The 72089-nt window shown below is 39.9% G+C and overlaps 2 protein-coding genes and 1 long non-coding RNA gene across 3 annotated transcripts; 2 read left to right on the top strand and 1 right to left on the bottom strand.

Annotated features, from left to right (window-relative positions):
• Window positions 1–3447: 3447 nt before the first annotated feature.
• Window positions 3448–4335, bottom strand: LOC116411028 (vomeronasal type-2 receptor 26-like). Its single transcript, XM_031902795.1, has one exon. The coding sequence runs from the start codon at window positions 4309–4311 to the stop codon at window positions 3448–3450; it is 864 nt and encodes a 287-aa protein (XP_031758655.1). The 5' UTR covers window positions 4312–4335.
• Window positions 4336–14954: 10619 nt separating this feature from the next.
• Window positions 14955–17749, top strand: LOC116411027. The gene is made up of 2 exons (XM_031902793.1): window positions 14955–16532; window positions 16875–17749. The coding sequence occupies exons 1-2, from the start codon at window positions 15245–15247 to the stop codon at window positions 17747–17749; spliced, it is 2163 nt and encodes a 720-aa protein (XP_031758653.1). The 5' UTR covers window positions 14955–15244.
• Window positions 17750–41168: 23419 nt separating this feature from the next.
• LOC116410800 lies at window positions 41169–43044 on the top strand. Its single transcript, XR_004222638.1, has 3 exons — window positions 41169–41318; window positions 41407–41442; window positions 42732–43044. It is a non-coding gene; the product is annotated as an uncharacterized LOC116410800 (long non-coding RNA).
• The last annotated feature ends 29045 nt before the right edge of the window (window positions 43045–72089 follow it).

The following is a 72089-nucleotide window of genomic DNA, read 5'->3' as shown; positions in this document are numbered from 1 at the left end:
TATCTCATGGCATAACCTTGATGGTAGCAGAGGACTGGTTTATGGGGAAGGCTTACTATGCTGAATTACAGGGCCAAGACCGATAGAAACAGTAAGGAAACCCTTGACGTGGCCATTCCCGTAGATGGGCCTAAAGGTCTTGAGGAAAAGTGCAAAATAAAGTCAAAAGTAAAAAAGGGGAAATTAAGCTTATATCACTCCCAAGAGGGAATACCATGGTGCATCTAAAATAAATACATTATCAACCTTGTACCACATAATGTTACCAACTCTTTCAAAAGATGCGAAAGCCGACCCGTTTATCTTTCTCTTAGAAAGCATAACTTTGTATTTTGCTAAACATGTATATGTATGCTTGATTTTCTGTAAACATTGTACAGGTAAGGGATCCCTTATCCGGAAACCCGATATCCAGAAAGCCTCGATTTATGGAAAGCCTGTCTCCCATAGACTCCATTTTAATCAAATCATTCAGATTTTTAAAATTGATTTCCTTTTTCTCTGTAAAAATAAAACAGTGCTTTGTACTTGATCCCAACTAAGATATAATTACCCCTTATTGGGGGCAGAACAGCCCTATTGGGTTTATTTAATGGTTAAATGATTCCCTTTTCTCTGTAATAATAAAACAGTACCTGTACTTGATCCCAACTAAGATATAATTACCCCTTATTGGGGGCAGAACAGCCCTATTGGGTTTATTTAATGGTTAAATGATTCCCTTTTCTCTGTAATAATAAAACAGTACCTGTACTTGATCCCAACTAAGATATAATTACCCCTTATTGGGGGCAGAACAGCCCTATTGGGTTTATTTAATGGTTAAATGATTCCCTTTTCTCTGTAATAATAAAACAGTATCTGTACTTGATCCCAACTAAGATATAATTACCCCTTATTGGGGCAGAACAGCCCTATTGGGTTTATTTCATGGTTAAATGATTCCCTTTTCTCTGTAATAATAAAACAGTACCTGTACTTGATCCCAACTAAGATATAATTACCCCTTATTGGGGCAGAACAGCCCTATTGGGTTTATTTAATGGTTAAATGATTCCCTTTTCTCTGTAATAATAAAACAGTACCTGTACTTGATCCCAACTAAGATATAATTACCCCTTATTGGGGCAGAACAGTCCTATTGGGTTTATTTAATGGTTAAATGATTCCCTTTTGTAAATAAAACAGTATCTGTACTTGATCCCAACTAAGATATAATTACCCCTTATTGGGGGCAGAACAGCCCTATTGGGTTTATTTAATGGTTAAATGATTCCCTTTTCTCTGTAATAATAAAACAGTACCTGTACTTGATCCCAACTAAGATATAATTACCCCTTATTGGGGCAGAACAGCCCTATTGGGTTTATTTCATGGTTAAATGATTCCCTTTTCTCTGTAATAATAAAACAGTACCTGTACTTGATCCCAACTAAGATATAATTACCCCTTATTGGGGCAGAACAGCCCTATTGGGTTTATTTAATGGTTAAATGATTCCCTTTTCTCTGTAATAATAAAACAGTACCTGTACTTGATCCCAACTAAGATATAATTACCCCTTATTGGGGGCAGAACAGTCCTATTGGGTTTATTTAATGGTTAAATGATTCCCTTTTGTATAATAATGTACTTGATCCCAACTAAGATATAATTACCCCTTATTGGGGCAGAACAGCCCTATTGGGTTTATTTAATGGTTAAATGATTCCCTTTTCTCTGTAATAATAAAACAGTACCTGTACTTGATCCCAACTAAGATATAATTACCCCTTATTGGGGCAGAACAGCCCTATTGGGTTTATTTCATGGTTAAATGATTCCCTTTTCTCTGTAATAATAAAACAGTACCTGTATTTGATCCCAACTAAGATATAATTACCCCTTATTGGGGCAGAACAGCCCTATTGGGTTTATTTAATGGTTAAATGATTCCCTTTTCTCTGTAATAATAAAACAGTACCTGTACTTGATCCCAACTAAGATATAATTACCCCTTATTGGGGCAGAACAGCCCTATTGGGTATTATTTCATGGTTAAATGATTCCCTTTTCTCTGTAATAATAATACCCAACTAAGATATAATTACCCCTTATTGGGGCAGAACAGCCCTATTGGGTTTATTTAATGGTTAAATGATTCCCTTTTCTCTGTAATAATAAAACAGTACCTGTACTTGATCCCAACTAAGATATAATTACCCCTTATTGGGGCAGAACAGCCCTATTGGGTTTATTTATGGTTAAATGATTCCCTTTTCTCTGTAATAATAAAACAGTACCTGTACTTGATCCCAACTAAGATATAATTACCCCTTATTGGGGCAGAACAGCCCTATTGGGTTTATTTAATGGTTAAATGATTCCCTTTTCTTGTAATAATAAAACAGTACTGTACTTGATCCCAACTAAGATATAATTACCCCTTATTGGGGGCAGAACAGCCTGGGTTTATTTAATGGTTAAATGATTCCCTTTTCTCTGTAATAATAAAACAGTACCTGTACTTGATCCCAACTAAGATATAATTACCCCTTATTGGGGCAGAACAGCCCTATTGGGTTTATTTCATGGTTAAATGATTCCCTTTTCTCTGTAATAATAAAACAGTACCTGTATTTGATCCCAACTAAGATATAATTACCCCTTATTGGGGCAGAACAGCCCTATTGGGTTTATTTAATGGTTAAATGATTCCCTTTTCTCTGTAATAATAAAACAGTACCTGTACTTGATCCCAACTAAGATATAATTACCCCTTATTGGGGCAGAACAGCCCTATTGGGTTTATTTAATGGTTAAATGATTCCCTTTTCTCTGTAATAATAAAACAGTACCTGTACTTGATCCCAACTAAGATATAATTACCCCTTATTGGGCAGAACAGCCCTATTGGGTTTATTTCATGGTTAAATGATTCCCTTTTCTCTGTAATAATAAAACAGTACCTGTATTTGATCCCAACTAAGATATAATTACCCCTTATTGGGGGCAGAACAGCCCTATTGGGTTTATTTAATGGTTAAATGATTCCCTTTTCTCTGTAATAATAAAACAGTACCTGTACTTGATCCCAACTAAGATATAATCAATCCTTACTGGATGCAAAATAATTCTATTGGGTTTAATTATTATTTTATTGATTTTTTAGTTGACTTCTTATCCAGAAAACCCTTGGTCCCGAGCATTCTGGATAAGTGGTCCTATACCTGTACTTGTGTTTTAAACGTGAAAAATAAATAAAAACACAGTTGAAAAAATAAAGTAAATAATCAAAAGTTATTTAAATCATGACCCAAACTTTTTAATTATTTATAATACCAATTCATCCACTGGCTCTGGGGAGATTGTAAAAATTTGATTTGAATGTAGACATCATAACCTCATTTAAAATGAATAGTATAACGGTTTTAACTTAAAACTATTAATTTTTTTAAAGCAACAAGCTTAGTGAATTCGGCAAACAGTTACTTTTGTGTTCAGTTGAGGCCTGAGAAATATAATGTAACACTTTGGGGCAAATATACAGCCCAATAACCCAGCACTGGAGGATAAGATGGCAAATATCTCAACTGCCACCATTCTACTGCCCTTACTGCTCAGGTATGCAGGGACAAATGCCCCCCACACGCTACAGAACCCCAACATACTGAAAGTGATGTTTTTAGCCTCATTAAATCGGTCAGGGAAATCCTTGGCTAGAAATGCAGCAATGAAACTTAGTAGGGCCAACGTTCCTATATATCCAATTATACAGAAGAAGAAAGTAACAGATCCCTCATTGCACTGTAAAATAATGGTGTTCCTCTCAGAAAATATATCAACTTCCAGAAATGGGGGATCAAAGGCCATCCAGATTAAACAGATTCCAATTTTGCCCAAAGAGCATATAGTCACAAATACAATAGGCACTTGAGAGCTGATGCACTTCTTCAGCTTGCTCCCAGGCTTTGTGGCATTGAAGGCAATAATAACTGTGAGAGTTTTAGCCAACACAGAAGAAACAGAAATAGTAAATACAACCCCAAATGTTACTTGTCGGAGGAGACAACATATCTGAGTTGGGCGCCCAATGAATAATAAAGTGCAGAGGAAACACAACATGAGAGAGATGAGGAGGAGACAGCTGAGATTTCGGTTATTGGCTCTCACTATAGGAGTCTCCCAATATTTCACAAAAACTCCCTGTACTGCAGAAGTTGTGAGGAAGAGCACCAAGGCAATGGAAGCCAAACTGGCCCCCAGAGTCTCCTCATAGGAAAGGTAGTTTATCATTTTGGGAACACAAGCAGTTCTCTGTTTATTGGACATTTCATACCCAGGGCATCTGAAGCAACTTGGAGCATCTGAAAATAACATATATAAGGTAAGACATATATTTTATATTTAAATACAAATCTCAAAACCAATTCCATTTACCAAGAACCAAATGATTCTTTCTTCCCTTTTCTCTTCTTTCTTTTTTTGTTTGCTTTTTAGTATTGGACTTAGAGTGATGTTCTTGTAAGCAGCCAAAGGCTGGGCAAAGCAACATAGATATAAATTATAAATCTTCGAAAAGCAAGACAAGACATGCAACCAGGTTACACTGATTTATTATTTTTAACAACTGTTAAACAATCAGGAATCAATAGTTGTTATGCTAATAACAGCCCAGAACTAGCTCTCCACTAAGCTGATGTAGAGCATGAGTTACGTAGAGCATCAGTTACACGTAGAGCATCAGTTACCACGTAGAGCATACAGTTACATGTAGAGCATTGGTTACATCGGACACCTCTCTCCAGCTGGAGCCTTGTATTTAATGATCTTACTCACTAGACCTGACTATCTTACTCCCCTGGGATTAACTAATAGTAGGAGCTAGGCTATCACTAAGAGGTCCTCATGCACAGGGTTCCTGCAGCCACTACTTTTTCCTTAGGGTTAACACTTTTCATATCTCATGCCTTTCTCCACTCCCAGCCCTTACTAGGCTTCTTGCCTCTAACAAACCATCAACTTTCTTTGGAAGTGTAATCTAAAAGAGACAAAACATATGGTGCCTCCCATTTTAATGAGACTGAGGGAGTCCCAATTCCAATACTCTTCCCAACTGTGAATCTGCCTGAAGTGAAGGTGAGCAAAACCTTTGCCCTCCCATAAATAGTTTATTCAAGATGGATGGGATTGTAGATGTGGAGCATGAAATACCTTTCTGGAATGTCCAAACCAAGAAAAGTGGCCATACACGGATGATTCTAGGTGCCAATATCAGTCCTTTAGACCCGATTTGGCAGCTTATTGGCCCATGTATGGGCACTAATGATGGCCTGCCCGACCAACAACTGGCCCCAAGAGGCAAACAACCAAATTAGTGTAATATCACCCACCTATAGGTGGGGGATATCGGGAGAAGATCCGCTCACTTGGCCTCAATGGTTCTATTTTTCATTAAGTTTATGAATTTGTAATAAAATTTTTCCAATGTGCTCTTCTGTGTATTCCAATATCTGACCGGCAGTGCCCAGTATTTGTATTATTTTTAATTCCAATAAGAGACAGGAATTAATTCATAATTATACTTCATTCAGGTTAATCACTGAGCAATTAATAAATGAGGATAGAAATCTTTTCTACGGACCATCTCTTTTCTACTTCTTTGCATCGTTGCTGCAGTAGAAATGTTTATGGTACAATCTGTGCTAGGCATGGAGCTTGACTCGGTGGATGCAATAGCTAAGAGAAGGATTTTATGTAAAGTACAATCCATTGTGAATAATCCCTCTCACCCGCTATATAGTGTTTTTGCTGAGCAGAAGAGTAGTTTTAGCCAGAGACTAATTACTTTTAGGTGCTCTAACAGAGGCGACACAGGAGATCTTTTCTCCCTAGCGGCTATAAAAATTTATAATTCCTCTCTCTCTGTATTTCATACACATATATAATACCCATAAGTGGTTGTTTGTAGGTTGGTATTTATTGTTTTATGAAGGTTTTTTAGGTATTTATTATCCGTGTAATATGTTTTTGGAAGGGTTTGTTTAAATTTATTTATTATCTTTGGTAATTGGGAGCACCTGTAACCAAGCATAAACAATTTCCCTTTGGGATTAATAAAGTTTTTTGAATCTTGAATCTTGAATAAAAAGTAACTTTTAAAATTCTGTTTCTAAACAATATCCAATACTCCAGATTTCTACTTCAAGCACCTATTTGCATACATCTATAATAGTTCTTACGCTTTTGCACCCCCACAAATGTTTAGCTTTCAGTACTCAGATTGCTAATCAAGTGCCATGTTTATTGTGCCATAACTTTGCCTCCTTCTGGGCATCTCAGCTTCACCCTAGAGCAATGAGTCTGTATTACATGCAGGAACTGCTTTCATTTTGTAGCTACCCATGCCTTTTAGAGATGTCTACCCTCAATAAAGACAATTTGCACTCCCTGATGGTCAATGTTTCTTCTCTTTAATGATTTGCCATCTTCAGCATCCAGATTTGTCTCCTACCTGATGTGTTGGATATTCCCATCTAACACACGGGACACAGTCATAACAACAAGATGGCGCCCCTTCTATTTTAGACTTTCTATATCCGGGGCACAAGGGTGCATTGCAGAGCAGCTCAGGTGTCTGTATTGTAATATACAAAGACACAGCAAGTCATGGATCAGAACATATACACATGCTGAGTATACAAAATCGCTGTTCAGGAAATGAAAGCTGTTTTACATTTGTCACTTCCATATCATTAATGGGGAACAACCCACATGGAAAATTACATAAAATATGAATGTAAAGATGATACCGTATATTCTCAGTATAAGCTCATCCGAATATAAGCCGAGGTACCTAATTTTACCTAAGAAAACTGGAAAAACTTATTGACTCGAGTATAAGTCTAGGGTGGGAAAATGCAGCAGCTACTGCTAAGTTTCAATAACCAAAATAAAATACCAATAAATATATAAATAAATATAATAATAAATACCAATAAATATATAATAAATATAAATAATAAATACCAATAAAATGACATTAATTGAGACTCAGTAAATATCACCATAACTTTAAGCCTAACTAGTAATAATAATTTCAGCTGTCTAATTGTTCACACACAATTATCAATCACAATTATAATTTTCATGCTAGCCATATGTCCTTTATGTTTACTTTACTTTTTATGTGCAGGTAATGGATAAGATGATGGTGGTAGACAGAGTTCTTTGTTGGCTGCAGTTTCCCAAAAATACTTGTAACTGTACCTTGATACTGCAGGGGCATCACTTCCCTCCCTGGGGCACAAAAGAAGGCCACTATTAGTGGCTGGTGGGTTGGTGGGAATCACTGGCCATCTGGTCCCAAAAGAGAAGTGGGCAAGAAGGGGAGCGTTATGTCACTTCCGCCACTTCCGCCCACTTCCGCCCAGGCTCGAAGAAGAGCATACTGTTAGGTAGCCTAGGGTGCCTAGCAGTGGCTGGCGAAGCTGAAGGGGCTGCAATCGCCGGAGGGGCTTGTGCAGGTCAGGCTTTTTAAAAAAAACAAAAAACGGCGTGTATTCCTCCTGACTCAAGTATAAGCCGAGGGTTCATTTTTTAGCACATTTTTGGGGCTGAAAAACTCGGCTTATACTCGAGTATATACGGTAAATTATTTTTTTTAAAAAAAAAGGGAAATTCAGTAAACCAAAGGACAAGGGTGTGGCTTTTTATAGACAACAGTTAAAAGAATGGCTAAATAAGTTGGTGGCAAAGACACTAACAATTAGGTGTTTTGGAAAGGGTGAAATTATATTTATCATCTTATTCATCTCAAATAAATTACTATAGGGCTCATTTACAATTGTGAGCCAAGTGCAAAGTTTTGTGCATTTAATGATGAACAGGGCAGTGTCCAGGCTACAGTCATCCTAACCATATACCCAACCACCTAACACTCCCCAGGCCCATACGGGGAAAATCACACCCAAAGTCCAAGGTAGAGGTTCACAGGATTATTGCCACACTGATTAAAACAGACTGAATAATACAAGTTGGCCAATACTGTAATTGAATTCCTAAGTACCACTGGAATGCTTGGCCAAAGTTCAACAGGAGTGAATAGGAATGAAGTCAGATCAAAGCCATTATCTGCTGGGTAACCTGGGCCTTTCCTGTTTCATACTAAATGGCTGCTCCCTTGGATACACAGAAGCTTATTTATATAAACTATCATAGTAGTATAGTAGTTTTGCCAGTGTAGGGAATCAGGACATTACCATGTTGAAGTGTGGGCCCCACAAGTCAGCGCTGTTATTGATATAAAATTGCGTGCCGTGGTCTGATACATTAAAGTTTCCAACTTTTGTTATAACAGAACGATCCCCCGGTAAGAAAAGCAACTTTATGATGTTAAACTGTGCCGGTGGGTCCCCGTATTTGTCAAAGGAGTGGGTGTCATTGGGAAAAGTGGTAAAGGTCACATTGCGCACAAACTGGTTTATCTGGGAAAGAAAGAAGTTTTTGTTTGTGAATGAACAAGCACATTAGTAATGGGGAGAGCCCCGCCAGTCACTAAAGCTCCACCTCACTTGCATGCAAAGCAGTAGGAATTCTGGGAATTAAATTTGTTTTATTACTTATTATCCCATCAAGTTAACAACTAGGTTTTGATGCACAGGTAGGGAGTGGTTCTGACTTCAAACATTTTTCACAGTGTTGGTGTATACAAATATTCAAGAGTAGTGATGGGCGAAATGTTTCACCAGGCATGAATTTACGCATTTCACCATTGGCGGATTGTTTCGCAAAACGGATGAAAAAATTTGCAGCAGGTCCAAAAATTGTCGTGGGCGTCAAAATAAATAGTTATAATTATTAAAAAAAATTAATACATTTTCATCCATTTCGCGAATCTCTTGAAAGATTCTCAAATTTTTCGGGACAGATTCGGTCATCACTATTCAACAGAAACACAAATACTGAACAATACAAATGGTGGCATAGTAGATAAGAAATTAATCTAGAACACATGGATTTTAGTGACAGTTGTTCAGCTATCCAAGTGTATCAGAATATAACAAAGTGTAATACGGGTGAGATTAAATATACGGTTGGCCTGTTTCTGTTTATGATGATGTAGCGCCCTGGATTCCTCCTGCCAAGAAGCCAGTGAGGCAGGAGACCCAATGGTCTTGGTCTGGTTTGAGGCTCAAATAAGATTTTATGTCTTTAGTAGATCAGACTATGCTTTTACAACTATTTTAGCACAAGTCTCTTTTTCTATCTTGTTTCCCTTTAAACTGGAGCAAAGTGACCTGTATATACAGATTAGCCAGAGACGTAACTAAGAGTTTATACACCTCACACCGAAATCCCCCTCTTCTTGCTTTGTTGTTGGGGGGGCATGATTTATATAGTGGACAAGAAAAAGTTTCAATGGAAACTGCCTAAGGAATATTGTTTTCATACACCATACAAATGAGATTTTGGGTAAAAACTAAAATCTTAGTTTAGAATTAGTGATGAGCAAAATTTTTCGCCATTGGAGAATTTTTTTTGCAAAATGTGCTGTTTAAAAAAATTGTCAAGTGGTTGCGTCAAAAAAAGTTACAGTTGCGTCATACTTGCGTCAAAAAAGTTGCGTTTTGTGAAATTTTCAGCGTTTTGCTGAAAAATTCATGGAACTGCTGAAAAATTAGCAAAATGTCAAAAAGTTCACAAATTGCAACTTTTTTGAGTGAAGAAAAAGTTGTGATTGTGTAAAAAAAAAGTTACAGTCACGCCAAAAAAGGTACAGTTGCGTGAAAAAAATGCGTTTTGTGAAATTTTCAGTGTTTCACTGAAAAATTTATGAAACTTCTAAAAGATTGCAAATACTGCTGTAAAATTTACAAAATGGCAAAAACAAATCACAAAACGCAACTTTTTTGAGTGAGAAAAAAAGTTGTGTTTGCATCAAAAAAAGTTACAGTCAAGCCAAAAAAGTTACAGTTGCGTGAAAATAATGCGTTTTGTGAAATTTTCAGCGTTTCACTGAAAAATTCATGAAACTTCTAAAAGATTGCAAATCAGCAAAAAACTCACAAAATGCAACTTTTTGGAGCGAGGAACAGTTTTGGTCGTGTCAAAAAAGTTGTGTTTTGTGAATTTTTCAGGGAAACTAGACAGATTTGTTCATCACTATTTATAATTTATAGAAATTTATCAGATAGTTTTATTGTGCCACATCCAATAATGTCAACACACAATCTGCTTTGTGTTGTCATGTATTGCTGGCCCCAGCAACCAAACAGCATTTTAATGCCAAGTTAGAGATAGAATCAGAACAGAGGCAATTAGTTAATTGATAAAGGGAACCGATTCCAAACTTTGTCAAAAAAAATAATTTTCTAATACTAAAAATGAAATCTAACATGACCTTCCCCCCTGAAAAGGCATCCAAAACTCTACTGATATGGTCAGATGATTTGCCCCATATATATATATATATATATGATTTATTTTGATTAATTTTGATTTATTATGGGCATGCTAAACTCCTGTTTCTAGCAGCCTGTAACATTCAAGTTAGGTAGGAACCAGTGTGCGAGCGCTGGATGCAAAGTCTGGCTCTTACGGTATAACAGGAACTCCCAGCCCTTCCCGGTCTTCACCGATGCCCTTTTGGGGCCCCGGAACTTTCTGCTGCGGTCCAAGCTGGGGTCCTGCAAACTTTCAGAGTTCAGACAAAAACGGGGTACCGGCAAGGCAAGGCAAAATCGTAGTCGGGGTACAGGCACAAGTCAAGGCAGGTAGTGAGAATCGTAGTCGGGCACAGGCAAAAGGTCGAGGCAGGTGGCAGAAATTGTGGTCAGGGTACAGGCAAAGGTCAAAACCAGAAACGACAACCAAAATGCTTAAGCAGGTACTGACAATAAACCAGAAGCCAGCTTGGGCAATGAAACACTGAAGGAAGGGGTTTAAATAGCAGTATTTTGGCGCCAAAACAAAAAGGAACCAGAAGAACTAAAAACCTGTACAAAGATGGCACCCAAAGCTTCAAGGCGCGCAACTGCGCATGTCCGCGCATCATCGCGCATGCGCAGTACCGCCGTGCCGTCCCCGCCGAACCCGGAAGTGTGGGCCCATACCAGAGCGCATCTGCCGGCCGGCGCGAACTAAAGTAGGAGAACGCGCCAGCCCGGCAGAGCGCCTTACACAGCCACAGTGCTGTAAAAGGAGCCACACCGGGATGCTGTATAAGGTACTACACCTCTCCCGTATGGCTGTGTGAAATGTTAAACACAATAGAGCCTTATGTGATCGTAAGCAGACTCTCTCCAAAGGCCTCAGGGATGACGTATAGCTACGAACAGTTACCACTGCACCCTTTGACATGAAGTTTCTGGTGCACAGCATGTATTTTTTACGATCTCTACAGCTGGCTTTATTCACCTCTCTGCCTATCTCCCATCTGGCACGCTAATTTTTGACAGCGACACCGATGGTGTTTCATTTACCTTCCTACCAAGTATACATTGGGCGCACCTACTATGGCAGCAGGAACCACTACCCACAAGGTAACTAAACCTTCTCTGTCATACTGTTTCAATTAAGATTAATGTATGTTCATGATCCATACCCTGGTCTTGTTGATATGTGCACCATCGTTAACTCTCTGTCAAGTGTTATGTGTATTTACGGAACCTTGCTGTCTGGTTATTCTGTTGCTTCTTTAACGCACAAGGCGCTATCTATTTGGTTTTTCTGAAATGTTATAAAATGTTGATGAATTGTTTATTACTCTTTTAGCAGAAAATGAACTCGAAGGACACACAATATTAAGCACATGGCTAACCATTGCTTACGGACATTTATAATGACCAGTATTTATTCTACGAACATAAATGAAACAACAATGAATATTTCTTGTATATTAATGTATTTGTATTTTATACATGGTGATTTCGTTTGACACTTTGTTGTTCTTCACTTTGATGTATATAACTCGTATATAGCAGTGTAATGCACATCATGTTTACGTCACAATCCTGTGTTTCCCGCCACACTGGGTATTTAAGTCTAGTTTTTTATGTGTGTGTTAACTTTGATAAAGGCTACAGGAGTAGCCGAAACGTCAGTTCTTCACTATTCTTCAATAAACTATTGAGTTTTGTGATAAGTCCTGTGTGGAGCGGCCCATCTTTTGATTGATTGTCTACGTATTGAGGACTGCACCCAGGCGTTCATTGTTGAATTATGGTGAGTGCCGACCTACTCTACATTTTATATATATGTATAATATATATAGTAACTGTCTTTTAGTAAATGTATACAAACTACAGTTTTTTAAAATTAATATACAAAATATACATTGTTGTTATCTAATAGTTGGTTTAGCAAATCTATACAAAACAAACACTTAAATGTACAGCTTGGAAGGTGCACCTACCTGCCAGGGTTTTACTTTATGTTTCAGACTTTCTAACTTGCCCCAGTGATTGGCCGGTGGCTGAGCAGAGTAGAGATTGTGCAGGGCGCGCGCCAGTGCATAGACTGCAGTGTAAACTCTATAAGTCACTCTGTAATGGTGATTCCCATACACTGATACATCTGCCTCACTGAAAGTCGCATTCCCTGGGCAGGTTTCCTTCGTTACAGACATGGGGATGTCTATGAAAGGGCATACAAATAACAAGTGCCATGTATATGCAATCAGTGCATTGTTGGGGTAGTTATTAGGAGAAAATGTATAGAAGAACTGCTTAAAGCCGGGGATCTCTCCTTCCTGGATCAACAGGGACAAAGAGCCATTTAATGTGAATTCCATCTCCTGGTCATTAAGCATTATAACATTGTATATAAAGGAAGTGGTGATCCATAACTTTGGGGGAGGTCGTAAAGAGAAGATAAGTATACAAGGTTGGTTTCCCGGCTAATAAACAGGACAATCACAGTGGTCTTCTTAATCTCCTTAGGAAAATCAAAAGGAAACGTAATTAAAGCAGAGAAGGCCAAACAGCCCCCCCTACTGACAAGTTCCTTACTTATCCTTTCCCGGGCTCTGTACCCTGTGGCATCATCTGATATAATGAGTCCGACCCATTTCCAGCCAAAGTGCTTCAGTATCTGCACAATCCCATCCATTTCTGCCTCCTCATTGGGGATAGTTCTGTAGAATGATGGGAACTGGGTTCTGTCATTAAATACTGGATCCATGGCGCCGTAACTGATCTTGGTGTAAACAAATAAAGACAGGTGTTATGCCTCCAGCACTGTTTTATTGTTTTATTGCACCACCTTGTGGTTTCTTGAGGTATATGTTTTGATTGTTTAAAGAAATGTCCTTTTCAGCCTACCGTACTTTACCATGTGACCATGGGTAATACAGGAAAAGGTTCAGTATAGCTGCCATCTTAGCAGCATTAACAGTGCAATAGCAATCCTGCATAATCCTACCCAATCCAGCCCCGTGGAAGCATCGTTGGTAGGTATCATCCATCCCCAACCCCTAGGTTAATAATACAAACATATATCTTCCATGTTTATACCTTAATGTGGTTTATAATTGTTTATGTGCAGTCACTTCAGGGCACATCTGTTCTTACCCAGGTATCTAGGCCTTAACCCCCACTCAGATGCCTCTCATCTTTTATGTGTTTGTACATGTATAAACCATAATGTTTGTTTACTGTACTTATCATGCTGTATAGTAAATGCTGTCATATTTCTGTTTCCCCAGTTTCACACCTTCCCCTTTGTTAATAAAATGAAGCCTACCAACCCGTCTCATTGACTTGATGAAGGGAGGAGTTTAACTGTATGTCGAACTACACACTGCCCCAGGGTAATACGTAGGGAGGACAGAACAGTGAAACAACGGCTGCACAGCAGGCAGGACAAGCTAGGAGCTACACTGCAAGTGCAGGCAATCTTTAAATTCAGCCACTGCTACTAAGTCACGGTAGCCCAGAGAAGCCACAGCAGCTACAGCAGGCTGAAGACTTCTCCATTATTGTATAATGTCACAGAAACGGACACCCTCACTAACAACAAGGTCCCAAGTCTCGGGTTCCTCCCAGCGCTCATCTGTCATCAATGCGGCCGCAATTGCCCGCGCGAAGGCAGAAGCAGCCAAGGCCCGAGTCTCCTTTGCAGAAAGGGAGATGGAGGCAAAAACAGAAAAAGCACGCCTAGAAGCAGAGAATGCACGCTTAGAAGCGTCTCTAGAAAAGCTGGCCATAGAGAGGGAAGCTGCAGCAGCCATAGCTGAAGCAGAAGCTCTAGAGGCAATCATATACCCTGACAGCGAAAGACACAGCAGGGCACCAGATCTAGAGATTGAAGGTCAAGACCCACTGCAGCGCACCTCTGAGTATGTCCAGCAGCATTCCAAACAAAACACAGATTCTCTTTCAGCACAAGAACCAGGTCAACGCGCTACCAGAGAGCCAGACCAACAATGCTATACGACTCAAGAAGTCAGCAGCAAGTCACAAGTGCACCAGAGAGGTAACGCAGAGCAAAATGATCCTGCTTATGGCACCCACATCAGCTGGGTACCCAAGCCTACGGGTAACCCTACAACTACTTCCTCTGATATGTTAAGGCGGTATGTCACAAGTCAGCCTAAAGAAGAACCTCCAGACAGGTATGATTACACAACACCTTCTCACTATAACACTCATCCACCTACCTACCATGGTGCCAACCAGGCCACAATGGACTTTGCCAAGTTCTTTGCCCGGCGTGAGTTAATCACCAAAGGACTTGTAAAGTTTAACGACCGCCCAGAAGGCTTCAGAGCCTGGCGATCCTCCTTTCAAAACACGATCAGAGACTTAGACCTATCATACAGTGAGGAGATAGACCTACTTATCAAATACTTAGGCACTGAGTCTGCAGAGCATGCCAAAAGGATCAGGGTGATCAACATAAACCACCCAGAGACTGGTCTCAAAATGATCTGGCACAGACTTAATGAGTGTTATGGCTCAGCAGAGGTAGTAGAGAATGCCCTCTTCAAAAGAATTGATGATTTCCCTAAAATATCCAATAAAGGTTACCAAAAACTTAGGGAACTAAGTGACCTGTTAATGGAACTTCAGGTTGCTAAAGCCGAAGGAGACTTACCAGGACTTGCATTCCTGGATACAGCCAGAGGTGTTAACCCCATAGTGCAAAAGCTACCCTACAACTTGCAAGAACGGTGGATGGCACATGGGTCTAAATTCAAACAAACATACAATGTCACATTTCCCCCTTCACTGTGTTTGTGGACTTCGTATACCAGCAAGCCAAGATGAGGAATGACCCCAGTTTTGATTTCACTCTGCCACATGCCACCCCTTCAGTGCCTAATACTCGCAAAGCAGTAACAGTTCACAAAACTAATGTTTCCTCTTCAGGTTCTTTCCACAGATCTGCTGACAGCTCTCAGGAGGAGACAAACAACAAAGACCCTGGTAAGCAGTGTCCCCTACACCAAAGGCCTCACCCTCTTCTGAAATGCAGAGCCTTCAGAGGAAAGTCCATAGATGACCGCAAAGCCTTCCTAAAGGAAAACCACATCTGCTACAAGTGCTGCTCATCAACATCTCACCTTGCCAAGGACTGTAAGGTCAGTGTAAAATGCACAGAATGTGACAGCACACACCACAACACAGCATTACACCCTGGGCCAGCCCCGTGGACATTACCTCACAACAAGGGTACTAGCGAGCATGGCGGGGAGGAAGGTGACACTGCTACAACTACCCCAGAGGTCACTTCACAATGTACAGAAGTCTGCAAAGGAGCCATAGGTGGCAGATCCTGCTCCAAAATCTGCTTAGTCAAGGTATACCCGAAAGGCCAAAGGGATAAAGCTATTAGACTTTATGCAATCATGGACGATCAGAGTAATGGATCTCTAGCCTGTCCAGCTTTCTTTGATTTATTCAATATCAAAGGCCCAAGCATTCCTTACTCCCTAAAGACTTGTGCAGGAGTTATAGAGACAGCAGGGAGGAAGGCATCTGGCTACCAAGTAGAGTCCATAGATGGACAAATATGCTTGCCTTTGCCACCTATAACTGAGTGCAGTCGGATACCAGATAATAGGACTGAGATCCCTACACCAGATGCAGCACTGCACCATGCACACTTGAAATGTATAACGCACTTAATCCCTGAACTTGACCCTAAGGCCCAGATAATGCTTCTTCTTGGAAGAGATATCCTACGGGTCCACAAAGCAAGGGACCAGATAAATGGTCCTCACAATGCACCTTATGCTCAGAAGCTAGACCTTGGATGGGTCATCATAGGTGATGTATGCCTGGGAGATGTACACAGACCAACCAACATCAACACTCTGTATACTAACACATTAGAGAATGGCCGCCCTTCTCTTTTTCAACCATGTCCAAATCGCTTTCTGATTAAAGAGATTCAGAATAACGCTTATCTAACCAACCTCTTAGGAGAGAGCTATCCCTGCGCTAAGGATGATGATCATTTGGGTTGCAACGTGTTCCAGAGATCCAAAAATGACAATCAACTTTCCCTTTCCATAGAGGACAAAATCTTCCTGGAAATCATGGATCAAGGTATGTGTAAAGACAATGCTAACAGCTGGGTAGCCCCACTTCCTTTCAAACCACATAGACGTTCCCTTCCTAATAACAGAGAAGAGGCATTCAAACGTTTCACTTCCCTCACTCGCACATTCCAAAGGAAACCAGAGATGAGAGAACATTTCTTTACATTCATGGGAAAAATATTTGAGAATGGTCATGCAGAAACTGCTCCTAGTATTACAAGGAAAGAAGAATGCTGGTACTTGCCAATCTTTGGAGTATACCACCCAAAGAAGCCAGGTCAGATCAGAGTTGTGTTTGATTCCAGTTCCAAATATGACGGTGTTTCCCTAAATGATGTACTTTTAACAGGTCCAGACCTCAACAACAAACTCTTGGGGGTACTCATACGTTTCCGCAAAGACCCTATTGCCTTTATAGCAGACATCCAGCAAATGTTCCACAGCTTTCTTGTGAGAGAAGATCATAGGAACTTCTTGAGATTCTTCTGGTTCAGAGACAATGATCCAGCGAAAGATGTCCTAGAGTACCGCATGAAAGTGCATGTGTTTGGAAACAGCCCTTCCCCTGCAGTGGCCATATATGGGCTCAGACGGTCTGCCCAGGAAGGAGAAGTTGACTATGGCAGAGATGTCACACAATTTGTTGAGAGAGACTTTTATGTAGATGATGGTCTGAAATCATCACCCTCTGAGGAGACAGCAATCAGTCTGCTTAAGAGAACACAAGACATGCTAGCCTGTTCCAACCTCAGACTGCACAAAATAGCCTCCAACAGCATAGAGGTAATGAAAGCCTTCCCTTCCCAAGACCATGCTAATGATTTAAGAGACCTAGATTTGGGTACAGACACATTACCTGTACAACGCAGCCTTGGCCTAAACTGGGACTTGAAATCTGACACATTTACATTTCAAGTGAACAAGGATGAGAAACCCTTCACTCGCAGAGGAGTCTTATCTACAGTAAATAGTTTGTATGACCCTCTAGGATTTGCAGCTCCAGTGACTGTTCAAGGCAAAGCTCTACTACGAGAACTAACTGTGGAATCTTGTGACTGGGATTCCCCACTCCCAGCAGCAAAGGAACAAGTCTGGATAGAATGGAGAGACTCTTTAGGAGCATTGTCTAGCATTCAAATTCCAAGGCAATACACTTGTACTCCTGCTGCAGGAAGAAAAAAAGGAAGCTTTGTATATTTTCCGATGCTTCAACCAAAGCAATAGCTGCTGTTGCCTACCTTAAGACTGTAGATTGCAAAGGACAGTGCCACATTGGATTCATTATGGGTAAAGCAAAACTAACTCCACAACCTGAGCACACTATACCCAGATTAGAGCTATGTGCAGCTGTGTTAGCAGTGGAAATGGCTGAACTCATCACTTCAGAAATTGATCTTCAACTAAGTGAGGCTGAATTCTACACAGATAGCAAGGTAGTGTTGGGCTACATCTGCAATGAGACCAGACGATTCTATGTCTATGTAAGCAACAGAATTCTGCGCATACGGAGATCAACACACCCAAAACAATGGCACTATGTACCTTCTGAGAAAAATCCAGCAGATCATGCAACAAGAGCTGTACCCGCAGCTTGTTTAAAACAAACCTCCTGGTTTACAGGGCCTTCTTTCCTGTATTCATCTGAACAGAATGACCCTGCTGATGGGTATGAACTAATTGATACAACATCTGATCCAGAGATTCGTCCACAAGTATCTACACTCTGCACTGATACTTCAAGTATGCACCTTGGGTCTCATCGCTTCAAGAGGTTCTCCACTTGGAAGTCTCTAGTCAGATCTATTACCTGTCTGCTTCATATAGTGAAGTCCTTCAAGAAGGGTTTCCCTTCAACATCCAACTGCAAAGGCTGGCACTACTGTCAAAGGGCACATACCGTTGATGAACTTGAGCAAGCCAGAAACATCATTCTTCTAAGTGTACAGCAGGAAACATATGCTAAAGGGCTTGAGTGTATCAAAAGCAAAAAGGCTATTTCCAAAGACAGTGTGTTAAAGAAACTTGACCCATTTATTGATGAAAATGGCTTACTGAGAGTTGGTGGTCGCATCATGAAAGCTACACTTGAACAAGAAGAGAAAAACCCACTGATAATTCCCAGCAATCATCACATTGCATCTTTACTTGTTCTACATTATCACCAACAGACAAGACACCAAGGACGTCTGTTTACAGAAGGTGCCCTGCGTGCAGCAGGATTCTGGATAGTTGGAGCAAAGAAACTTGTAAGTAGTGTTATCTTCAAATGTGTCACTTGCAGGAAACTTCGTGGCATGTTTCAGACTCAGAAAATGGCTAATCTGCCAGCAGACAGACTTAGTACTGAACCTCCATTTACAAATGTTGGCCTTGATGTATTTGGCCCCTGGTCTGTGACTTCACGCCATACTAGAGGGGGTCACGCTAATAGCAAACGCTGGGCAGTAATGTTTACTTGTTTGAGTATCCGGGCAGTACACATAGAGGTTATTGAATCCATGGATACTTCCAGTTTTGTCAATGCTCTCAGGAGATTCATATCAATTCGAGGGCCAGTGAAAAACATTTACTCTGATAGAGGGACTAATTTTGTGGGAGCCTGTAAAGAGCTAAACATTCCTTCAAACATTGACAAAAATCTTGTTGAAAAATACTTGTCTGACCAAGGTTGTGCATGGACATTCAACCCTCCTCATTCTTCCCACATGGGAGGTGCTTGGGAAAGGATGATAGGAATAGCACGCAGAATTCTTGATTCTATGTTCTTACAGGAAGGGTCAACAAGGCTTACTCATGAGACTCTCACTACTTTCATGGCAGAAGTAGCAGCCATTATGAATGCCAGACCTTTGACCTCTGTATCCAATGACCCTGAGGATCCCTTCATACTTACTCCATCCACCTTGCTTACTCAAAAGGTCAGTACCATCAAAGCTCCTCCTGGTGAGTTTGATACCAAAGACTTATATAAGCGCCAGTGGAGACAAGTTCAAAGTCTTGCTAATACCTTTTGGGACAAATGGAAGAAGCAGTACATCTTCACCTTACAGTCTAGGAATAAGTGGCAGTCTGACAAACAGAACATTGAACCTGGCAACATTGTTCTCATGAAAGACTCTCAGATCAAGAGAAATGAGTGGCCTCTAGGACTTATCACCAGAGTTTTCCCAAGTGAGGATGGAAAAGTCCGGAAAGTGGAGGTCAAGGTTGTAAGGCAGAATGAGACTAAACTTTTCCTTAGACCTATATCTGAACTAATCCTATTGCTTTCTTCCACAGAACTTTCAAATGGGTGATATCTTACAGTATCAGACGGGGAGTGTTATGCCTCCAGCACTGTTTTATTGTTTTATTGCACCACCTTGTGGTTTCTTGAGGTATATGTTTTGATTGTTTAAAGAAATGTCCTTTTCAGCCTACCGTACTTTACCATGTGACCATGGGTAATACAGGAAAAGGTTCAGTATAGCTGCCATCTTAGCAGCATTAACAGTGCAATAGCAATCCTGCATAATCCTACCCAATCCAGCCCCGTGGAAGCATCGTTGGTAGGTATCATCCATCCCCAACCCCTAGGTTAATAATACAAACATATATCTTCCATGTTTATACCTTAATGTGGTTTATAATTGTTTATGTGCAGTCACTTCAGGGCACATCTGTTCTTACCCAGGTATCTAGGCCTTAACCCCCACTCAGATGCCTCTCATCTTTTATGTGTTTGTACATGTATAAACCATAATGTTTGTTTACTGTACTTATCATGCTGTATAGTAAATGCTGTCATATTTCTGTTTCCCCAGTTTCACACCTTCCCCTTTGTTAATAAAATGAAGCCTACCAACCCGTCTCATTGACTTGATGAAGGGAGGAGTTTAACTGTATGTCGAACTACACACTGCCCCAGGGTAATACGTAGGGAGGACAGAACAACAGGAGAAAGGTAATTCTCTAAAAGTAACCTACACACACCAACTAGCACTGTGGGAAACGTTTCCTGTACTTTACACTGGGTCAGTGTCAGGGGTAAATGACTGGCCTTGTGTCTGTTGTACAGGTATGGGACCAGTTATACAGAATGCTTGGGACCTGGGGTTTTCTGTATAAGGGGTCTTTCCGTAATTCGGATCTCCTACCTGACATCTACTAAAAAAATATTTAAACAGTAATTAAACCCAATAGGGCTGTTCTGCCCCCAATAAGGGGTAATTATATCTTAGTTGGGATCAAGTACAGGTACTGTTTTATTATTACAGAGAAAAGGGAATCATTTAACCATGAAATTAACCCAATAGGGCTGTTCTGCCCCAATAAGGGGTAATTATATCTTAGTTGGGATCAAGTACAGGTACTGTTTTATTATTACAGAGAAAAGGGAATCATTTAACCATTAAATAAACCCAATAGGAATGTTCTGCCCCAATAAGGGGTAATTATATCTTAGTTGGGATCAAGTACAGGTACTGTTTTATTATTACAGAGAAAAGGGAATCATTTAACCATGAAATAAACCCAATAGGACTGTTCTGCCCCAATAAGGGGTAATTATATCTTTGTTGGGATCAAGTACAAGATCATTTTTTACTAATACAGAGAGAAATCGGAAACCTTTTTTATTGAATTATTTTTCTTTTAGTGAATTATTTGATTAAAATGGAGTCTATGGGAGATGGCTTTTCCATAATTCTGAACTTTCTGGATAATGGGTTTCTGGATAAGCGGTTCTATACTTATTGATACATGTATTATAATATAAATAAGGCACTGCCTCACTGATGCTAATAGAAACATTATAGGTTGAAGACATAGGTGCAAGGGCTTAATTAAGATGTTTTCAGTTGTACTCAACTGTATGGGGCAGATTTATCAAATCACGAGTTTGAATCCCGAATGGGAAAAATTCGGATTGGCTACGATAATTTCTGAAGATCGCAAATATCACGAAAATGCTTACGAAAAATTGTATTAGTCACCATAATATCGTATTGGTGATCCGAAAGTCACAAAATTTGCATACCAAATGATTGTAAACAGCGGGAAAACCTTTCCAATATTTTGTGCACAAAAGTACGAAAAAGTCGTGGCAGCCTCAAAAAAGTTGCACAAGCGACGAAAAAGTAGGTGAAAATACGCGTTCGTGGATTAGTAAATCTGCCCCTATGGCTTGTAAATGAGGCCTCAGTCACTTCAACTTTTTAGTACTCTGGATGTACCCGAAGTTACATTACTGTTATACACAATGTAGAAAATACTTCACACTCATTGCAGTGTTGGGTACAGGCTGAAATCCCACTGCCAGGGAAGCCATTCTGGGAAAGCCTCCTTGAGGCCTGATAAAGGGCTGGTGGTAAGGCTGAATCGTTGCCTGTTCCTGGCACAATAAAAACACTGCTTTTCACTGCTTCAGTGTGCTGCTGTTGGGTTTGATATTTTTAAATCCAGATTTGCTATGTAAACAGTGTCATTTAGAAATAAAAAGTACCCCATAAATATTATGGCAGAATCCCTTTAAGGAGTCGTTTCCTTAAGGCTCTGCTGCCTTCGTGCAGCTGTATGGGATCTGGGCCACTTATGGATATTCTTTGTTGCCCCTGCTACCCCCCATGGTGGTATATAGATACGGCCGATATATTGCTGTATACATTTATCAATTGTGAGTATTTTCAACCATTGGATTGCATTGCCTTGGGCAATAAACCCAGTTCTGTTCAGTTTTGCTGCAAAGAGCTTCTGGTGTCCTTAATTTTGTCTTTCTATTTACTTAATTACATTTGGCAGTGGGAGGTGTAGATCAACAACTATCCATACCTACTCTTCTACAAAGAGAGTCCATACATACTCTTCTACATAGCGAAGGCCCATCCTAAGAAAGAGAGTCCATACATACTTTTCTACATAGTGAAGGCCCATCCAAAGAAAGAGAGTCCATACATACTTTTCTACATAGCGAAGGCCCATCCAAAGAAAGAGAGTCCATACATACTTTTCTACATAGTGAAGGCCCATCCAAAGAAAGAGAGTCCATACATACTTTTCTACATAGTGAAGGCCCATCCAAAGAAAGAGAGTCCATACATACTTTTCTACATAGCGAAGGCCCATCCAAAGAAAGAGAGTCCATACATACTCTTCTACATAGTGAAGGCCCATCCTAAGAAAGAGAGTCCATACATACTCTTCTACATAGCGAAGGCCCATCCTAAGAAAGAGAGTCCATACATACTCTTCTACATAGCGAAGGCCCATCCTTAGAAAGAGAGTCCAATGTACCCAATGCTCTAAACCAGTCTAGCTGGACTGGTCTGTTACCAGGAATTCCATATACAAAAGAAACACTTTAATCCACAGCTTCAAAGCTGCACCTAACTGTTAGGGTTGGAGGTTTCTTTTCAGAGTCTCCAATTGGCCCCAGTAAGCAGAGAAGAGATTGTGCAGGGCGCGCGCCAGTGCATAGACTGCAGTGTAAACTCTATAAGTCACTCTGTAATTGTGATCCCCATACACTGATACATCTGCCTCACTCATAGTCTCATTTCCGGTGCAGGGTTTAACTGTTTCTTCTGATATTCCCCTGATAAAGCTGGGAGTGTCTGTAAAATAGCAGTTAAATAACAATTGCCATGTAGATACAATCAGTGCATCGTTGGGGTAGTTGTTGGGAGAAAATCTATAGAAGAACTGCTCAAAGCCAGGGATCTCTCCTTCTTGGATCATTAAGGACAAAGAGTCATTTAATAATTTCATTGTTAAACCATTAACCCTTTCACTGCCAGCCGTTTTGGTCAAAGCAGAACTTGTATTGCTCGACAGTTTTTTAACATTTTGCACTGTTTCACTTTAGGGGCCTTTCCTCGGGGGACTTTTAGTTTACCCAGAAAAACAATATATAGGTTTTTTTTTCAGGACAACCTAAGCTTTCAAAATATGGTAGAATTTTTGTGTAATTCTAATTCTGCAGCAAGATATAGGCTTCTAAATGTCTAAAAATGAAAAAAAAAATCAAATTTTCCATAATATAAACACACATACAAGAAACAAAAATTATGTTATGCACGAATATACAACTGATTTGGAAAGTCCCATGTCTCCTGAATGTGCCAATGCCAAATATATATAGTTTTATGGAGATTTCTCACTTGTATAGGTCAAAAACAGCAGTACCCTACCAAATTTCCAAAGCACTGCTCCAGAAAGCTGCATACTTTAGAACAGTTTCTGGGAAATACAGAATAGGTAGAACTGTCTGTCTACTCCAAACTATCAAGTCGCAATGCTTTCCTAAAGTTATTGTTTTTTATCAAAATTTGTGAAATTTTTAAAAAAAATTGCTTCAAAGCTTCCAGTCTATAGTATCTTATCTTCTACAGGTCATAAAGTAACCAAATAAAACTCCCTAAATATGAATGCCAGGGGTCCCCTGAACAGTTTGATGCCCAATATGTATAGGTTTAGCTAAGTATGTGGCATGTAGGGGCCCCCAATATGAACATACCCCCATATGATCTATCATTTCAGCTCCTGCAAAATCAACACATTTACATCATTATATGTGGGATAAAGCTAGTAAAAAGTACACTCACCCCAGAAAGCCATATATTTTTGGAAAGTACACATTCCCCCGAATCTAAAATGGGTACCCATGTCTTTCTACTCCAAAGTACCAAGCCGCACAGCTTTTCTAAAGTTGGCAATTTTGATGACAATTCCAAAAATCCCCTCAAAGCTTCCAATTTGCAGCATCTTATCTCCCACATAGCATTAGGTACCAAGATAAAACACCCTAAATTTGAACGCCAGGGGTCCACTTAACAGTTTGATGCCCAATATGTATAGGTTTACCTAAGTATGTGGCATGTAGGGGCCCCAATGGGAACATACCCCCATATGATCTATCATTTCAGCTCCTGCAAAATCAACACATTTACATCCTTTATGTGGGATAAAGCTACAAAAAAATTACACTCACCCCAGAAAGCCATATATTTTTGGAAAGTACACATTCCCCTGAATCTATAATGGGTAAACATTTCTTTTTGCTGCAAAGTACCAAGCCGTAAAGGTTTCCTAAGTTTGCAGATTTTTATGACATTGCAGAAAATCGCATAAAAATGTTGCCATTTGCCGCATTTATCTCACACAATTTCTTGATAAAGATCAGATATTATAGGAAGACCATCTCCATTAGAAGCCATAGAAATAGCTTTATTAATTTCCTTTTATTTCTTTTATTTCCTTTAAGTAGTTCCTATATGAAGTTATCTTACTGTAAAGTACATTAGTTATGAAGCAGCCTTGTGCATATAGAGTAGATGGAAACTAATATATAAAGACAGAAATCAGCATTAATTGTATGATTTATAAATAATAATACACATACCTGTGGGTAATTAAAGACTCCTACAAGTTGGGCAATGCTATATGATGTACCAGTAGACAAGTCTCCCACAAATCCCACCACCTTACTGTTCCCCCAGCAGCTGAAATTGGGAACATTTTGTTGTTTTCCAGAAATTGCCCCCAGTGCGCCAGAGAGAGACTTTTTTGCAGAACCACAGGAGTCAAATATCTGGTAGCCCAGAGTTATATTGGGCAGGATCCAGGGACTCCTGTTTATCTCCTCAACTGCAAATATGAAGGCCAAGTAATGGCGGTAATATTGCAAAGATATCCTGAAAAATAAGTTACAAAAAATATAACAAAAAAATATATAATCTTGTAATATTATTTCAATTCATGTTCTCATAATCCGTCTTTCTAACCTATTTAATATGTGTTTTATCTGTGCTGAAAATATGTAGAAATCCATCCAATCAATTTATGGACCAAAACACGGGAGTCTTTCTGTCAAAAATTTACCTGTAGGGAATAATGTACCTATTGCCTGAGTCTGAGAGGAGTCTCCATCACTTTCTGTTTTCACTTTCTCCCTCAGACAGTCAACATTTGGCCATGTAATAAATATATTCCAAAAAAAAAATCTTTGGCATTCAGCAATAGTTTAGTGAGTGAACTTTCAGGGTGGTAGTTAGTGAAGAGCGCTGGTAAGGCCCCATCTAGAATATGCAGTTCAGTTTTGGTCTCCAGTGCTCAAACGGGACATTATTGAGTTAGAGAGGGTCCAGAGAAGGGCAACTAAGCTGGTAAAGGGTATGGGAAGTCTCAGTTATGGGGAAAGACTGGCCAAGTTGGGTCTGTTTACACTGGGGAAGAGGCGCTTAAGGGGTGACATGATAACTATGTATAAATATATAAAGGGATCATATAATAATCTCTCTAATGTTTTATTTACTAGTAGGTCCTTCCAACGGGCACGAGGGCACCCACTCCGTTTAGAAGAAGGGAGGTTCCATCTTAATACTCAGAAAGGGTTTGTTACAGTGAGAGCTGTGAAGTTGTGGAATTCCCTCCCCGAATCAGTCGTACTGGCTGATATATTAGATAGGTACAAGAAGGGTTTGCATGGCTTTTTAGCAAGTGAGGGAATACAGGGTTATGGGAGATAGCTCTCTTGGAGTCAGGAAGGATTTTTTTCCCATCTGCAGCAAATTAGAGAGGCTTCAGATGGGGTTTTTTGCCTTTTTCTGGATCAACTAGCAGTTAGGCAGGTTATATATAGGCATTATGGTTGAATGTGATGGACATATGTCTTTTTTCAAGCTAATTTACTATGTTACTATGTTACTATGTAGGTGAAGGCCCCCAGAAATGCAAACAAATCTTTGCCCTCCATCTGGTAGAAACCTGGTAAAGTCTGGGTGTTTCTCCTTTGTCAGCTACAATCCCCCAATTTTACTTTCTACATTAGAGACTCCAAATAGATCCAAAAGCCCTTCTGAGTGCAGGGAGGCATGAATGGATATGTGTCCATGCATCCATATGTAACTAATGAGGTTAAAATGAAGTTAATATTTTTTATAACACGTTACTAACTGAAATATAAAGCCATGAACTTACGGGACACACAACTCCCATGAGTCAGACATGTTGGACATAGTTGCAGAGAAAATCATGCAACTGCAGAAAGCAGCAATAACCAAGTCCCCCGGTTTCTCATCGATTGTGTGTCTGCGGGTTGTTAGAGCACAAGCAGAGCCGGGGGGGAGATGAGAGTCAGAAGCCATCGAGGAGATATACAGTAATACAGTCAGCAGTAACATGTGTCCTGTAGGGAAATACAGAGCAGCAGGGACGGGGCATCTGGCAGAAACATTCTCCTTCTATTTATCCTTCAGGTAGAAATTATTTTGGCAGAACTGTAATTATTTCTCTCTGGATTAAGAAGAACAAAAGGAAATGACCTACTGAAATAAAACAAAGACATACTGTTTTATAACACTTCCCAAAGAAGAGCGGCAGTTGTGGTGTAACCCTTTCCTTAAAGTTTCTTCAAGATCAGGGATGGGCAGTGGGAAGCTCTCGTACCCATTAGTGCTCTTGCAATTGCACCCCTGCCATTATAAATTACCCTATCGTTTTGATTTCTTTTTCTGTGCCCCAAGTTATGCCAGATTGTGCCACCAGACCACACTATGAGGGTAATGAGAGGTGAATTTAAGGGTAAAAAGCTTTAACCTAAAAACTGTCATGGGAAAACTGTTTTTTTTTTTCAAAACCCATCAGTTAATAGAGCTTCTCAAGCAGAATCCTGCATTGTAAGATCTGTTTTTCCCATGGGGCTAGCCATATTCTTCATTTCCCAGGGTGCCACAGTCAATGTGACTGTGCACACACTTTACTGCTGCGCTGCAAGTTGGAGTGATATCCCCCCCCTCACCCCCAGCAGCCGATCAGCAGAACAAATGGGAAGGGAGCAAGATAGCAGCTCCCAGTAGGAATCAGAATAGCACTCAATAGTAGAAATTCCAAGTCCGGCTTGGGACTCCTCCAGTTACATGGGAGTAGGAGATAACAATAGGTTAGCTGAAAGCAGTTCTAATGTGTAGTGTTGGCTCCTTCTTGAAAGCTCAGACTCAGCACACTTTACTGCTGCGCTGCAAGTTGGAGTGATATTCCCCCCCCTCCCCCAGCAAGCCGATCAGCAGAACAATGGGAAAGGGAGCAAGATAACAGCTCCCAGTAGGAATCAGAATAGCACTCAATAGTAAGAAATCCAAGTCCGGCTTGGGACTCCTCCAGTTACATGGGAGTAGGAGAAACAATAGGTTAGCTGAAAGCAGTTCTAATGTGTAGTGTTGGCTCCTTCTGAAAGCTCAGACTCAGGCACACTTTACTGCTGCGCTGCAAGTTGGAGTGATATCCCCTCACCCCCCAGCAGCCGATCAGCAGACATGGGAAGGGAGCAAGATAGGCAGCTCCCAGTAGGTATCAGAATAGCACTCAATAGTAAGAAATCCAAGTCCGGCTTGGGACTCCTCCAGTTACATGGGAGTAGAGAGAAACAATAGGTTAGCTGAAAGCAGTTCTAATGTGTAGCGCTGGCTGAAAGCTCAGACTCAGGCACAAGGCACTGAGATGGCGCCTACACACCAATATTACAGCTACAAATACATTTGTTGGTTCAAGAATAAAATGTTAAATGGCAGAGGGAATTATTTGCTATGTAAACAATGTAATTTAGAAATAAAAAGTACCCCATAAAATCATGATAGTATCCCTTCAAGAGACAGCTAGTTTAAAGCTTAGGTAAACTGGCCAAAGACTAGTTATACTGCATTGAATGGGCTGTGCCTCTGTTTTTAGGTGTCTGAAGGCAATGAGGTCTCCATCTTAAACTGCATTGGGTCCTGTTCACTGTGATTCCCCGAAAGTGGTGGGGCAGTTGGAGAGTGGGGGGAGGAGTCTGGAGGAGAGCCCAGGGATATACACAGGTTTCATTTATAATGAAATCATGGATCCTACAAACTGCCTTTGCAAAGAGCAATAGGTCCCGGGTTCAAACTAAGCAGTGGGGGGTTGCACCTTACTTTAGATTATAAGCTATGGAACTGATCAAATAAAACCACTTTTTTTTTTTTTTTTCAAATTCCCCTCTGCTCCAGGAAAACATGCATTCTACTGAATCAAAAATGGGTAATATGTGTTTCTAACTACCAAATACTGAACATCACAGTTTTTTTGTACTTTTGGTTTTTAAAAAAAATTATGAAGATTCTGAAAAATGACTGTAAGATTTCCTCTTTCAGGTGTCTTATCTTCCACATATTTTTAGGTACCAAGAAAAAATATGAAAATTCTATATTCAGGAATGTGTTAGTGAGTAATATAAAAGTAAACTTGATAGACCTGATCCCACAGATACAAACAGACCAAACAAGCTGTTTCTCAACTGGGGAGAAGGGGGTAAATTTTAGCAACGCAGCTACAAAACCAAGAGTGACTCTCTAAGAGCAAATCTCCTAGTAGTTCTTACTTGTAGGTCTTCCTCTGCTTCTCTTCATTTGAAATATCTAATGGCAGTGTAAGTTTAAGGTAAATTAGCTTCCGAAATGAGACTTATTCGGATGGGCGCCAGTGGTTCTTAACGTTGAAGAATGAACTGTTTATTTACACAGCCACTTGGGAGTAATAACAAGGACAATATATACAGGTAGTAGCATCTTACAGATCAGACAGTACTCACAAAAAATGGTCACAATGACTCTCTCTCCAAAGGGCACAACTATCTAACCCTATGTCTGTACACTGGGAACCCTACTCTGGGCAGTATTATACCTGGGATAATAATTCCTCTGCAAATCCTTGTTGGGGCCAGAAGCTGCTCACTAGCTAGCCCTGTCTGTCTATCACACCTAGTGGGATCTATTACAGGAGCTGCTTACACCCAGGTTCCACCACAATCTCCCCACCTGCTTTTTCAGGAGGAGAGCTTTCAGCAAAATGGCTTCCAGCCTCATAGCTGCTCAGCCTTTTATACTTCACCACAGTGCCACCTTATGGCCAAACTGTGGAACTGCAAAAGGTCATGCTATGACCCAGGAAAAGGGACCTACATCCCATTACACAGAGGACCCTTATAACTTGGGGACCCAAATAACTTGGGGACTGCTGTTCCCTACAGCAGCAATCTCCTTATTGCAGGGAAATCACAGAGCTGAAGGAACAACCCTGAGCAATTCAGGAGCAGAAGGGGAATTAGATTTCAGCCAAGATGTACAGAGGACAACACCCTTTGTTAACCCCTATACCTTATCCTATCTCAGTTGTGGTTGCTGATGGCTCTCCTGTCTGGTCCCCTGTGTGTGCAAAAAGGAAAAGCATTTTACTTTTTTACATTCTTTATTTATTGAAATATTTACAAACAGAAAGGTAGAAAGAAACATTTATTTACATATAATAAAACACATTTTGAGCAACTTTCAGTTAGTCCTCATTATTTGTTTTCCATGGTTTTTTAATAATTTGCCTTCTTCTTCTCTTTTTCATCTTTCAAATGGGGTCACTGACCCCAGAACCAACTCTGAGACAACCCCTTTAATGCTAACTATGCTTCCATAGTTAGATGTTCTTAATAAGAAAGAGGCCGTTCTTATCTCATCGTCCCCAGAAGTTTCCCCATTGATGTTACCCTAAAATTCCCAATAGAAGGGACTTAGACCTTTCTGAGCCTAAACTTAAGGATTTTAAAGAACTCAAGAAAAATCTTGAGAAAGGTTTTAATTGTCATGGTCTCATCTTCGGCTGGATTTTTAATCATGAAGAAGAGTTTGTAGTTGAAGCGGCTTCTTGATGCATGCCTTTATAGGAAGCTGTTGGCAGTATATAATCTCCTGAAAGGGTTTTGGTCCTGAATAAAGATCTTAGGAGCCTGCTAATAATGTCCATTGCTGATTGGTTGCTGAATTTCTAGTTTACTACCTACAGTTTAGGTGTACCTGGAAAATCTCTGATAGAGGGTATTTCAAAATGGATCTTTTTTTATACATATTGTTTGTCTGCCACTTCCACTTTAATCCCTGTACCATGTTCTGATGTGTTTGACCCAGCCTGCCTGACTTGTGCTGTCTTGTAACACATATCAGCCCAACCGCTATGATGAAATGTAGGTCTCAGCTAAGGTGTAGTCTCAGTTTTTCAATCTGCCATTAGCTGAATTTAGGGGTGTTTGGGGTGGGATTGCACTCTTACTGTATTTCTAACCTGTGTGTAAAGTGAGCAACACTGGAAGTAGGTGTTGTCACACCTAGGGGCACATCTACTAAGCATTATTTAGATAAAACCAGATTTTTTCTTAGATAATCTCCTAGGTAATTTCAAGATTTACAAGATTTTACCACGAAATGTATTTTTCCTTATTATTCCCAGGAAAAATTGAGTTTTTTGAAAATAACTCCCATAATTCATGATTTATTAATGTTTAGTTAACCTTTGTTTTGTAAAATAAGAATAAGAAGGCTTGGTCTGTCGAATACCATTGAGTCCTATGGAGGCTTAGAATAGTAGAGGGAGAGAATAGTCAGTGACAGCCTGTTATAGTCTGAATAGTCAGTTTCACCCAGTTCAAGTGGAACTTAATCCCTCATTGTTTTCCGTTTTCACACCTTTCAAGGGTAAATTAATCCCATCATTGTTTCCAGTTTCACCCAGTTTCAATTGAAACTTAAACACATTATTGACTATGAAGATTCCATTCTTCCAGATCAAGGTGTATCTAGTATAAATAAATCTAAAGCAACTGGACTTGTTAAGTAATCCTTGAAAGATGTTTCCACTACTCATCCGAGCAGCTTCTTCAGTTCAGCTGACTGGTATGGAAAATCCTCAGTATATGTACTCTTCCACTAATCCAATCACAATGGCACTGATCCGATCACAGAGCACTGAAAGCTTTGTGGCTACCCAGACTGGGCCTTTGTCAAAACAGCAACTAAGCCCAACAGGAACACCCAAAGGAATAACCGTCCTGAGACAGAGAGAAAGCCGCAATATAGTCATCCCCTATGTAGCAGGAGTGTCGGAGAAACAAACACCACAAACACCACATCCCTGTGTTTTTCAAAACTAGCAAACACACTGAGACAAAAACTTGTACACCCAAAGGATCCAACACCAAAGGAAAAACAAAGCAATGTTGTATACGCAGTGTAGCGAGGAGTGCACAGACCTTTTGTCATGTAACACGGTAGTCTGATGAATACTAGCCTCTCCTGCACTGGACCCGAACACTGGATGTGGAAACAGTAACAGGCTTAGCTGAAGAATAGCAGAAGTGCTGAAGTAGCAATGAGCAATAGGGATGTAGCGAACCCGCGCAAAAAATGTTCGCGAACCCGTTCGCGGACTTTCGCCAAAACTCGCGAATATTCGCGAAACTTTGCGAACCCCATAGACTTCAATGGGAAGGCCGAACTTTAAAACCTAGAAAAGCCATTTCTGGCCAGAAAAATGATTTTAAAGTTGTTTAAAGGGTGCCACGACCTGGACAGTGGCATGCAGGAGGGGGATCAAGGGCAAAAACTTCTCAGAAAAATACTTTTAAAAAAAACGCCAAAAAAAAGCGCCAAAAAAAAAACGCCAAAAAATAACGCAAAAAAAAAAAAAAAGCAAAAAAATAACGCCAAAAAAAAAACCGCAAGCTATTCCTATGTATATGCATAGGCGATAAAACGCGGTGGAAAACGCGGCGGGAAAACCAAGGCGAAAAAACGCGGCGCCAAAAAAAACGCGGCGAACCCAAAGTGGGCGAACATCGGCAAAAGTCCGCGAATTTTCGCGAACGCGAACACCCGATGTTCGCGCGAATTAGTTCGGCCGGCGAACAGTTCGCTACATCTCTAATGAGCAAGATAATAAGTCTTTAGTAGCAACTTGCTGGAAGCAAAGAGACTGAAGAGAAGGTCAAAACTGGACGAGTCAAAACCAGTAGTCAGAGTCAGAATCAAGCCAATAAGGATAACTGAAGAATAGTCAGGAACAAAGCCTGAGTCAGAAGTCCAAGGATCATCAGAAGTACAGGAACGCTCAGAGTCGATTGCAGGCAACGATCACTTCGCAAAGTGTCTAGGCCCAAAAGCATCCTTAAATCCATAGGCGCATAAGCGCAGCGTCAGTGTGCGTCTAATCGTGTGCCCGTGCGCTGCGTGCTTGTAATCGCGTGGCGTGCCGTAAAGTCGCGGCGCGGCATTCTTCTGGCTGCGCGACCGCGCTGCTGCATACCTGTGCCAGAAAGGCACGCAACCGTGCAAACTCACACAGCACAAGGTGAGTGCGCCTGGAACTGACACCTTTACATTGGTGAGACAAAGCAACTGCTCTCCAAGCGAATGGCTCAAACATAGGAGGGCGAATTCCACAGGCCAGGACTCTGCTGTGTTTCTACACCTAAAAGACAAGGGACACTCCTTTGAAAATAGCAATGTCAAATTTTGGACAAAGAAGACCGCTGGTTTGAAAGAGGTGTAAAAGAGGCCATTCATGTTAAAGTGGAGAAACTATCCCTAAACAGAGGCGGGGGCCTTCGACACCATCTGTCTGCTACATACAATGCTGTTCTAACATCTGTACCCCGGCAGTTTCAGAACTCTTCACACATCAATTCATGCAACTCTAATAAGTAACAGCTGTTTTGAAGAGTTGCATGATACTTTGGTAATCCTATCACCGTAACCCCACAGCATTCACACCTCTGAGTTTCAGATGTCTCCTCTCTGAAGAGTTACAAAGTGCCATTGTGATTGGATTAGTTGAAGAGTTTATATGCTGAGGATTATTTTATACTAGATATAGTAGTAAAGATGAGTAATAGACACTGCCCCCTGTATACTGACATGAACAGTTGATTTATAAAGTAACTTCAATTGATATGGATGGTATAGCAGTTATAACATTTATTCTATACAGTGACACATTTACTTATTTTGGGGCAGTTACTTTTATGTTTAGTTGAGGCCTGAGAAATATAATGTAACATTTTGGGGCAAATATGCAGCCCAATAATCCAGCACTGGAGGATAAGATGGCAAATATCTCAACTGCCACCATTCTACTGCCCTTACTGCTCAGGTATGCAGGGACAAATGCCCCCCACACGCTACAGAACCCCAACATACTGAAAGTGATTTTTTAGCCTCATTAAATCGGTCAGGGAAATCCTTGGCTAGAAATGCAGCAATGAAACTTAGTAGGCCAAGGTTCCTATGTAACCAATTATACAGAAGAAGAAAGTAACAGATCCTTCATTGCACTGTAAAATAATGGTGTCCCTCTCAGACAATATATCAACTTCCAGAAATGGGGGATCAAGGTCATCCAGATTAAACAGATTCCAATTTCACCCAAAGAGCATATTATAACTAATATGATGGCCAGTTGGGTTCCTACATACTTCTTCAGCTTGCTCGCCAGGCTTTGGTGCATTGAAGGCAATAATAACTGTGAGAGTTTTAGCCAACAGCAGAAGAAACAGAAATAGTAAATACAACCCCAAATGTTACTTGTCGGAGGAGACAACATATCTGAGTTGGGCGCCCAATGAATAATAAAGTGCAGAGGAAACACAACATGAGAGAGATGAGGAGGAGACAGTTGAGATATCGGTTGTTGGCTCTCACTATAGGAGTCTCCCAATATTTCACAAAAACTCCCTGTAGCAGCAGAAGTTGTGAGGAAGAGCACCAAGGCAATGGAAGCCAACTGGCCCCCAGAGTCTCCTCATAGGAAAGGTAGTTTATCATTTTGGGAACACAAGCAGTTCTCTGTTTATTGGACATTTGATACCCAGGGCATCTGAAGCAAGTTGAAGAATCTGAAAATAAAATATATAAGTTTATACATATATGTTATATTTAAATACAAAACTTTAAATTACAAGACATGCAACCAGGTTACACTGATGTATTATTTTTAACAACTGTAGCTTCAACATCAACAACTATTGTAGCAGGAATTAATAGTTGTTATGCTAATAACAAGCCCAGAACTAGCTCTCCACTAAGCTAACGTAAAGCATGAGTTACACGTACTCTCTCCCAGCTGGAGCCTGCACATTTAATGCTCTTACTCACTAGACCTGACTATCTTACTCCCCTGGGATTAACTATAGTAGGAGCTAGGCTATCACTAAGAGGTCCTCATGCACAGGGTTCCTGCAGCCACTACTTTTCTAAGGCTTAGGTTACCTTAAGGGTTAACACTTCTCAAATCTTCATGCCTTTCCCACTCCCAGCCTTACTGAGGCTTCTTGCCTCCAAACAAGCATCAACTTTCTTTGGAAGGTGTAAATCTAAAGAGACAGAACATGTGGTGCCTCCCATTTATGATGACTAGGGAGTGCCAATTCCAATACTCTTCCCAACTGTGAATCTGACCCAGCAACTAGCTGCCTTAAACCGTGCCTGAAGTGAAGGTGAGCAAAACCTTTGCACTGCCACAATAGTTTAGTCAGATGGATGGGATTGTAGATGTGGAGCATGAAATACCTTTCTGGACATGTCCAACCAAGAAAGGTGGCCATACACGGGATGATTCTAGATGCTGATATCAGTCCTTTAGACTGATTTGGCAGCTATTAGCCCATGTATGGGCAACTAACAATGGGCCTGCCCGACCAACAACTGGCCCTAGAGGCAAATGACTGAATTAGCGTAATATCACCCACCCATAGGTGGGGATATCGGGAGAAGATCTTCTTGCTTGGCCACACCTGTTCTATTCTCATTAAGTTTATGAATTTGTAATAACGATTTTCCAATTGCTCTTCCCCGGTGGTTTCCCAATTTCTGACCGCAGTGCCCAGTTTTTGTATTATTTTTATATTCCATTAAGAGACAGGGAATTATTCGTTAAATTGTACTTCATTCAGGTTAATCACTGAGCAATTAATAAATGATAGAAATCTTTTCTATTGGACCATTCTCCTTTCTTCTTCTTTGCTTCGTTGCTGCAGTAGAATGTTTATGGGTACAATAAAACAGTTAACTTTTAAATTCTGTTTCTAAAAAATATCTCACTTCAAATACGTCCAGAATTTCTACTTCAAGCCCCTATTGGCATAAATCATACAAAGTTCTTATGCTTTTGCACCCCAAAAATGTTAGCTTTCAGTACTCAGATTGCTAATCAAGTAAGCCATGTTTATTGTGCCATAACTTTGCCTCCTTCTGGGCATCTCAGCTTCACCCTAGAGCAATGAGTCTGTATTACATGCAGAACTGCTTTCATTTGTAGCTCCCCATGCCTTTTAGAGATGTCTACCCTCAAGACAATTTGCACTCCCTGATGGTCAATGTTTCTTCTCTTTAATGATTTACCATCTTCAGCATCCAGATTTATCTCCTACCTGATGAGTTGGACATTTCCCCATCTACACACGGGACACAGTCATAAACAACAAGATGGCGCCCCCTTCTATTTTAGACTTTCTATATCCCGGGGCACAAGGTTCATTGCAGAGAGACTGAGGGGTCTGTATTGTAATATACAAAGACACAGCAAGTCATGGGATCAAGAACATATACAGGTATCGGACCCTTATCCGGAAACCCCATTATCCAGAAAGCTCCGAATTACGGAAAGCCCGTCTCTCATAGACTCCATTTTAATCAAATAATTCAAAATTTAAAACTGATTTCCTTTTTCTTGTAATAATAAAACAGTACCTGTACTTGATTCCAACTAAGATATAATTACCCTTATTGGATGCAAACAATCCTATTGGGTTTAATTAATGGGGTTATTGATTTTTTAGTAGACTTAAGGTATGGAGAATCCAAATTACGGAAAGACCCCTTAATCCGGAATACCCATGGTCCCGAGCATTCTGGATAACGGGTCCTATACCTGTACAACATGCCTGAGTAATATAAAATCGCTGTTTAGGAAATGAAAGCCTGTTTATATTTGTCATTCCATATCATTAATGGGTATAATCCACAAAGTGTTGCATTTAATGATGATCAGGGCAGTATCAAGGCTACAGTCATCCCCTAACCATATACCCAAACCACTAACACTCCCCCAGGCCCCATACGGGGAAAATCACACCAAAAGTCCAAGGTGGAGGTTAAAGTTCACAGGATTTATTGCCACACTGGTTAAACAGACTGAAAAATACAAGCTGTCAAAATACTGTAAAACAATTCCTAAGTACCACTGGAATGCTTGGCCAAAGTTCAACAGGAGTGAATAGGAAATGAAGTCAGATCAAAGCCATTGTATGTTACAGAGCTTATCTGCCGGGTAACACCTGGCCTTTCCTGTTTCATACTAAATGGCTGCTCCCTTGGTACACAGAAGCCTTATTTATATAAACTATCATAGTAGTATAGTAGTTTTATAGTAGTTTTACCAATGTAGGGAATCAGGACATTATATATTTTTTATTTTTTTGGTGTTGCCTTACCATGTTAAAGTGTGGGCCCCACAAGTCAGCGCTGTTATTGATATAAAATGTGTGCCGTGGTCTGATACTTGAAGTTTCCAACTTTTGTTATAACAGAACGATCCCCGGTAAGAAAAGCAACTTTATGATGTCAAACCGTGCCGGCGGGTCCCCGTATTTGTTGAAGGAGTGGGTGTCATTGGGAAAAGTGGGTAAAGGTCACATCCTTGCGTACAACTGGTTATCTGGGAAAGAAAGAAGTTTTGCTTTGTGAATGAACAAGCACATTAGTAATGGGGAGAGCCCCGCCAGTGAACTAGAGCTCCACCTCACTTGCATGCAAAGCAGTAGGAATTCTGGGAATTTAACTTTTTAAATTACTTATTAACAACTACGTTTTGATGCACAGGTAGGGAGTGGTTCTGACATTTTCACAGTGTTGGTGAATTACAAATATTCAAAGGAAACACAGATACTGAACAATACAAATGGCGGCATAGTAGATAAGAAATCAATCTACCATACATGGATTTTAGGGACAGTTGTTCAGCTATCGCAAGTGTGATCAGATATAACAAAGTGTAATACTGGTGAGAGTGAGTGTTACTGGTTTCTGCTTAGGATGACGTATTGCCCGGATTCCTCCTGCCAAGAAGCCAGTGAGGCAGGAGACCCAATGGTCTAGGTCTGGTTTGAGGCTCAAATAAGATTTTTGCCTTTAGTAGAGCAGACTATGCTTTTATAACTTATTTTAGTCTCTTTTTCTATTGTGTTGCCTTTTAAACTGGAGCAAAGTGACCTGTATATACAATTAGCCAGAGACATAACTAAGAGTTTATACACCTCACACCGAAATCCCCCTCTTCTTGCTTTGTTGTGGGGGGGGCATGATTCTATAGGGCCAAGAAAAAGTTTCCATGAACAATGCCTAAGGAATGTTTTTCCATATACCATACAAATTAGATTTTGGGTAAAAAACTAAAATCTTAGTTTATAATCAGTGATGAGCGAATTTTTTTTGCCAAGGCATTGATTCACTGCAACATTCCAAATTTCACCATTGGAGAATTTTTTTGCAAAACTGCCAACCAAAATTTGTCAACTGAGGAAAAAACAGTTGCGTCAAAAAAGATTTTGTGTAATTTTCAGCATTTTGCTAAAAATTTCATGAAACTGCTGAAAAATTTGCAAGATGCTAAAAAAAATCACAAAACACAACTTTTTTGAGTGCGAAAAAAGTTGTGGCTTCATCAAAAAAGTTAAAGGGAGCCAAAAATGTTTACAGTTTGCGTAAAATTTTGTGACATTTTCAAGCGTTTTGCTGAAAAATTTATGAAACTGCTGAAAATTTTGCAAAAATGCCCAAAAAAAATCACAAACACAACTTTATTGAGTGAGGAAAAAGTTGTGGGGCACCAAAAAAGTTAACAGTTGCGTAAAAATATGTGTTTGTGAAATTTTCAGCGTTGTCACTGAAAAATTCCATGAAATAGCTGAAAAATTTGCAAAACGGCACAAAGCTCTCTAAATACAACTTTTTTGGAGTGAGGAAAAAGTTTTGGTTGTGTCAAAAACTTGTATTTTGTGAATTTTTCAGGGAAATTAGACAGATTGTTTTCATACTATTTATAATTTGTAGAAATGAATCAGATTTATATTGTGCCGCATCCAATAGTGTCAACACACAATCTGCTTTGTGTTGTCATTGTATTGCTGGCCCCAGCAACAGACAGCATTTTAATGGTAAGTTAGAGATCAAAACAGAGGCAATTAGTTAATTGGATAAAGGGAACCTTATTCCAAACCGTCTCAAAAAAATAATTTTTTGCAGTACTAAAAATGAAATCTAACATGACTTTCCCCTTTGAATAACTAGCGAAAAGGCATCCAAAACTCTACTCATGTGGTCAGATGATTTGCCCATATAAATATATATATATACAAGTTCATGTGTAGACTGGGGCACACCGGGGATCCTCTAAAAAACAGCTTTTATTGAATTTATTAATACATTATAGATCAGGTCAATGTTTTGGTCTCCTTCTCTATAACCTCTCTAGACCTCTATAAATACCCAGCTCTTAGAAGGAGACCGAAACATTGACCTGATCTATAATGTATTAATAAATTCAATAAAAGCTGTTTTGTAAAGGATTCCCGGTGTGCCCCAGTCTACACTTGAACTTGTATCTAAATGCTTAAGTGGCAGCACCTGGGTCAATCAGCTATTTGCTTAGGAGTGCTGAATTAATTTGGTTTTATATATATATATATAGTAATTGTCTTTTTTTTTTTTTTTCAATTCTTTATTTTCCAATTTTTGTATACGGGAAAGGGTACAGAAGGAAAAGGGGAGGGTATGGGGAGGGGAACAATGTTATTGTACATCTTTTTCGTTTCTAACAATTGAGTTTTTAGCAATAGCATTCAACAAGTCATATCTACGTATTCATTTATACAGTAAGAATTCTATATGCAATTTTCTGTAAAGTCAGGAGCTGATCTGAATGACCGAGATTAACCATTATAAAGAATTTAAATAATTTAACCACGGTGTCCAAATATTCCAGTAGTGTGCACTTTTATTATGTATCATACATGTTATTTCCTCCATTTGTCTAATGTCATTTGTGTTATTTAGCCATTCGGTAAAGGTGGGTGCCTCTGTGGATTTCCACTTTCTTGGGATTAGGGATCTGGCTGATTGCAATAGATGAAGGGTAAGTGGATCTGATACTAGAACATTTTTACCTGGATATATATTCAGTAATATTGGGGCCGGTTCTTCTATGGTAAAGTTGAAATCTGTAACTTGATTTATAGTGTGTAATATGTCTGACCAAAACTGTTGTAACACCGGACATTTTAACCAAATATGTGTATGCATGCCAATGTGGCTATTACATCTCCAGCAGGTATCTAAGGTATTAGGGTACATTCTCTTTAATTTTGCTGGTGTGTAATGCCATCTGGTAATTAGTTTGTATATGGCTTCATTTGTTCTAGATGCCCTAGAGGATTTATTTATAGTGCTAAATATTCTAGACCAAGCTTTGTCAGGTAGGTTGATATTGAGTTCTTTTTCCCAAGAGTGACAGAATGGTCTTGGCGGTGGGGATATGGAGTTTAAAAGAAATCTGTATAATTTGGATAGAGGTTTATCCAATATTTTTGGTTCGGCTAGTAATTGTTCCCAAGTAGTTAGAGGTCTATTCCACTGTTTGGATTTATTAATTTGTAGATAGTGATGGAGTTGATTATAATTCCAATTATCTCTTGGGTGTGGACCCCATCTTTTTTGTATCTCCGCCATCGGCACCATCCTATTCTCTTTGAGGAAATCGCTTATCCTAGTCTGTCTATTATCCCAAACTGCCCATCTATCAAAAGATCCCTTTTCTAGTCCTGGGGTGAAATTTGGGTTCAATATAAGAGGTTGTAATACAAAAGGGGATTTGGTAAGTATACAAGTATCTTTGTTTCTTTGCCATATTTTTAAAGTGGCTTGTATCAGCGGATGTCGTTTTAATTCTCCTATGATGGTCCCATTTTCAATCCACAGGGTATTTTCTAAGGGAATTGGCGAAAATAATTGTTCTAATATACACCAATCTTTTCTTTGTTTTTCAAGGACCCAATTAAGGATTCGAGTTAGATGTACAGATACACAATAAAGGTATGCATCAGGTAAGCCTCTGCCTCCTTTTTCTTTTGGTAAAATAAGTTGATTATATTTCAATCTGGGATTTTTCCCATTCCAGATAAATCTTGTAAGGAGGGATTTTATTGAGGTAAAAAAGGAATGGGGGAGATTGATTGGTAAGACTTGAAATAGGTATAATATTCTAGGCATGAGCATCATCTTAACCGCTTGTATTCTTCCAAACCAAGTAAGTTGTAGTTTTTTCCCAATTACATATAGTCTTTTGTAATGATGCTATTAATGGAAGGTAATTATCTTAGTATGCTTTATCAATCTTAGATTGTATTCTGACCCCTAGGTATTTTATACATGGATCTGCCCATTTAAATGGGAAGTTTAGTTTTAGATTTTAAACTACCGTTTTTGTAATGTTGATATTCAAAATCTCTGATTTAGTATAGTTAACTTATATAGTTAAGTTTGATAAAGTGCCAAAAGTTTTCATGAGGGACATTACATTCGGAAGTGAAATATGTGGCTTTGTGATGAAAAGCAAGAGGTCATCAGCAAAGGCCGCACATTTGTATTCTTTAGAGTCTGCTAAGATACCAGTTATGTCTGGGTTGTTTCTAATATGGGCCAAGAGTGTCTCCATGACGAGAATGAATAATGTGGGAGATAATGGGCATCCCTGTCTTGTCCCATTAAAGATCTGTACTTTGGGTGATAGAGTACCATTTATTCTGATTCTGGCTGTGGGTTGTTCGTATAAGGCTAAAATTCTCTCTCTGCTTATCTGTCCTAGACCTATGCCCGCTAGAGTTCTGTCTAGGAAGTCCCATGACACTCGGTCAAATGCTTACTCTGCATCGGTGGTAAGTATAAGTGAGGGAATACATTTCTTTTGTGCATAATTTATCAGAGATATTACTTTGGCTGTGTTTTCTTTTCCTTCTCTTCTAGGTACAAATCCTGCTTGGTCGGTATGAATTATATTAGGTAAGTATTCTTTTATTCTATTTCCTATAATTTTTGCATATATTTTTAGGTCTATGTTAATTAAAGATATGGGTCTATAACTTGAACATAATTGTGGGTCTTTCCCTGGTTTAGGTATTATGGTGATATGGGCCTCTTGTGCTTGAGGGTGGAAGCCACTATTTTTTTTAAATGGAATTAAAATAAGTTAAGAGAATGGGTGAAAGTACCTCTTTAAAGGTTTTATAGAAAATCGCTGAATATCCATCTGGGCCTGGACTTTTCCCTGCTGGAAGGGAATCTATGCATTTTTCAATTTCTGTTAGGGAGAAAGGTGCTTCAATCGTCTGGGACTGTTCTTGAGTTAATTTGTTAAGCTTTGCTTCCTTAATAAAATTATCTATTTTTTCTATGGAGTCTAGGGGGCTGATTTACTAAGACACGATTTCGAATCCGAATTGGAAAAATTCCGATTGGAAACGAAGATTTTGCGACTTTTTCGTATTTTTGTGATTTTTTAGGCGTCTTTACGATTTTTGCGTAAAAACGCGAGTTTTTCGGCGTCTTTACGATGTTTGCGTAAAAACGCAAGTTTTTCGTAGCCATTACGAAAGTTGCGCAAAGTCGCGATTTTTTCGTAGCGTTAACACTTGCGCGCAAAGTCGCGCCTTTTTTCGTAGCGTTAAAACTTAAAAGGCGCTACGTTTCGCGCAAGTTTTAAAGCTACGAAAAAATCGCGACTTTGCGCAACTTTCGTAATGGCTATGAAAAACTTGCGTTTTTACGCAAAAATCGTAAAGACGCCGAAAAACTTGCGTTTTTACGCAAAAATCGTAAAGACGCCGAAAAAAATCGCAAAAAATACGAAAAAGTCGTAAAGACGCCGAAAAAAACGCAAAATTACCGATCATTACGAAAAAAACGCAATCGGACACATTCGGCCCGTTCGTGGGTTAGTAAATGTGCCCCTAAGGGTGGAGTAGCTGATCTAATTTTATAAATGCTATACCTTTAGTGTCATTAATCACATTGTTGATATCATTCCTTATTGAGGATATTTGGGTTAGCGGTTGGATTTTTTAAAGAATATTTGCAAAATGTTTGTTGCATTTATCACCCAGTTCGTAATATCTCTGCTTGGTCCTCATGTATGATTTCCGGACCTTTTCGTTAAAGAGGGTTTTCAATTGTATTCTTTTACTTTCTAATGTGATTAAAGTTTTTTGTGCTAAAGACTCTTTATGTGTTTGTTCTAGAGAAGTTATATTATCAATTAGCTTAGTTATTTCTTTGTCTTTTTCCTTTTTTAGATTGCTACTAAGTGCCATCAGATGACCTCTAAGGACACATTTCAAGGTTTCCCATAATGTCGCCTGAGAGATCTCATCAGAGGAATTATTCTGTATTATTTGAGAAATCAGAGATTGAATTTGTTTTCTAATATCTTTTCTATGGAGCATAGATTCATTTAGTCTCCAAGTATATTCATTTCTTGAGGTCTGAGGGATTTTAAATTTTATTCTAACTGGTGCATGGTCTGAGTGATGAAAATTCCCTATGTCAGCAGAGTTAAATAAATGTAACCATTTTTGAGATGTATATATAAAATCTATCCTTGAATAAACTGAGAATGTTTTGGAAAAGTGTGTGTAGTCTCTTTTCTTTGGATTAATTGCCCTCCAGACATCAATTAACTGCATGTCTGCAAATAATTTTTTGACTTCTTTGAGTCCTTTATATGATATATTGGTCCTTTTGGAAGAAGAGTCTACTAGCGGGTTCAGTACCATATTAAAATCACCTTCTAACAGTATTGGTCCCTTGCTAAAATTTTCTAGGATTTTCCGGAAGTGCTTAATAAAAGAGATTTGCCCTGTATTGGGAACATAAATATTAGCAATTGTACACATTTGGTTCATTAATACACCTTTGATTAAAATGAATCTACCTTCACTATTGGATAGGGTATCCGTATGCTTGAAAGGTAAGCCTTTATGTAACAAGGTAAGTACCCCAGTTGCCTTTTTTGTGGGATTATTGCTCATAAATACCTGGGGGTATGATTTGAGAGACATTGTGGGAGCGTGTTTTTCCTTAAAATGGGTCTCCTGTATCATCACTATCATAGCTTTACTTTTTTTACATTCATGGAGGATTTGTGCCCTTTTTACTGGTTCGTTCATCCCATTAACATTATAGGAAAATACACAACAGTCCATATTAGATTGCTCAGCCATTCTGAGGTGTGTGTTCAACCTGCTCATTTAGGGGTTTCTGATGAATTTTATGATACTTGTTGGCATATTGCGAGGGAGGAGGATGGGGAAGGAGAAAGGATATAAACTTGTAACTCCAAAAATAACTAGAGAACTTTAGTGGGGAAGTAATCATTTGCCGCAGTAGACTTACAGGGGGAATACCCCTTTGCTGAGATGGTTTAGTAGCGGCAAAGGTGACCAGCACCATATTTTTGGGAAAGCGAGGATGGTTGGAGATGGGTAGAGATGTATCTATACCTTATTGTCTCGAGATGTCTCAGACCCACCGTATCTTCTATATAATGAATAATTTGTTTAGGAGACAGGGGGGGAGAGTAACCTCTATATTAACCATGTGAGAATAACAATAGGGTAACTTTAGAACAGGTCATTTATATAACATTATAAACAAAAACCTTGTACACTGGTATTGTATTGTAAGTTAAGTCAAAATCAGTTTAACCGTTATAGACAATCTTATAATTACCCAGTTGGATTATGAGATGTTAAGTCCTTTAAAGTTCTTTCAGCTGTGCTAGGTCTTGTTGGCTTTCTGCAAATTATTTATCACCTTGCTAGAGTCAATTGCTTTCTTATAAATTCGTCAGGAAGCAGATATTCCTTTGGGTACAGTTCCAAATGCTCACTGGAGGTCCGTCTGTTAGGTCCAACTCAGGTGAGTGAAAATCTCGCTTTGTCCCTAGGGGTCCTAGGGGTTTGTGGTGTTCTTTTAGCTGTAGGTGTCAGTGTCCAGTCATTTTGCATATCGAAAGATAAATCCGGCATTTTCCCTGGATCTGGCATCCATCCGGGTAAGTCCAAGGCAGGTAAATGTAATTTGCTTAAGAAAGTTTCTGTGTCCGTGGGTATGCGTAGCACTGCTGTAACTCCATCTTTGGCTGCGGTGAGTGCAAAGGGGTATCCCCATCTGTATAATATGTTGTTTTCTCTGAGAGTGTCAGTAAGTGGTTTCAACATTTTCCTTTTGGCCAGAGTGGTTCTGGACAGATCTTGAAACAGTTTTATGGCACAGTCCTCATATGTGAGATTACTGACATCTTTAGATTTTGTTAAGATCTCTTCTTTTAAGGAGAAGCTGTGCAGGCAACACAAAATGTCACGTGGAGCATTTAAAGGGGCGGCTTTCGGTTTCTGGACCCTATGTGCCCTTTCTATTTGGATTTCCGTGGAGGAGTCTCTATTTAATATTTTGTTAAATATTAGTAGGAGAACATTGCGTATATCCTCATTGGGAATCCTTTCTGGCACTCCCCGCACCCTTATATTGCTTCTCCTGCTCCTATTCTCCTGATCTTCTAACTGCCTTTGTAGATCAAGGATTATATTATCTTGTTTCTGTATATGAGAATAAATGGATTTTTGTTTTTTTGTGCACTTACTCATGCTGTTTTCTAAGTCATCTGTCCTTGCAGCCAGTGTAAGCATATCCTTTTTTATGTCCTGTATCTCTTCCTTTATGGTGTCAGTTACTTCTCGCAGCATATCTTTAATGTCTGCTTTCGAGGGTAGGTTAGCCATGTATGTTTGCAGGTCAAATCCTACTTCCGTATCGCTCTCCTGATCAGAGAGCTCTCTATTGGAATCGGCTTCCTCCTCCTGTGTTTCACTGACCGGCGCCATCTTGGAATTGTAGCGCTCCGTTTTTCGTTTTAGAAATAAAGGAGCTATGTCGCTCTGAGGTGCCGTTTGTCTTTTATTAGGGGTCTTCTCCCTCTCAGGCTTGCTTTTGCCTGTTTTCCCCATGTCTCCTATCGCTGCAAATCGCCGGTGGGACCAGACTGTCACGGAGCCATACTGCTCCAAGGCAAGCCACGCCCCGCCTAGTAATTGTCTTTTAGTAAATGTATAGAAACCACTGTTTTTTAAAATTAATATACAAAATATACATTGTTGTTATCTAATAGTTAGTCGGTTTAGCAAATCTATACAAAACAAACACTTAAATGTACAGCTTGGAAGGTGCACCTACCTGCCAGGGTTTGATGTTTCTTTTCAGACTTTCTAACTTGCCCCAGTGATTGGCCGGGGCTGAGCAGAGTAGAGATTGTGCAGGGCACGCGCCAGTGCATAGACTGCAGTGTAAACTCTATAAGTCACTCTGTAATGGTGATTCCCATACACTGATACATCTGCCTCACTGAAAGTCGCATTCCCTGGGCAGGCTTCCTTTGTTACAGACATGGGGATGTCTATGAAAGGGCATACAAATAACAAGTGCCATGTAGATGCAATCAGTGCATTGTTGGGTAGTTATTCAGAGAAAATGTATAGAAGAACTGCTTAAAGCCGGGGATCTCTCCTTCCTGGATCATTAGGGACAAAGAGCCATTTAATGTGGTTTCCATCTTCTGTTCATGTAGCATTATAACATTGTATATAAAGGAAGAGGTGATCCATAACTTTGGGGGAGGTCGTAAAAAGAAGATAAGTATACAAGGTTGGTTTCTGGGCTAATAAACAGGACAATCACATTAGCAGTGGTCTTCTCAATCTCCTTAAGAAGTTTATAATAAAACTTTATTAAAGCAGTGAAGGCCAAACAGCCCCCTCTACTGGCAAGTTCCTTACTTATCCTTTCCCGGGCTCTGTACCCAGTATCATCATCTGATATAATGAGTCCGACCCATTTCCAGCCAAAGTGCTTCAGTATCTGCACAATCCCATCCATTTCTGCCTCCTCATTGGGGATAGTTCTGTAGAATGATGGGAACTGGGTTCTGTCATTAAATACTGGATCCTTGGCGCCGTAACTGATCTTGGGTTAAAAAATTAAAGACAGAAGAAAGGTAATTCTCTAAAAGTAACGTACACACACCAACTAGCACTGTGGGAAACGTTTCCTGTACTTTACACTGGGTCAGTGTCAGGGGTAAATGACTGGCCTTAATTAAGATGTTTTCAGTTGTACTCAACTCTATGGCTTGTAAATGAGGCCTCAGTCACTTCAACTTTTTAGTACTCTGGATGTACCCGAAGTTACATTACTGTTATACACAATGTAGAAAATACTTCACACTCATTGCAGCGTCGGGTACAGGCTGAAATCCCACTGCCAGGGATGCCATTCTGGGAAAGCCTCCTTGAGGCCTGATAAAGGGCTGGTGGTAAGGCTGAAACGTTGCCTGTTCCTGGCGCAATAAAAAACACTGCTTTTCACTACTTCAGTGTGCTGCTGGTTGGTTATTGTGTCAGATTTGCTATGTAAACAGTGTCATTTAGAAATAAAAAAGTACACCATAAATATCATGGCAGAACCCCTCTAATGAGTAGTCTCCTTAAGGCTCTGCTGCCTTTGTGAAACTGTATGGGATCTAGACCACTTAAAGTGGAAACCCTAAGGATATTCTTTGCTGCCCCTGCTACCCCCCATGGTGGTGTGCCAGTGCTCTGATGGCTGGTCTATTGCTGTATATTTATCAACTGTGAGTATTTTCAACCATTGGATTGCATTGCCTTGGGCAATAAACCCAGTTCTGTTCAGTTTTGCTGCAAAGAGCTTCTGGTGACCTTAATTATGTCTCAATCAACTAATACATACTCTTCTACACAGAGAGTCCATACATACTCTTCTACAAAGAGAGTCCATACATACTCTTCTACACAGAGAGTCCATACATACTCTTCTACAAGAGAGTCCATACATACTCTTCTACACAGAGAGTCCATACATACTCTACAAAGAGAGTCCATACATACTCTTCTACAAAGAGAGTCCATACATACTCTTCCACATGGCGAAGGCCCATCCTAAGAAAGAGAGTCCAATGTACCCCATGCTCTAAACCAGTCTAGCTGGACTGGTCTGTTACCAATTTCAAGCCAGATATCGGATGGGTAAGGCTGTCGTTTCTGCCCCTACATGGGCTGATAAGCTGCCAAATCGGTCAAAAGGAAGAACCTTTAGGGTTCGAAGTTTCTTTTCAGAGTCTCCAATTAGCTCCAGTGAGCAGAGTAGAGATTGTGCAGGGAGCGCACCCGTGCATGGACTGTGCAGGGTTTAACTGTTTCATCTGAAATTTCCCTTATAAAGCTGGAAGTGTCTAAAAAATAGCAGTTAAATAACAATTGCCATGTAGATACAATCAGTGCATCGTTGGGGTAGTTGTTGGGAGAAAATGTATAGAAGAACTGCTCAAAGCCAGGGATCTCTCCTTCCTGGTTCATCAGGGACAAAGAGCCACTTAATAGTTCTTTTGTTAAACCATTAAATGGTTCAAATATTATAAGATTATGGGTAAAGGAATAGGTAATAACTTTGGTAGGATTTTGTACCGTGAAAACACATATACAAAGCTGGTTATTGTGCTAATAAACAGGACAATCACATTAGCAGTGGTCTTCTCAATCCCCTCAACTATCTTATTGACACTGAAATTAAGTATGAAACAGAAGGCCTCCGGCGCAAGCAAGTTTCTTACTTATCCTTTCCCGGGCACTGTAACCAATGGCATCATCTGATATAATGAGTCCGACCCATTTCCAGCCAAAGTGCTTCAGTATCTGCACAATCCCATCCATTTCTGCCTCCTCGTTAGAGATAGTTCTGTAGAATGATGGGAACTGGGTTCTATCAGAAAACTGGATCTGTGGCACCGTAACTGATCTTGGTGTAAAAAAATAAAAAAAGAAGAAATATCATTCTCTAAAAGGAAAGTGGATCCACAGAAGTAGAAAAGGGTGCCTGCACTTCACACTGGGTCAATGTCAGGGGTAAATGACAGAGTGGCCTTGTGTCTGTTGTAATATTGATAAATCTATTATAATATTAGTAAGGCACTGCCTCACTGACGCTGATAGATTAGAGGTAGAAGAAGTAGGTGCAAGGGCTTAAGATGTTTTCAGTCGTACTCACCTCTATGGCTTATTTAAGTTATTATTAACTATTTTTAACTCATCAATAGGGCTAGGTTCAGATGTCTCCTGGCCAAGGTAGTCCTGTTTTTAATGTCTGGGGGTAGGTACAGTGCTCCTCAGGCCGCATTCGCATACAGTGCTACATACAAAGTGAAAGTCTTTAAGGATGATTTCCAGTCGCCCAAAATCTGACACAGTCATCGCATGAATTGGTGCCATCTATTATAGGCACTTATATATGAATAATGATACAGGGGAACCTTTGAGCTACCACCACATCAAAGGTGTTGGAAGACTCATTCAACAAAACAAAAAACAAAGGAGGCTCAGTTCTATTACCTCACATTGAATAAAGCTTATGTACTTATGGCAGGTCTTGGTCTTCTGTACCAATCACCAGTGTTCTCCAACATGGGCATATGATATAGGGGTAGGGATAGGATATGCCTCCATGCTTCTCTTCAGTCACCTCCTATGAATACAGAGCACAAAGACATACAGTATCTAGTAGAATTAAGTCTAAAACAACTGGACTTTCTTGAAAACGTTTCACCACTCATCCGAGTGGCTTCTTGAGTTCAATTGACTGGTAGGGAGTCCCCGGTATTTAAACCCTTGAGGGTAGTACAGTCACAGGCATCCAATCACAATGGTTCCATTAATCACAATAGTACACCATAATTCTCATTGAGGCAGGGGTTAATCCTTCAAAGTACATGTCATCAACATACAATGCCACTTTCACATCCTTACCCCGGCAGTTTCACAACAGTTCACACTTTCAGACATGTACAGTCATTGGGGAATCCTGGTACCATTGTGACTGGATCATGCATTCTTACACCTGTGGAACCATTGTGATTGGATGCCTGTGACTGCACTCAAGGATTTAAATCCCAGGGAATTTCCTACCAGTCATTGGAACTGAAGAAACCACTCAGATGAGTGGTGAAACGTTTTCAAGAAAAACTCAGAAAAGTCCAGTTGTTTTAGACTTAATTCTACTAGATACTGTATATCATGGCCTGGATGAATGAGAATCTTCATAGACATAGCACAAAGACCTGCATCTGTGGGCATTCATGGAGTGGCAGGATGTAAAGTACATAAGATGAAATGCCAGAGTGAGGAAAAAGTCATGGTCCTTCAAAAAGGTTCCATCGTGGAAAAAATTAAAAAAAATGTGCGCTTCAAAAAATTGCAGCTGCCTCGAAAAAGCCATGTTTTGCAAATTTTTTGTTGGTTTGCAAATTTTACTGCAGTTTCCCAATTTTTTTGGCAAAGCGAAACAGGACATACTTTTTTTTGCTCTTCCCCAAGCAAAGTCCTACTCTAAAGTGTTAGTGCTCCCCCCCCCCCACATCTAAGTTACTGATTCTCAAATCATCTGGCTCTCAGGCAGCAGTAATCTGCTAATCAAGAAAACAGCAAATCAGTTCTCTATAAATCTTTCTTCAACTCCCCTACCCTGTGCCCCACCTCTAATAAAAGTCTCTTACATACAGAGATAAACTTCAAAATAAAAGGAAATGTTTCCTTAAACAAAAGCTCTGTCTGGAAACATGCCACCAATAGGGATCTAATAAAGTGCCGCTTTGGCGCTAGTGACTTATTAAAAACTTGGATAAAATGTATGGGATTGATATGATATTTCTTCAGAAAACCTAATATTGAGTAAGCAGTGAATTATGGGAAGACCATCGCCATTAGAAGCCATGTTAAACAAAGAAGCAGCTTTTTAAGTAGTTCCTATATGAAGTTATCTTACTGTAAATTACATTAGTTATGAAGCAGCCTCGTGCATATAGAGTAGATGGAAACTAATATATAAAGACATAATCTACAGCATTAATTGTATGTGATTTATATAATAAAAATGAACACATACCTGTGGGTAATTATAGACGCCTACAAGTTGGGCAATGCTATATGATGTACCGGTAGACAAGTCTCCCACAAATCCCACCACCTTACTGTTCCCCCAGCAGCTGAAATTGGGAACATTTTGTTGCTTTCCAGAAATTGCCCCCAATGCGCCAGAGAGAGACCTTTTTGCAGAACCACAGGAGTCAAATATCTGGTAGCCCAGAGTTATATTGGGCAGGATCCAGGAACTCCTGTTTATCTCCTCAACTGCAAATATGAAGGCCAAGTAATGGCGGTAATATTGCAAAGACATCCTGAAATAAGTTACAAAAAATATAACAGAAAAATATATAACCTTGTAATATTATTTCAATTCATGTTCTCATAATCCGTCTTTCTAACTTATTTAATATGTGTTTTATCTGTGCTGAAAATATGTAGAAATCCATCCAATCAATTTATGGACCAAAACACCGGAGTCTTTCTTCAAAAATTTACCTGTAGGGAATAATGTACCTATTGCCTGAGGAGGAGTCTCCATCTCTTTCTGTTTTCACTTTCTCCCTCAGACAGTCAATATTTCGGTCTATTTTTTGACCAATCTCAAAATCAGATAAAGTTTGAAGCATCATAATCGCTATGTAATAAATATATTCCAAAAAAAAAAAAAATCCTTGACATTCAGCAATAGTTTAGTGAGTGCACTTTCAGGGTGGTTGTTAGTGAAGAGCGCTGGTAAGGCCCCATCTAGAATATGCTGTTCAGTTCTGGTCTCCAGTGCTCAAACGGGACATTATTGAGTTAGAGAGGGTCCAGAGAAGGGCAACTAAGCTGGTAAAGGGTGTGGAAAATCTCAGGTATGGGGAAAGATTGGTCAAGTGTAGTTTTTTCTATGGTGGAACCAACCCCTCATGTCTTTCAGGCAGGGCCTATTAGTGGTGGCACAAAGATGCAGATTTATCATTGTGTGATTTGAAGCAAAAACCTAATCTGTATTTCCGAAATTCTAATTCTCATGAATTATTAAATGCAAAAAGCTCAAATTAAGAAACTGGGCATCTAAAAGCTGGCAAGTTCATGTAGAAGTCAGAATTGGTAATTGTATTAGTAAAACTGAAGCTATTTTTCAAATCAAATTTTAATATTAATTGTAGACTTGGTAGGGAAATATACGGTAGAGGGTGATTTTGTTGTGCTTGCCTTCATTTTAGGTTTTCAAGTTCCAAGTTTTTACATAAATAAGTGCACACTTTAACTTTTCCCAAATGTTTTACTTTTTAAATAAAAATGTAAAATAAATTTGAAATTTGTCTTGAAGAGCTGAATTTCCATTATTTTAACTGGACATTTTTGCTGCACAATTTTGCTTTCGACATCCAAATAGATCCAAAAGCCCTTCTGCGTGCAGGGAGGCATGAATGGATATGTGTCCATCCATCGATATGTAACTAATGAGGTTATAATGAAGTTAATATTTTTATAACACATCACTAACTGAAATATAAAGCCATGAACTTACGGGACACACAACTCCCATGAGTCAGACATGTTGGACATAGTTGCAAAGAAAACATGCAACTGCAGGAAAGCAGCAATAACCAAGTCCCCCGGTTTCACATCGGTTGTGTGTCTGTGGGTTCCTAGAGCACAAGCAGAGCCGGGGGGGAGATAAGAGTCAGAAGCCACGGGAATTATATACAGTAATACAGCCAGCAGTAACATGCTTCCTTGAGTGGCAGGGACGGAGCGTCTGGTAGAACATTCTCCCATAATGTCATCATCACAGAGCGGCTTCTATTTATCCTTCAGGTAGAAATTATTTTGGCAGAACCTGTAATTATTTCTCTCTGGATTAAGAAGAACAAATGGAAGTGACCTACTGAAATAAAACAAAGACATACTGTTTTAACACTTCCCAAAGAAGAGCGGCAGTTGTGGTGTAACCCTTTCCTAAAAGTTCCTTCAAGATCAGGGACTGGCAGTGGGAAGCTCTTGTGCCCATTAGTGCTCTTGCAATTGCACCCCTGCCATTATAAATTACCCCTACCGTTTTGATTCTTTTTCTGTGCCCCAAGTTATGCCAGATTGTGCCACCAGACCATGGTTCCTTGGAAAAGAATAATTACACACTATGAGGGCTATGAGAGGTGAATTTAAGGATACAAAACTTTAACTTAAAAAACTTAAAAGAATACCGTCATAGGGAAACATGTTTTTTTCAAAATATATCAGCAGAATCCTGCATTTAAATCCATTTTTCAAAAATGCAAACAGATTTTTTTTATATTTAATTCTTCATTTCCCAAGGTGCCATAGCCATGTGACCTGTGGTCTGATAAACTTCAGTCACACTTTACTGCAAGTTGAATTGATATCCCCTCCCTCTCCTGCAGCTGGCTCCTTCTGAAAGCCCAGACTCAGGCACACTTTACTGCTGCACTGCAAGTTGGAGTTATATCCCCCCCTCACCCCCAGCAGCCGATCAGCAGAACAATGGGAAGGGAGCAAGATAACAGCTCCCAGTAGGTATCAGAATAGCATTCAATAGTAAGAAATCCAAGTCCGGCTTGGGACTCCTCCAGTTACATGGGAGTAGGAGAAACAATAGGTTAGCCGAAAGCAGTTCTAATGTGTAGTGTTGGCTCCTTCTGAAAGCTCAGACTCAGGCACACTTTACTGCTGCGCTGCAAGTTGGAGTGATATCCCCCCCCCTCACCCCCAGCAGCCGATCAGCAGAACAATGGGAAAGGAGCAAGATAACAGCTCCCAGTAGGTATCAGAATAGCATTCAATAGTAAGAAATCCAAGTCCGGCTTGGGACTCCTCCAGTTACATGGGAGTAGGAGAAACAATAGGTTAGCCGAAAGCAGTTCTAATGTGTAGTGTTGGCTCCATCTGAAAGCTCAGACTCAGGCACACTTTACTGCTGCGCTGCAAATTGTAGTGATATCCCCCTCACCCCCAGCAGCCGATCAGCAAAACAATGGGAAGGGAGCAAGATAACAGCTCCCAGTAGGTATCAGAATAGCGCTCAATAGTAAGAAATCCAAGTCCGGCTTGGGACTCCTCCAGTTACATGGGAGTAGGAGAAACATAGGTTAGCTGAAAGCAGTTCTAATGTGTAGCGCTGGCTCCTTCTGAAAGCTCAGACTCAGGCACACTTTACTGCTGCGCTGCAAGTTGGAGTGATATCCCCCCCCTCACCCCCAGCAGCCGATCAGCAGAACAAGGGAAGGGAGCAAGATAGCTGCTCCCAGTAGGTATCAGAATAGCACTCAATAGTAAGAAATCCAAGTCCGGCTTGGGACTCCTCCAGTTACATGGGAGTAGGAGAAACAATAGGTTAGCCGAAAGCAGTTCTAATGTGTAGCGCTGGCTCCTTCTGAAAGCTCAGACTCAGGCACACTTTACTGCTGCGTTGCAAGTTGGGGTGATATATCCCCCCCCTCACCCCCAGCAGCCGATCAGCAGAACAATGGGAAGGGTGCAAGATAGCAGCTCCCAGTAGGTATCAGAATAGCACTCAATAGTAAGAAATCCAAGTCCGGCTTGGGACTCCTCCAGTTACATGGGAGTAGGAGAAACAATAGGTTAGCCGAAAGCAGTTCTAATGTGTAGCGCTGGCTCCTTCTGAAAGCTCAGACTCAGGCACACTTTACTGCTGCGTTGCAAGTTGGGGTGATATATCCCCCCCCTCACCCCCAGCAGCCGATCAGCAGAACAATGGGAAGGGTGCAAGATAGCAGCTCCCAGTAGGTATCAGAATAGCACTCAATAGTAAGAAATCCAAGTCCGGCTTGGGACTCCTCCAGTTACATGGGGTAGGAGAAACAATAGGTTAGCTGAAAGCAGTTCTAATGTGTAGCGCTGGCTGAAAGCTCAGACTCAGGCACAATGCACTAAGATGGCACCTACACACCAATTTTATAGATACAAATACATTTGTTGGTTCAAGAAAAACATTTTAAATGGTAGAGTGAATTATTTGCTGTGTAAACAATGTAATTTAGAAAAAAAAAATACCCCATAAAATCATGACAGTATCCCTTCAAGAAAAAGCTAGTTTAAAGCTTAGGTAAACTGGCCAAAGACTAGTTATACTGCATTGAATGGGCTGTGCCTCTGTTTTTAGGTGTCTGAAAGGCAATGAGGTCTCCATCTTAAACTGCACGGGGTCCGGTTCACCGTGATCCCCCAAAGAGGTGGGGCAGTTGGAGAGTGGGGGGCGGACTCAGGTGGAGGGAGCCCAGGGATATACACAGGTTTAATTTATAATGAACCATGGAGCCTACAAACTGCCTTTGCAAAGAGCAATAGGTCCCAGGTTCAAACTAAGCAGTGGGGTTGCACTGTGTAAATCACTGCCTCAAACTGGATTTCATAAACAATAAAACACTTTTATTTTCAAATGCCCCTCTGCTCCAGGAAACCATGCATTTTTTTTAAAAGGACACATTCTGCTGAATCAAAAATGGGTAAATGTGTGTTTCTACTACCAATTACCGAATATGAAAGCTTTTCTGCACTTGGTGTTTTTTTGTTTTGTTTTTTTTTAAAACTTCCACTTTCAAGTGTCTTATCTTCCACATATTTTTAGGTACCAAGAAAAAACATCCTAAATATGAAAAAGTAAACTTGATAGACCTCATCCCACAGATACAAACAGACCAAACAAGCTGTGTCTCTACTGTGGGAAGGGGGTCACTTTTGAGCAACGCGGCTACAAAAACAAAGAGTGACTCTCTAACAGCAAATCTCCTAGTAGTTCTTACTTGTAGGTCTCCCTCTGCTTCTCTTTATTTGAAATATCTAATGGCAGTGTAAGTTTATGGTAAATTATCTTCTCTGTTTACTATAGGTCTATACACTGGTAACCCTACTCTGGGCAGTATTATACCCGGGATAATAATTCCTCTGCAAATCCTTGTTGGAGCCAGAAGCTGCTCACTAGCTAGCCCTGCCTGTCTATCACACCTAGCGTGATCTATTACAGGAGCTGCCTGACCTGTCTGGGCCTACCTACACCCAGGTTCCACTACAATATCCCCACCTGCATGTTCAGGAGAAGAGCTTTCACCAAAATGGCTTCCAGCCTCATGGCTGCTCAGCCTTTTATACTATGCCACCTTATGGCCAAACTGTGGAACTGCAAAGGTCATGACCCAGGAAAAGGGACCTACATCCCATTACACAGAGGACCCTTATAGCTGTCCAAATAACTTGGGGACTGTCAGTGAGAAAGGGCACAATGTACCAGTTCCTGACAGCAGCAACCTCCTTATTGCAGGGAAATCACAGAGCTGAAGGAACAACCCTGAGCAATTCAGGAGCAGAAGGGAATTGGATTTCAGCCAAGATGGTACAGAGGACAACACCCTTTGTTAATCCTATACCTTATCCTATCTCAGTTGTGGGTGCTGATGGCTCTCCTGTCTGGTCCTCTGTGTGCAAAAATGAAAAACATTTTACTTTTTTATCTTCTCTATTTATTTAAATATTTACAAACAGAAAGGTAGAAAGAAACATTTATTTGCATGTAATAAAACACATTTTTAAAAAATTTTCCTTAGCCTTCGACATTATACTTGGTATCTCTTGGTTGTTGAAAAACAAACCTGAGATTAATTGGGTTAAATGGAAAATGCCTTTTTCATATTTCGAGATTAATAACAATGTTATTGATGTAGGACACCTTGACATCTACTGCCATCTTAATGGAGTGTTTCACCTTGAAGTTAGCTTTTAGTATGTTATAGAAGGGCACATTCTAAGCAACTTTTCAGTTAGTCCTCATTATTTGTTTTCCATGGTTTTTGAATTATTTGCCTTCTTCTTCTAACTCTTTCCATCTTTCAAATGGGGGTCACTGAGGACTACTCATACCAGTCAGTTGAACTGAAGAAGCTGCTTGGATGAGCAGTGAAACGTCGTCAATGATTACTTGAATGATAAGTCCAGTTGCTTTAGATTTATTTATACTAGATATTGTAGTAAAGGTGATATGGATAATAGACACTGCCCCCTGTATACTGACATGAACAGTTGATTTATAAAGTAACTTCATTTGATATGGATGGTATAGCAGTTATAACATTTATTTTATACAGTGACACTTTTACTGATTTTACTGGGCAATGACTTTTGTATTCAGTTGAGGCCTGAGAAATATAATGTAACATTTAGGGGCAAATATACAGCCCAATAACCCAGCACTGGAGGATAAGATGGCAAATATCTCAACTGCCACCATTCTACTGCCCTTACTGCTCAGGTATGCAGGGACAAATGCCCCCACACGCTACAGAACCCCAACATACTGAAAGTGATGTTTTTAGCTTCATTAAATCGGTCAGGGAAATCCTTGGCTAGAAATGCAGCAATGAAGCTTAGTAGGGCCAACGTTCCTATATATCCAATTATACAGAAGAAGAAAGTAACAGATCCCTCATTGCACTGTAAAATAATGGTGTCCCTCTCAGACAATATATCAACTTCCACAAATGGGGGATCAGAGGCCATCCAGATTAAACAGATTCCAATTTCACCCAAAGAGCATATAGTCACTAATACAATGGGCAGTTGGGTTCCTACATACTTCTTCAGCTTGCTCCCAGGCTTTGTGGCATTGAAGGCAATAATAACTGTGAGAGTTTTAGCCAACACAGAAGAAACAGAAATAGTAAATACAATCCCAAATGTTACTTGTCGGAGGAGACAACATATCTGAGTTGGGCGCCCAATGAATAATAAAGTGCAGAGGAAACACAACATGAGAGAGATGAGGAGGAGACAGCTGAGATTTCGGTTATTGGCTCTCACAATAGGAGTCTTCCAATATTTCACAAAAACTCCCTGTACAGCAGAAGTTGTGAGGAAGAGCACCAAGGCAATGGAAGCTAAACTGGCCCCCAGAGTCTCCTCATAGGAAAGGTAGTTTATCATTTTGGGAACACAAGCAGTTCTCTGTTTATTGGACATTTCATACCCAGGGCATCTGAAGCAACTTGGAGCGTCTGAAAGTTTAAACATACAGTATAGGTTAGACATATTTTTTGTATTTAAGTAAAAACCCTAAACCAATTACATTTACTAAGGAAAAAAAATATCCTTTCTTTCCAAAATTATTTTTGCTTTTCAATACTGAATTTAAGGGCAGATTTATCAAAATGTGAAATGTCTACCCTCACAATAGAGAAAGTCCACAGTTTATGTGACACAATGGGGCTCATTTATTAACACAGGACAAATTTGTTCCTGGGCAATAACCCATCGCAACCAATCTTTGGCTAGATTTTTCCAGCCAGCTGCAGGTAGAACAATGAAAAACGTCTGATTGGTTGCCATGGATTACTGCCCAGGTGCAAATAACCCAGTGTTTATAAATTACCCCGACTGTGTCTTCTATTTAATACTTTGGCATCATCTTTTGCAACCAGATTTATCTCCTACCTGATGTGTTGGACATTTCCCCATCTACACATGGGACACAGTCATAACAACAAGATGGCGCCCCTTCTCTTTTAGACTTTCTGTATCCCGGGGCACAAGGTGCATTGCAGAGCAGCTCAGGGGTCTGTAATATACAAAGACACAGCAAGTGATGGATCAGAACATACACAACATGTCAGGGATAGAAATGTAATATTGTTCTTCAGGAAATTGAGATTCCTTCATATTGTTCACTTCCATAACATTCAAGAGAATACAATTACCATGACAACACATATACAAGATCAACATACAAAACCAGACATCTAATTATTTTTTTTTAGAACAAGATTTTTTAAAATGTGAGATTTCCTATAAAAAAAAAAACATTCAAAGGTGGCAGTTAATACATTTATATTTCCCAAGCCTTCATTGGATACAACAGCCTGGGTGTGGCTTTGTTTAACCAACAGATTTTGATCAAGTTGATGGAAAAGACACTACAATAACAACCAGGACTTCCATATTCACATGTACAAGATGTGTCAAAAAGTCTCCTTCCTTTGTGTTTTGCTCTTAGTGAATTTCATACCAACATTGTTTAGCACCGTGAGCATTAGTGACGAGCGAATCCGTCCCATTTCACAGAGAAATTTTTGAAACTGCGGAAAAATTCACAACAACGGCAGAAAATTTGTGAAAAGCGCGTACCACACAACTTTTTTAACCTACGTGACATTTTTGATGAAACCAAGAAATTTGACTGTGCCTGTTTTTGCCACAATTTTGAATTTTGTGGTGAAATTTTGGGGCTGATTTACTAATCCACGAATCCAATTGAGAAAAATTCGGATTGGAAAACGGAAATTTTGCGACTTTTTCGTATTTTTTTGCGATTTTTTCGTCACCGTTACGACTTTCCTGTAAATTGTCGCGACTTTTTTGTAACCGGTACGACTTGCGCGAATTGTCGCGACTTTTTCATAGCCATAACAAATTTCGTGAATTGTCGCGACTTTTTCATTGCCATTATGCCTTTGGAGAATTGTCACAACTTTTTCATTGCCATTATAACTTTCGTGAATTGTCGCGACTTTTTCATAGCCATTACGACTTTCGCAAATTATCGCAACTTTCTTATTGAGAGCTCGAAAAAGTCGCGACAATTCGCGAAAAAGTCGCAAAGTACCGATCATTACGAAAAAAACGCATTCGGACACTTTTCGGACCTTCGTGGATTAGTAAATGTGCCCCTTTGTGTAAGTTTCACACACAATTCGCCAAAGGCATCTGATTTGCTGAAATTATGCAGAAATTATGCAGATGTTATTTTTTAGGCATTTATTATGTTGTTATTCTGGCTAAAACACTGCATTGTGGGTAAAACAACATGACAGCTTGCGTGCAGATTTGCACCTAGTGCTTTTGTCTTTGTAAATGAGCCTTTATATTTCTGCTGTATATCAGTCACCTTTTAACAATATAGAAGGAACAATAAAACATCTCCATTCTAAAGTTTCACAACCACATTTTTTCACTAGGCACGGATTCACTGCTAGTGATGAGCGAATCTGTCCTGTTTACCTTCGCTGAAAAATGGAAAAAAAATCCACGAAATGGTGTAAATGACGCGCATGTCAAAAAAAAGGGCGTGTCAATTTTTTTGACGCAACTCATTTTTTTTTTTACGTGTGCAACTGGTTTTTTTTTTTACACGGGCGACTATTTTGTCGCCTATTCTGTGAAATCACCCACCAATGGCAAAATGTGGAAATTTGCCGCAAATTTACCTGTTGAATTATTTCGCCCATCACAATTTGCTGCAAAATTCCACATTCGGTCATTGGCAGATTCTTTGGCGAAATAAAAGGCACGGTTATGACTGGGTCAAAGAAATCACTGTAACATAAGAAAAAAACATTGTCTCCTCAAAAAAGTTGGGTGTGTTAAAAAAAAAAGTCATGCGGTAGCTGCATTTTTTTTTGCTATTTTGGGAATTTTTCAGCATGTTAGTAAATTTTTTCTGTGAAACGGGACAGATTTGATCACATCTAGAAGACTAGAGGCTCCAGGGATCTGGTGTCCCCAAGTTTTTCCCCATTCCAAGGTACTCCCTGCCCTAATGCAAGCTGGGTGTATGGGCAGAATAATAAACTCTGAATCAAGAGCTCAAGAGTTACCTTGGCCAAGGGAAAAACATGGCAGCACTGAGCCAGTCCGTACTTTAAGGGGCAATTTACTAATCCACGAATGGTCCGAAGGCGTCCGAATGCGTTTTTTCGTAATGATCGGTATTTTTGCAACTTTTTCGTCGCAGGCAAAACTTTTTTCATATATTTTCCGTGACTTTTCCGTCGCCGTCGTGAACAAATTGGATTGGTTTTTCCACCGTTTACTGTCGCACAATACGGAAAAAACATGACGACGACGAAACAATCTCGCAAAATACGATAAAGTCGCGAGGGCGCCGAAAAAGTAGCGAAAATTTTCGTTTACAATACAATTTTTTCCCCTTTCGGGATTCGGATTTGTGGATTAGTAAATCTGCCCTTTAGAGTACAAGCACAGTGGAAAGTTCTCCATGTTGGATTATTTTTTAAGAAGAGTTGGTCTGGGGTAAAAGTGAGTGATTTTAACCAAACACATTCTTTTTCATTTTAGTTCTCCTTTAACACTGCCATGTATAGTGCTGAGCCATACTGACATATACCATCAAAAAAATTGGCGCTCACGTAATTTTTTTTGCTGCATGGGACAATTCAAGTTTCATGTTTGACGCACGTGATCTTTTTGCGGTGAATTTTTATGTGCCAAATTTTTGCTCCCGTTTCATAAAAAAACGCCGAAATCCATGCCTTGCGAAAAATGACGCTCATCACTAACCATGTAGTTACATTTCCCCTTACCATGTTGAAGTGCGGGCCCCACAAGTCAGCGCTGTTATTGATATATAATTGTGTCTCGTCTGATGCATTAAAACTTCCAACTTTTGTTATAGCAATTTGATCCCCCGGTAAGAAAAGCCACTTTACAATGTCAAACTGTGCCGGCGGGTCCCCGTATTTGTTGAAGGAGTGGGTGTCATTGGGAAATGTGGTAAAGGTCACATTGCGTAGAAATGTATTTATCTAGGAAAAGAATATTTTGTGAATAAAGCTCCACCTTAATTGCATATTAATCATTTGGAAATGAATCCCCTCAGTGGCGTAGCGAGGGGGTGCCGAGGGGGCCATGGCCCGGGCGGCATATCAGAAGGGGCGGCGGCAATCACCATGATATTTAACGTACCCCCAACAGACCATCGGCGGCGGCTCCTTCTCTCTTACAGGCAACAGGCGCTTTTATAAGGTTGCGCCCGTGCGTATGACGTCACACGTCAGCGACGAGGCGCAACCTTATAGAAGCGCCTGTTGCCTGTAAGAGAGAAGGAGCCGCCGCCAATGGTCTGTTGGGGGTATGTACTATGGGGGAAATTGGGGGCACTGTGTGAGGGCTACTGTCTATGGGGAAATTGGGGCACTTTCCATGGGGGGGCCAGGTCTTTGTGGGGTATTGTGTATGGGGGCACTTCCTATTGGGGGCACTGTGTATGGGGCAATTGGGGCTCTGTGTATGAGGGCACTTTCTATTGGGGGGCAAGGTCTTTGGGGGTATTGTCTATGGGGACACTGTGTATGGGGCAATTGGGGCACTGTGTATGGGGGCACTTCCTATTGGGGGCACTTTGTATGGGGCAATTGGGGGCACTGTTTATGGGGGCACTGTGTATGGGGGCACTTTCTATTGGGGGAACTGTGTATGGGGCAATTGGGGCACTGTGTATGGGGGCACTTTCTGTGGGGGGGCAAGGTCTTTGGGGGGTACTGTCTATGGGGGAACTGTGTATGGGGAAATTGGGGCACTGTGTATGGGGGCACTTCCTATTGGGGCACTGTCTAAGGGCAATTGGGGGCACTGTGTGGAGGGGGCTGCTTTTTTTATTTTGTCTATTTTTTTTAATAATAACTAAATAGAGGGGCGGCAAATTTCCGGTCAGCCCCAGGCGACGAAAGCCCACGCTACGCCACTGAATCCCCTCATTGTTTTCTATGTTACACAAATTCAAAGGGAAGTTAATCACATAATTGTTTTCTGTTTCACCCAGTGAAACGGAAACACATTATTGTTTTACAAGAATGAGCACCAATGCTCTTAAAATGGCTGCTGGAGCAATTTCATGAAATTCAATGGAAACAAAAATCCATTTAAACTCAAATTTTTTGAATTTTAACAAAGCTTTCGGCTTGAACAATGTGGGATTTTGTAATGTATATTAGAAATTTTCATATGAGGGATTCAAGCATTATTAAGACATTTTATGAATACAGCAATGATCGAGTTTAATTTGAATTTATATCTAGTGATGAGCGAATCTGTCCCATTTTGCTTCGCCATTAAATTTGCGAAACGGCAAGAAAATTTGCGAAATGGAAAAAATTGCGAAACACAATTGTTGTGCAATTTTTTTTTGTCACCCGAGTCTGTTTTTTTGATGCTACCATGGCCAATAAAATGAGCCCACAGCAATTTTGACGCGCAACAAAAAAAAATTCTGTGCGACAAAATTTACGGAAGTTTCACAAAACAATTCGCCAATGGCGAAATGCGTAAATTCGCCGCTAATCCATGTCTGGCAAAAAAATTCGCTCATCACTATTTATATCATGTCGAGTTTTTACATCTTTCAAGGCTAGTTGTAGTAAATGTGCCCCTAAGCTTTTATCCACCTATTTTGAATTTAATGCCAAAAAATCTTCTCCTTCAAACTCTGTTTTTTATTTCCTTGGTGTGGCAAGTGAGCAAGAAATAGTTGCCATGGAAATTATCAAATTTGTTAGAATAGACAAATACTACACTTGCGAATGTATCTTAATCTCATTATATTTGGCGGAAATCTATCCGATATTTTCTTGGCACCAGATCCAACACGGGCTGCTTGTTAATCTGCTTTTCTGCTGCCAAGTACTGCTGGCCCTAGCAACACTTTGTATTTTAATTACAAAGGAGAGAAACAGAACAGAAAGGTAACTAGCTAACTGGAAAGGATAAACGTCTCAGAAATTATCTTCTAAATTAATGCTAAAAGATAAATCTAACAGACCACTACTCATCAGGGGCGATTATGGGGGATCAGGGAAGCTGCTGCCTCCCCTAAATCATATAAATGTAAGGTACGTTACAGTCATGATTACTATGAGGTACTTGTTTTTCTAAATGACACTGTTACACAGCAAATAATTCCTTCTGCCATTTAACCTTTTATTCTTGAACCAATAAATGTATTTGTAGCTGTAATATTGGTGTGTAGGCGCCATCTCAGCTGCTTTTGATTTGGGCACCAATATCCAACTGCTTAAATTAAACCTTCACCTACCTGCCAGGGTTTTACTTTATGTTTCAGACTTTCTAACTTGCCCCAGTGAGTGGCCGGTGGCTGAGCAGAGTAGAGATTGTGCAGGGCGCGCGCCAGTGCATAGACTGCAGTGTAAACTCTATAAGTCACTCTGTAATTGCGTTTCCCGTACACTAATAATCCACATCGAGACTCTTATTCCCTGTACATTTATTCAAGTTTCCTCCCTGGAATTTCGCTTCTACAACTGGGAGAGTCTATAAAATAGTAATGAAATAACGATTGCCACATAGATGCAAGTATTGTATTGTTGGGGTAGTCGTTGGGAGAATAAGTATAGAAGAAGCTGCTCAAAGCGGGGATCTCTCCTTCCTGGATCAACAGGGACAAAGAGCCCATTTAATGTGAATTCTAAATTATGTTGATTAAATATTAAAATACTGTGGATAAGTAAGAGGTGATCCATATTTTTGGGGGCAGGCTGTGAAGTGAAAATAGGTGCATGTACTTGGTGTCTTGGCTAATGAAACAGGACAATCACATTAACAGTGGTCTTCCCAATCTTCTCACTAGCTCATCGTTTATTGCCTTCAATAAAAGCAGAGAAGGCCAAACAGCCCCCCCTACTGGAAAGTTCTGTACTTATCTTTCCCGGGCTCTGTATCCAACGTCATCAATCTGATATAATGAGTCCGACCCATTTCCAGCCAAAGTGCTTCAGTATCTGCACAATCCCATCCATTTCTTGCCTCCTCATTGGGGATAGTTCTGTAGAATGGATGGGAACTGGAATTTGTCACTGAAAACTGGATTCATGGCGCCGTAACTGATCTTGGCATGAAAAACAAAACAGGAAAATATTCTAAAAGAAGTCCATACACCGGCTAGAACTGGCAGAGGAAATTACAGAGCAGCCTTTTCTATCGTGCAAAATGTTTTATGTGTTTTACCATTGCTGAAATATTTACCTACATTAGGGCTTGTTTACTAATGATAAGATGACAAATGGTTGAATGCTGACTGGTGCAAAATTGTGCCTGGTCTGGTCCAGTAACAGAACACCCGAACTTCAATCATTGTGGGGTATAGACTTCCCTCTACACCTTGTGTCAGATTAACATCTCTCCTAGTCAAGCGAGCCCTGCACCCAAAACCTAGCTTCACTGAGAATTATGTGTCTATGACCATAATTACCCCAGTTATTACCCAGTTTGAACTGGAGAAGCACTCGGATGAGGGGTGAAATGTTCTCAAGAAAACTGAGAGTCTTGTTGCTTTAGACTTAATTCTGCTGTGCCACCTCTAGGTATCTAATGGACTCCATCTTTGATGATAGTGACCCCATTAAGTTGCTTAAAGAACTCACTTGAGAGTCTCAATTTCACTTTACCCATTGAGCAGAAGCATTCTGGTACACTAACACCCAAACAAAGCAATGGCAGCCCAGTACAGGGGGTCTAATTGTAAAAGTGCATTACAAGCAATTACAACAAATAAGTAAGAATTGTATAAAATTAGAGAGACGGGAGATGAAATCACATCAGCCTCTGCTCCTGAGAGCCTTTTTTTATTTACATTTCATTTTTGTGATAGAGAATTATTATACCTTTGTAAAACGTATATGACAAAGAAAAAAAATATATTAACCCATAAATGACTATTATTTCATTATGTTCAAAAACAGTTTTTCATTTTAAAACTGATAATTGATTTCGTATTAAACTCAAAAAATACTAAATAGTAAGTGATGGTAGTTTATAGTGCATTAAGAAGAACATGTGTCTGCCACAAACGTAACGGTCAATATCCCGAATCCTGAAAACAGAGGAAAAATTAAGGAATTCAGTCTCATGGCATTTACAGCAGATGGACAAACAATGTTAATATATATTGTTTTTCAGAAATCAGCAATTATTGTGTGATTTATATAGTAAAAATGAAACACGTACCTGTGGGTAACTAAGGACTCCTACAAGTTGGGCAATGCGTATGTTGTAAAAGAAGACAAGTCTCCCACAATTCCCACCATCTTACTGTTCCCCCAGCAGCTGAAATTGGGAACATTTTGTTGCTTTCCAGAAATTGCACCAGTGCGTCAGAGAGACACTTGTGGTTTGAGGACAGCAAGGAGTCAAATATCTGGTAGCCCAGAGTTATATTGGGCAGGATCCAGGAACTCCTGTTTATCTCCTCAATAGCAAATAGAAGCCATGTAATGGCGGTATTTTTAATGTTGGTCTGTAGGGTGTAATAAGTAAGAAAAATATCTTGTTATAATGCACAATAGCCATGAATATGCACAAATGATATCCTATATATGAAGCTTCGTCATGTCATAGGTTATAATGGGTTCTTTGGGATGTAATTGAGTCACATGACTTGATGAACTTATGTATTATACCAAATAATTTACCCCTGTTGTAAAATATGGTGATATTATATGGGAGCTCCATGACCCTTTAGTCTTGTGCATTTATAGGGTCATGGAAGCCTCTGTGAAATATCTTTATATTTCAAAATAGTGCATTATTCCTTATATATTCAACTAGTTAGTATCAGTGAAATTCATGTTTCCTACTCCAACTTCAAAACATGGGGAAATGTTGAAAATAATCTAACAATTTTTTTTGTCAAGAATTGCTCTTATTGGGAATCCATTACCATCAGTGCAACAAGTCAGGTGTCCAGATACATTGTAAGAGGTACAGCTGGATCACAAAGATCAGCAAAAATATATTAAAGTTGGTATATTTATAGGTCAAAAAATAGAAAAAATAGAATTCTCTACATTAGAAAATCCATCCAGACCCAAAAGCACTTCTAATGGATAGAGAGATAGAAAGACAAAGACAGACAGATTTATATATTGTGTTAGAATAATGCTACACAATAGTAATGAAAGAAAGTGCCATGAACTTACGCAGAACAAACCATTTCACGTGGTTCAGATGTAAAATCAACTAAAGGCATCGTGTAGATTTCACTTAACTGGAAGAAAGCAGCAATATCAAATGCCCTGGTTTCACATCACTTGTGTATGTTGGGTTCTTAGCGCACAAGCAGAGCCGGGAGGGAGATGAGCATCAGAAGCCCGCTGGAAATATACGCAGCTAATACAACTATAATTAACATGTTTTCCTATAGGGGAAATGCAGAGCGGCAGAGATGGAGCATCTGGTAGAACATTCTTCAATAACGTCTTCAGTCCAAAGCGGCTTCTATTTATCCTTCCTGTAGAAGTTATTTTGGCAGAAGCTGTAATTTTTTTCTCTCCTGTTTAAGAAGAGCTTAACAAAATGATCTACTGAAATAAAATAAGACAAAATGCCCCTCAGGGAAGACTGACAATAATGTTGTAACCCTTTCAGCAGATTCTATGGTGCAAATTTGTTAGATTAAAATTGGTTTGAGAACCAATTTAACTGGTTGGACCATGACTTTATAGCTTTTGAGCATAACTAATTAATTGAGCATCTAAATGAATTACAATTAATAAAGAGCTAAAATAGAGATAATGATGAAGCAAGTGCTAAGATAGTGGAGATAAGTCTAAAGCAACTTCATTGTATCCTGGTTCATGCTCACCTTTATACAACCCCACAGTTCCAAAGCACCAAAGCACCAAAAAGTGAGAAATTAAACCTGACCTTCCCAGGTATATGATACATCATGAGCTCATAAACATCAGTCTCTCATGGGTTGATGACTATCCCAAAATTACAGAGCCTGAAGATCAACCTTTAAAGCTTCAGTTGCTGACTTCAACCTCACAGCCAAAGAGGAACTTGATTTACTCATTAAATGGCTTGGTCCAGAGTCAGCAGATCATGTTAAGAGACTTAAAGCTGTACATGTTCCCAGATACAGGCCTTGCTGCCACATGGGGAGGGCTTGAGTAATCATATAGGAGCTCAGAAACCATAGAAAGCGCCATGTTTAAGAGTCTACAAACCTTGCCAAAAATAACTAACAAGACAAACGCAAGCTTCAAGAGCTTAGTGACCTTCAGATGGAGCTAAAGTAAGCTTAAGTAGATTCTTGCCTGTCAGGACTCAGCTACTTGGATACTGTGCATGGTATAAACCTAGTAGTGTTGAAGCAACCTTATGGTTTGCAAGAGAAATGGGCCACAGCAGGCTCAAAGTACAAGAAACAATATAATGTATCCTTTCCTCCATTCTCATATTTCTGCAAGTTCATCAGTGAACATGCCTGGACCAAGAATGATCCCAGTTTTACCTTCAGTGAGCCCAACCTTCCTGCTTCATCATCTTGAAGGCATGTCAGTACAGCTGCTAAACACAGAGACTTGCAGGGAACAGTGTTGGTTAGAAAGACAGACATCCCTCCTGCCACAACCTTGTCCACTGACAAATCTTCTTCTCTGGGAAAACTGAGGATCTCAATTGTCAGTGCCCAATTCACAAGAACCACACCCACTTAAAAAATGTTCATGGGTGCAATACAGTAAGAATTTTGCATCAATGCATCCAACTGCTCCTCCTGACAGTGCATAGCCTCCAACCCCTGCCTCAAATTATGGGGGGGGGAAACAAGGATGTGTTCCAGCTTCAACCAAGATTTTAACTTCATCTACTGAAGTCTGTGGGGCAGGCCTGTGCCAAGTGTTGTGCTAAGGTTATGCCTAGTACAAGTATATACTTAAGGACAACCAGACAAAGCAATGAGGAATTATCCCATCCTTGATGACCAAAGCAACAGATCTCTTGCAAGACCAATGTTCTTTAAAGGTTTTCAACATCAAAGGATATAGATCACTATACAGTATACCTTCAATACCTGTGTCTGTCACATAGATACTCTGGGCAGAAGGGCTAAAGGGTATGTTGTTTCCTCAATCAAAGGTAACTTTCATCTACATTTACCTGTTAATGTGATGAAATCCCTAATCACAGGGAGGGGATTCCTACACCAGGAGCTGGCATACCAACATCCCCACTTGAGGCACCTGGCCAATCAAACTCCTGCCATTGACAAAGATGATGAAATCCTGCCTTGTTGGGAGAGACATTCTTAGGGTCCATAAGGTAAATCAACAGTGCAGTGGTCTTCATGATGCTCCCTATGCACAAAGACTTGACTTAGGCTGGGTAATAGTGGGTGATAATGGCAAAATCTGCAGGCTGTCTAAAGTAGACTTCTCTAAAACTCATGTATTGAGAAGTGGACGGACAACTTACATGCCTGCATCATTTTGAGGTGAAAAGAATATATGATCCCAGCACCCAGTGTCACTCCTACTTCTTGTGAAGACAGCTTTGGGAATGCAGTATTTCATACTACAAATAATTACAAAAAAATGTCCCTTCTGTTGAGAACAAAGAGTCATCAGTCTAATGGACACTGAATTCTTTAAATACAATTGCAAAAGTTGGGTTGTGCCCTTACCATTCCGCACTACAAGAACCAAATTTCCTAACAATCGTGAGCAAGACATTTCCAGATTTACCTCACTGCAGAGAACCCTTTAGAACAAGCCTGGCATAAAGACCATTTCCTTGTTGCCTTTATGAAGAAAATATTTAAAAATGATCACCACTACAAGAGCACAATGATAGGCTGGTACCTATCTTCCTTTGGTGTGGTATCAACTGTGCAAACCAAAACAAATTAGGGTGGTATTCGACTCAAGTGCAAGTATTAAGGTATATCTTTCAGTGATGTTCTTCTCTCTGGTCCCAACCTAACTAACAACCTTGAAGGAGTGTTTATGAGGTTCAGAAGGGAACCAGTTGTGATCACAGCTGATATTCAGCAAATATCCACAGAAATTTTCTTAGATTCTTCTGGAACCACAACAATGACATCAAACAGTGGAGTGATAGAATATCATATGAAGGTGCATGTCTTGGTAACAGTCCATCACACTGCTGTTGCAACATATGGCCTAAGAAGGACTGCTCGTGAAGGTGAATATGAGTATGGTGCAGATGGCAAGATACTTTGTAGAAAGAGATTTCTACATGGATGACGGCCTAAAATATTTACCTATAGATAAAGAGGCTATCGACCTGCTCAAGAGGACACAAAGTAATCAAATCATTTCAGCCTGATGATCATGCCCACAAATATAAAGACTTAAATTTGGGAATAGAAAAACCACCCATTCAGAGAAGCCTTGGCTCAAGATGGGGACTTATTGAATGACACATTTGACTTCTGTTACTGTTATGACTTGTACTGTTCTTACCCCTTTGAGCATTGAACTCTTAATTTGTTTCATCACTACTTGAAGTAAGAGACTCCCATTGATAGTTAATAGATATATGTGTTATGCCTTCAGGCTGCTTTATTGTTTTAATGTACCACTTACTGGTTTCTTTAATGTTTCTAATTGTGATTGCTTTGAGAAATGTCCTTTGCAGCTTACCATACTTTACCATGTGACCATGTGTAATACAGGAAAAGGATCAGTATAGCTGCCATCTTTGTGCTGCTAACAGCTATAGTATTCCATCCACACAAATCCTACCCCATCCAGCCGTGTTGTAGCATTGTTGGTAGGGATTAGCTACCCTAGCCCCTGGTGCATCATTATGAACAGTTTTTTTCTTGTTTCTTTATTCATGTTTATGACTTATGTGCAGTCGCCTCATGGTGCCGCTATCAAGTAATTCCCTGGGTATCTAGGTATTACTCCCACTTGGGTGCCTCGTCATTTTCCATATGTTTTGCTATTTGCTGATTTTATATTATGCTGCACAGTAAACACTGTCATTTTTATATTGCCCGGTTCACCTTCCACATGAAGCTCCACAATTGTCTCAGTGAATTGATGAAGGAAGGAGTTAGCAGCATATAAACTACTCACTACCTCAGGGCAACACGTAGTGATGTCAGAACAATATGTTATATGTTGATATTTTTAATGGTTTATATGCATAGAAATCATTATGCCTGCCACCTAGTGTCCAAAGTCATATTGCAAGGTGTTTGTTTCTTAGTTTTGCAAGCCCTCCCTTTCCCCCTTCCTTATATGTGAGGTCAGTTCCTCCCATCGATCCTGTTCCTGCTTTCCATGTGTGAGGAGCTAGGGTTAAGGAAATCAATATTCCTTTGACCTCCAGCATTTGTTCACCCACCCCAAATAAAGAACCTTTGTGATTCCAAGTGTCTGGTGAGTTTCTGCTGTCTGGCTCAGATTGGATGTAAGCAAGCTGCAGAATATATAGGATTTAACTATCCATCATACTGGTCATTGTATGTTCTTTGGGAGAAAAGACAACCGTTCTAAGGTATATTCAATTTACTTTTCCAAACAAATTACTAGTGCTTCTTGTTATACCAATGCAATGGTTTTTAATATAGCCCCATTCAGTTAAAGTGACAGTGCTGTGATTAAAATTGTCTTTTATCATTAGTACAACAGAAGAAAACTTAAATTATTCAAAATTTCCAAGGACCAAATACCTAAAAAGGATGTTAGCTGGACTACAACAAGATACAAGAACAAACACCCTAACAGGTCTCTTAAATTTAGTTGAAATACCCGTGTAAAATTGACCAATTTTTACTTATTGCACACTCCCACGTGAGTGATATTGGCTATATCACACTCCCCTTCTATCCCTATATGTTACAATAGGGGGCACATTAGTCACTATATATTATAAGGAACTCCTCGGGGACTTATAATATCCCTATATGTTACAATAGGGGGCACTTTATTCACTATATATTATAAGGAACTCCTCTGGGGCTTATAATATCCCTATATGTTACAATAGGGGGTACTTTATTCACTATATATTATAAGGAACTCCTCGGGGGCTTATAATATCCCTATATGTTACAATAGGGGGTACTTTATTCACTATATATTATAAGGAACTCCTCTGGGACTTATAATATCCCTATATGTTACAATAGGGGGTACTTTATTCACTATATATTATAAGGAACTACTCGGGGACTTATAATATCCCTATATGTTACAATAGGGGGTACTTTATTCACTATATATTATAAGGAACTCCTCGGGGACTTATAATATCCCGATATGTTACAATAGGGGGCACTTTATGCACTATATATTGTAAGGAACTCCTCGGGACTTATAATATCCCTATATGTTACAATAGGGGCACTTTATTCACTATATATTATAAGGAACTCCTCGGGGGCTTATAATATCCCTATATGTTACAATAGGGGGCACTTTATTCACTATATATTATAAGGAACCCCTCGGGGACTTATAATATCCCTATATGTTACAATAGGGGGTACTTTATTCACTATATATTATAAGGAACTCCTCTGGGGCTTATAATATCCCTATATGTTACAATAGGGGGCACTTTATTCACTATATATTTACATTGCAAATGTTGATTATGTCACAGATGTTAAGTATGCCTTATTAACTTGGTTAATTTGCACCTTTTTCTTTAATTTAAGTTAATTAGACCACTTGTCCTCTTTCTCATTGGTGAAAAATAAAAATAAATGTTTGAGAGTTGCACTCATGTAATAGTTTAACCGTTTTACTGCCAACGACGTATGGGATACGTTGTGGTAGAAAAAGGGTTTAACTGTCAACGACGTGTCTCATATGTCGTTGGCAGATAAAGGATTCTTTCTGCAGCGGCATGTCGGTCTTGCATGCGCTCGTCGCAGGACTGACCTACAAGCAGCAGACGTGATATCATCTTGTCTGCTGCTTGTTCCTGCATCCTCCTTCCCCCCTAGTGCTGGCCCAGTGACTTCCTGCTCCAGGACTGCAGCGTTGAGGACAGAGCAGGGATCTCATCTTCAGGACAGGTAAAGCCAATTTTTTTTTTGCACTTACACACTTACACACACACTTACATACATTTACACACACG

Source organism: Xenopus tropicalis, chromosome 5 (genome assembly GCF_000004195.4).
Source record: "Xenopus tropicalis strain Nigerian chromosome 5, UCB_Xtro_10.0, whole genome shotgun sequence".
Lineage (NCBI taxonomy): Eukaryota > Metazoa > Chordata > Amphibia > Anura > Pipidae > Xenopus > Xenopus tropicalis.
The sequence above is the reverse complement of the archived record's forward strand: the minus strand, read 5'-3'. Positions and strand labels throughout refer to the sequence as shown.

What these genes read in the sequence shown, in the direction of transcription:
- LOC116411028 (XM_031902795.1), bottom strand. Translation starts at nt 4,311, where the DNA reads ATGTCCAATAAACAGAGAACTGCTTGTGTTCCCAAAATGATAAACTAC.
- LOC116411027 (XM_031902793.1), top strand. Translation starts at nt 15,245, where the DNA reads ATGAGGAATGACCCCAGTTTTGATTTCACTCTGCCACATGCCACCCCT. An exon ending in CCTGGAAATCATGGATCAAG is followed by an intron (nt 16,533 to 16,874) that starts GTATGTGTAAAG and finishes TACTTTTAACAG; the next exon opens with GTCCAGACCTCAACAACAAA.